This window comes from Sceloporus occidentalis, unplaced genomic scaffold, assembly GCF_023333645.1.
Source record: "Sceloporus occidentalis isolate IW3139 unplaced genomic scaffold, rSceOcc1.0.p SCAF_2, whole genome shotgun sequence".
NCBI lineage: Eukaryota > Metazoa > Chordata > Lepidosauria > Squamata > Phrynosomatidae > Sceloporus > Sceloporus occidentalis.
The window spans coordinates 131505675-131566622 of record NW_028316982.1 but is presented as its reverse complement, the minus strand read 5'-3'; the positions used below and the strand labels follow the sequence as shown (position 1 = coordinate 131566622).

At 40.1% G+C, this 60948-nt stretch overlaps 1 protein-coding gene across 1 annotated transcript; it reads left to right on the top strand.

Annotated features, from left to right (window-relative positions):
* Positions 1-537: 537 nt before the first annotated feature.
* TNFSF11 (TNF superfamily member 11) lies at positions 538-26949 on the top strand. Its single transcript, XM_089507951.1, has 5 exons — positions 538-765; positions 14826-14990; positions 22425-22473; positions 22558-22656; positions 25947-26949. The coding sequence occupies exons 1-5, from the start codon at positions 538-540 to the stop codon at positions 26366-26368; spliced, it is 963 nt and encodes a 320-aa protein (XP_089364077.1). The 3' UTR covers positions 26369-26949.
* The last annotated feature ends 33999 nt before the right edge of the window (positions 26950-60948 follow it).

Sequence of the window (60948 nt, the reverse complement as noted above, 5' to 3'; positions counted from 1 at the left end):
CGCTTTAACTCAGTGGTCTCTAAACTGTGCTCTTGAAAGGACTCCAGCTCCCAGAATCCCAGGCTATTAGCCCAACATGGTTGAGGCTTCTGGGAACTGAAGTCCAAAAAAAGAAAAGTAACTCTCTTAAAGGGCATAGTATGGGGTGCAGTTTAATTGGCCTGGGCATTCTGGGAACTGCAGTTTAGTGAGGCATTCAGCCTTCTCTGTGAGAGAGCTCTGTTGCCACAATAAACTACAATTCCCAGAATTCCCTAGCACACTGAGCCAGCGCAGTTAAAGCAATGAGTGTTTGGGACCCCAGAGCTCCGCCCACTTTCAGCCACCTTTGCCTTACTTCACATTCTCTCGGTGGGCGTGGCTTCAGGAGGAGAGGCATCCGAAGTTTATAAATCTCATTCTCTCGGTGGGCGTGGCTTCGGGGGAAAGGCATCCGATTGGCTGGCCGGCCCCGAGCCGAGCTTATAAATTGAGCATCCAGGACTTCAACGAGGCTTTAGCGTCGGGGAGCCCTGCTGGGCGGAGCTCGTGGAGGAGATGCGGCGCGCCAGCAGAGACTACTCCAAGTACCTGCGGGGCGCCGAGGACCCCCACGAGAGCCTCCCCGAGGGACCCCTGCAGGGGGCGCCCTCTCCTCCTCCTCCTCCGCTCCAGGCGGGCCCCACTCAGCCCCACTCCCCCAGGTCCCTCCTGGGAGCCCTGCTCCTCCTGGGGCTGGGCCAGGTGGTCTGCAGCGTCGCCTTGTTCCTCTACTTCAGAGCCCAGGTAAGCCAAGGGCCTCTCTCTCATAGGGAGACATTGGAGCATGCTTGCCCATAGGGAATCATTGGAGCATACTTGCCCATAGGGGAACATAGGAGGATGCTTGCCCATAGGGGAACATAGGAGGATGCTTGCCCATAGGGGAACATAGGAGGATGTTTGCCCATAGGGAATCATTGGAGCATGCTTGCCTGTAAGGAGTTAGAGAATATTTGCCCATAGGGAAATTTTGGGCAAGTGCTCTCCAGTGATTCACTATGGGGAGTATGGTTGCCCTATGGGCAAGCACTGTCATTTGTTTTAGTACATCCTCCCTCCCCCAGTGGGCTTTGCCATAGCCAAGCAGAGGGATTGGGACCCAGGGGTTCCTTGGCAAGTTTCTTCAGAGAGTTTTCTTCTTGCCATGGCCACCCTCTGAGGCTGAGAGAGTGTGTCTCTCCCACTGGGGATTCAGACCCATGTCCCTCAGTCTCCTAGTCCAACATGCAAACCACTAACTCACCCAGCCACCCCCAAATAAGGGGTCATTCATTGAGTCCAACAAGGTGAATTGACCTCCCCCCCAAAAGAAAAGGGTCCCAGCTGCTGCCTCCATTCATTCATTCATTCATTCATTTATTACATTTAGTTTTCATGCTGCCTTTCTCCTGCAAAGGGAGCCTAGGCAGCTTACAAAATTAAAAAAAAACATCCTCCCTAAGTGTTAGTCATAGAATCGTAGAGTTGGAAGAGACTGCAAGAGCCATCCAGTCCAACCCCTGCCATGCAGGAACTCTCACTCAAAGCATCTCCGACAGACATCTCTACCTATCTGTATGTATGGAGGCTCCCCATGGGTTGACGGGTGGTGGACTGTCAACACTCTCTCAGCCTCAGGGAAGATGGCCATGGCAACCTTGCCCAGAGTGCCAGAGGAGGGCTGTGGTCTCGCCCCCTCAAGGCACAGCCATCTTTCCCCTCTAGCTTCTCCAATTTCCAGAAGTCCTTCTTTTTGCCCTCAGGACCTGGTCTCCATTCCAGCCTTTTCTCCAGGAGGAATTCCACAATGCCCTCCCTTTGGAGAATGACTGAGAAGCATGCATTTGCATTTGCATTTGTGCTTTTAGCTTTTGTTTGGTAATGCTCCCTGGGTGGTTGCGCTCCAAAAAACCCACCCCTTCCATTCTGCAGAAATCAGGCCAAAGGAAGGCGATGGACATCATCACTTCACCCAATGGTGCCCCACCTCCTCCTCTCCATGCATCTGCCGAGGCCAGTTCTTATGGCATCTTTTGCTGGTTCGAAACCTTTGGGCAAGTCTTGGGATAATGTACTATCTTTAGATGCAGCCAGTTTTCCAGTTGCAGCCAAGTGCTCATTGGGGCAGTCAGGGCTTGGAGTTCAGGCACGTTCTGGCCATCTGCACCACAGGTAGCCCTTGTGTATGGGCAAAACTACCACAGCGCAGGTGATGATGGACAACCGGCATTGTGGATGTGACAACATTGTTCAGCAGGTATCCAAATACCTAATAGGTATCTCCTTCTTTGGAGGTCTTTAAACTGATATCAGATGGTCATCTGTTGGGGCTGCTTTGACTGTGAGTTCCTGCATGGCAGAATGGGATCGGACTGGATAGCCCTTGGGATTATATTATAAGAGAAAACTAAAGTGTGCGCGTGAAGCCACTCTGAGCAGCATGAACTCCTGTGTCTGTAAGCTTTCAGGTGAGAGTTTTAGTTGTCCACATGTCAGTGGGATGATGGCGAGGTTGGTTTTGTGCTCTTTTACTAGGGCCTGTTACAGACTGCCAAAATAAAGCTGCTTCGGGTCTCTTTGGAGGTATGCCATTTAAATGATGCATGGGTCCTAAGAGTCCGGAAGTCGCGCCAAAGCCACACTCCATTCCTAAACACTGGAGTGCAGCTTTGGTGCAGCTTCTGGATTCTTAGGATGCATGCATCATTTAAACAGCATACCTCCAAAGAGACCCAAAGCAGCTTTATTATGGCAGTCAGTAACAGGCCTAAGACTTCTTAGCTGTGCTTCAAGTTTGAGACTTGTTTGTTCTTGACAGTATCCGGTAGACTGGCACAGTAAAGAGGGAAGGTGGGCTTGCTTTAACCATGCTAAATTTAAGAGATTAAGAATATCAACCATAGGTTTTGCATTTTAGTGCCTTCAGTTTTGTTTTTTGTAGATCTGAAAGTTGTCATGGTTGGTCCCATGAACAATACATGCAGAGGTTAGCAGCCTAGAGATACCAGCAATGAGTAAGTTGTTGGTTTAAAAATATGCAGGTAAAAATATGAAACTCAAGCAACAGTTGTCAAATTTGTTCAATATATCTTTGGTTGTTATTGCAGAATGGGGGTTATGGCCCTGATGTAGAGGGGGAAATCTTGATGCAGAGGAGAAAGGGAGTGAAGGCAATCCTTCGGGAAAGCCCTCTTTTATGTTTATTCTTTATTTACTGGTCACACCTCAGTGCCCCAAGTCCCAGTCCAGTGTCTACACCACACAGACTCTAAAGCTTTGTCTCTGAGACATGGCAAAAACATAGATGTGCCGCTTCTCTTGGTTGAGGGATGCCAACCATGTCTTGCTATCCCATCTTTGCAAAAGAAAACCCCAAGTTCAGCAGGCCACAAAAATCAAACAGGCAAATAAGTTTTCATTGGAGGCTGCACAATGCATATTATATCTGAATTACTATGGTAGAAGATTGAAGGGAGGAATCGGCCTGCAGTGTGGTTTATGCCTTGGGACTGAAAAGAATGGTTTTTTTCTTGGAAATTACCCTGTTCATTGGCTGAGTTGGCTTTTGTTGTTGTTTTGGTTAAGCGCTCTCAACTTTCTCAAAGGAAGTTGGAGACTGATGTTTGCTTTTATTTCCCTTCCCCAAGAGGTAGAGGCAAATTCTGGGTTTGGGTTTCTCTTTTTTAGATCTTTGTGTAAGAGAAAGAAGGCTACTTGGTAGTGCAGGCAGTAGAACGCCAAGAAACATCTGCTGCATGTATGTATTGCAGCAGAGACACAAAGGAATGGGAAGTCTCCGCAGGCCAGGAATGTAACAATAAGGTTAAAATAACCTTAAAATAAAAGGGCAGATTCCTTTTAAGTTATATATAAAAACCCTAATGTGCTTGTTGGTGTTGACAAAGTAGAATGTAGTGGATGAAAACCCACACTCTTAAAATAAGCTAGTTTTTAAAGGTCTGATCTTGCCAACATGAAGCAATTTAATGTCCCTTTAATGTCAGTGAGAGACCTAAGTGTGTGTTTCAATCTCCTACATTGAAATTAGTGCAGAGGGGCTGCTTAACTTTGGCTGAATTGCCTCCATTGGATCTTCTCCTTTTCATCAAATGATGGTAGGGCACAAGGGTTGTGCCCCCTTAACCTCTGTTCTCCTAACCAGTAGGATAGTACTTACCGGTAAACTACCCAAAGGAGAGGTGTATAGCAAAGTAGTTGTAACTGTCCCCACCCCAGCAACCCAAGTGGGCATCAGCTGCCACTGATACACATATAAGAATCAGCTCTAAATGAGTCTTTATTGTGCTTCTGCTTATATATATTGTGTACTATGTGACCTAATACAAATCATTTATATTTGTGATCATCACAGATATTTGTGTTCTTTAACAAATTAGGTTTTAGTCTATGGAGTTATTCACAATGATGATAATATGGACAGTCTCTTGAATCCAATTAAATATCTAGTTCTCTGACCATTGGCTAAAAAAGCAGTATCTTTGATCATTGTGGAATAGCGGTCTATAAATAACACATTATTATTATTATTATTATCTCACTTGTGTGAGATTTCCTTCTGTGAGAACACAGAAGAAAGCCTATTAAAGTTTAGGTTTAATTATATAAAAAAAATAAAGTTAAATGTAGATGAACATGAAAAAACAGACTCATTATAAAAGATGATGATCTTTTATAATGTCTTTAAATTATATTTTTTATAATTATAATTTTATAATTATAAACTGAATTTCTTAATGCAATGGGGGGGGGGGATCCCAGTAAAGTTTATGCTTAGAGGTCATATACCTCTCAATACCAGTTGCAAGGAGAAGAGAAATAGAAGACATTGCCATGTCTTTCTTTTGTGGGCTTCTTGGAAGTATTTGGCTCGGTGCTGCAGAAAATAGGATCCTGGACTTAGTAGGGCCATTGGTGTGTTCCAGCAAAGCTTCTCATGCATGTCCCTATCACTGATATGACTGGGCTACAAGAATTTCTTCATATGGTATAGCTTACTTTGTCAAACCATTTTAGCTGCTGAATGGGCTGATATACCAGTATAATTTAGAACAAAGAATAATGTCCAGGATGAAGTGTATTGTCTCTTGCTCCACATTTGTTTTGGCTGCATCATTTGGGTATACCACAGGCCAAGGGAGCCAAACCTCTGGTGGGCCTGTGGCTGAGACAGTACTATGAATGTGGAACAGTTGTTACAGAAGCTCTGTTCAGGAGTTCTAAATCTTGAATAAGGCAAATGCCTTATTGAGTGGATCATACTAGCCTCTTGGCTGTTATTTCTGCCATCCTCTACATGTGAAAGGTGACAAGTTGAAGAGGAGAGCCTCCTCTACCTATCTGTATGTATGGGGGCTCCCCTGTGGCAGTAGTGGAAATGATGTTTTGAGGGGCGAGTATTCCTCATGTATTTGCTTGCTCAGAGTGCGTTAGTAGGGCTATGGTCTCATCCAGTTGTAGGAAAGTTTTCTGTACTTAATTTTCCTTTTGAGGCTTTCTTTCCTGCAAAACAGTCCATACAAACAGTACTTGCAGTATAGTCCAAGGATCCCATCTGATTGAGTGATTAATGGCGAAACACACCCTTGATATCAGTTTGTCTATTTATAGCCCATCTTTCCCCTAAAGATTAACCTCAAGGCGATTTACAAGATGAAGAGAATTTTTTAACCATTGTCCAGCAGCAGTTGTTGCTATGTGCCTTTGATTCAGACTTACCACAATTCTAAGGATTAGAACCCAGGATTAGGGTTTTCTTGGCCAGATTTGTTTAGAATGGTGTTTACCATTGCCTTCCACTGAGAGACAGTGATTTGCCGAAAGTCACTCAGTAGGATTTCATTGGCGAGTTGAATCCTGGTCCACAGAGAAGTACAGGCAGATTTATTTAACTAGAATAATAAAGTTTAAAAGTTAAAAAAAATCATAGATTCGAAGAGATGAAAGGATCATCCAGTCCAACCCCTCGGCATGCAGGGATACACAATCACAGGGCCACCCAGCCTCTTTTTAAAATCCTCCAAAGAAGGAGACTCCAGAGGAGTGTGTTCCACTGTTGAACAATAGAATCATCAAGTCCAACACATAATAAAAAGCTTATTTCCAGATCTGTTTTACCAGTATATTTTTAAAGATTTGAGCAGATCCATTTGTAATGCAACCTTTAAGTGTGAGGTAGCAAATCAGATCAATTTTGTATAGTTTAATGCAGGCCTACACAGCCTGTAAACCATTAGCTGAAGGCAGGACATCAGTCGTATCCTCTGGCATGCCATGGACTTGGCATGCCACCTCGCAGTTCCAGGCAGATAGGAAGAGCAGATACTGTATTGAATGCTTAGTGAACTGCGTTTGATTTGGCAGGACACAAGGTGTGATGTCTTGGATGAACTGCAGTGTCTTACAAGTGCAGTACAGCTCTCATGCAACTTACAGAGTAAATTGAGAAAAGTTTTTTTCTCCAAATGATACATGCATAAATTAATACCACATCCTCTAGAATTCTGTCAGTCATCTTTGCCCACTGCCACAGACTTGCATAACAGAAACAGAAAACAAAATTTTTGCTCACTTCAGTCTTTTCTCCCCCACCCTTAAAAAACAACCTTTCTGAGCAGCAAAGGACTGCATGCATAGTTCCGTTATACACAGAACACGGTCTACTGTTTTGGCCACCCCATCAAATAAAAATAGGGAACTGAAAAAGGTGGTACAGAAGGGCAGCTAAAAATGGATTCACCTTGCTATGTAGAAACAATGGAGAGATTGAGTCCTTTTTGGTTTGAAAGAGAAAGCTATGAAAGGGAACTAAGGCCTATTACAGACTGCCAAAATAAAGCTGCTTCGGGTCTCTTTGGAGGTATGCTATTTAGATGATGCATGGGTCCTAAGAGTCTGGAGGTCGCGCCAAAGCCACACTCCATTCCTAAGCACCGGAGTGCAGCTTTTGGTGCAGCTTCCGGATTCTTAGGATGCATGCATCATTTAAACAGCACACCTCCAAAGAGACCAGAAGCAGCTTTATTTTGGCAGTCTGTAAACAGGCCTAAGTGTTCATAAAATTTTGCATAGTTAAAGAGAGCAAATAGTGTTCCCTGCCCATCAGTACTGGTACTAAGATCCCCCCATGAAGTGGGACTGGCTTGTTCACCCAACCTGTCCTGATTCCCATCCTGACATTTAGGACTATAAAGGAATAGGATGGCATTTTTCTCTATTCCCTCTTCATGAGCAGGGTTATCAAACTGCCTGTGGAGACAGAACATTAGACTTGAAAGACCATGATTTGTTTCTTGAATTTTCAGGTTGATGTTTTGCTGAGGGGAGGCCATTGATAAAACATCCTGTTAACACAACGTCTTGGAAAGTCTCATACCCCAAGGAGTAACTCAGATTCACAATCTAAACAACTCTGTGTTTCACAATTACATTAAACTGTTAGTAAATTGGAAAATTTTTGATTACTTTGGAAGGATGTACAAGCTAATTTGAAATCAGTATAATAAGGCAGATGAAGAATTTATATGGAGGTAGAGGACTGAGAAGAAGTGGAAAGGAAATGAAGGTCTTATGGCTTTAATTAGCACCAAATCTTCAAAGGAAGTATTATGTAATGAGGTCATTTGTAATTTGTTGATGTAAGCAGTTGTGTAGTTAGCTTTTATTTGTTATATGCTATTTTTAAAATAAATTTAAAAACTACTCAATGTTTTGAACTGAAATCTTTGGAATAGAACTGAATAGATGTTGTTGGACATATCACAATAGCTCATACTGTAGTTATTCCCCCTCCTCCTCTTGAGGCATTATCTGAGAGATGCAGTTTGTAAACTAAATGGGAAAATTATTAATCCCCTATGCAGTATTCTGTTCCCCTCTGCCAGCATAGTGATCCATTGTGCTTTCTAAAACATGCAAAACTCCCTATATAGGTCTTCCTAGCCATTTTTACTCCAATCTGAAGGATCAGAAGCAGGAGCTATTGAAGACCAGGTTTAAAAAAAAGCTACTTGAGCTGAAACATACTTTAATTGTGGTTAAACACATCACATAAAAACAACTAAGAGAGTTGTTCTGGTTAAACAGTGTCCCTCCATGTCTATCAGTAGCAATTGAGAGTGTTCTGTGTTCCTGCCTTGCAGAGGTCCCTCTCTTTAAAGTTTGACAGTGCAAAACATGCCTTTTTGCAGTGTCCACAACTCTCAAGTATCCGAGAGTTTATTTTTCATAGCAAGTTCTGTGTTCAGAACTCCATTTGAGTTTCAGAAGATGGTGCTGATCTACATTCTACAAGCTTTATTCAGCTTCCAAAATTCAGTTCTCTGGATATCCACTTTCTAAGGCTGTTTAAATTATTGAACAGTTGTGGCTCCTATAATTCTCTTGTTTTTCCGCTAAATCAATTGTGGGTGTAGCTGCCACTGTACCTAACTGCAAAAGTGTGCTCCTACCACCTGCTTCCATGCCTATCTACTCCAGTATTTTCTACTTCATTGTCATAACTTGCAGTAGCTTAATAGTTTAGTTGGTGCTTCTCCAGTAGTTTTTCCATTCTCCTGCTGCCTAGTACTGTGAGATCTTCCTGAGCTTCTGATCCACTTAACTTTGAACCGGTTATTACTTTTGTGTTTAGGTTAACTGGAAAAAACCCCTCACTCTAAATTTATTCACATTCATTTGCTTTCTCTCAGCAGTTATTAATTTGGTCATGGTTTTGATTGTTGGACAGATATGGGAAAATACTGTAAAATTTTCAGTAACATTTGTTAATGTCAATTAGCGACATTGCCAATGTTGAAGGAAGATTTATTTTGCTGTGTTTGGCCTGTTACAGACTGCCAAAATAAAGCTGCTTTGGGTCTCTTTGGAGGTATGCTGTTTAAATGATGCAAGCATCCTAAGAATCTGGAAGCTGCACCAAAGCTGCACTCCAGTGCTTAGGAATGGAGTCTGGCTTTGGCGCGACCTCCGGACTCTTAGGACCCATGCATCATTTAAATAGCATAGCTCCAAAGAGACCTGAAGCAGCCTTATTTTGGCAGTCTGTAACAGGCCCATGTCTCATTTCATCTTCCTGTACAGGTCTGGCCCTGTTAGGAACTCATATCCTTTTCTCATTGGTCATTGCATTGTGTCGGTTACCATATATATCTCTAAATTTTACCTGTCACTCTTTTTATCTGTTTATGTGCATGTGCTATCTGCTTGAGCTGGTAAGCTTCTGGTTCCATAACTCAGATATTTTGCCATCTATCCCTCCCCTGTTGTACTCTTAGAGTGGCTGAAGATGTTTAACAGGTAGCAAACAATCTTAGGAATTTTTGTAAATCTTTATGTTCCCTTTGCCTTGCTGAGAGAGGCCTAAACCTGGCAGCTACTGTCCAGATTGTGTTGGGTGTTGTCAGATGATGTGTTAGGCATGCCCAGGTAGGTCAGTGGTCATAAAGCACTGCCGATAATGTCTTGGATGCTGTCCAAATGTTGTTACATCCTGGTTAAATCAATATTAGGTGCATGGCACTGCAGTATTGTAAACAAAACTCTCGAAAATGCTGTTTGCTTTGCATGTAGTTATGCTGCGTGTGATGGTTCTTTGTTCTTGTTGAAAGATTTTTCTGAAAAAAGAATAAGACGCCCCTAATAAAATCTAATCACTTTGTATTTCCACTCAGTTTTAGGAATCACTTGGCAATAGAATGGATCCTTAGGAAACTGATTGTAGAATAGCTCCTTAACTCAGAAATTAATCTGGACCAAATTAGACATGACAACATGTGTTTCTGCCCAGGAATCTAATTAAAAAGTGGCGTTTTGATAAAAAGTACACCACGGGTGGGTTATGAGGGCAAACTGCTCCATCACTCGCCTTTTAACCCAAACCATCGTCTCCAGCTCTCTTACTCCTAGTGAAGCATTATTTCGAGTCTGTAGCTCCGCTGGGAGAAAAAGAAACACCTGAAATATGAGTGAATTACAGTTACAAAATAAAAAGTTACAGGAGTGAGAGGAGAACTGAGCTTCCAATCTGGCCTGCCTTTAGTATCCCCTTTTCTCATCGGACACATGCATGTCCATGCACTGAGCTTCATGTGGCAGATTCAGTTTAAACAAAGTAGATTTGCTGGCATGGCATCTAGTTTGACAATTTCCCTCCTTCACCTAGCTAATTTGAAACCCCCCACCTTAGTCATTTGTGCGCATATATATATATATATATATATGTGTGTGTGTGTGTGTGTGTGTGAGTGTGTATAGTTTTATTAACTTTGTGGAATACTATAGATATCCCCCTTCAGTATTTTTCAAACCCAGATATTGCATTGAATTCTGTGCTAGGCTAGAGCCTAGCTCACTACTGGGCCATTTTGTGTGTTGAGGTCATGGTTTATAATACTTTAACCACATGCGAAACCATACACCAGAGTGAAAAGTGCATGTAGTAATCTAGAGCAGGAAACAGAATGATCCTGTAAATTTCACCCAGGGTGTGGTGGTTGTTTGCTTGCTTTCGCATTGTGCATGTGCAAGATTTCCAATTGTGCTAAAAAGAAAAGTTGCAGTTGCAGCTCTGAGAATTGTCTCATCTGTTTGTTACAGGTGTCCAAAACTCTCCACATGATGATGCTTGTGAGCATGGGTTCCTACAGTGTCAGTGAAGGAGATGAATGTATTTTCCATGGTCATGGCAGTGTATTTCCCCCTCTTTTTATGGGTGTGGTTGTAAAAATGTCTTCAAAGAGTTTCTGGGTACTTTTAGTTCATGCAGGGTAGCATCTCCATGGAGTCACACAGGTGGGATTTCGTTGGAGGATAAAATTTGAAAAACATTGCTGTGAATATCTTCTACAGCAGTGGTTCTCAAACTTTTTACCATCTGACCTGTTTCCATCTATATTGCCCACCTTCTCGAAGTAGTATATGAATAAAAATATTTTGTTTATTTAGAGTGCTTATTTTCATTTGCACATTCATTTATAACCATATTTTAACATTTCATAAGAATTAACATCATTCAAATTAGAACAGTGTTGTTTGAATAAATTCAATACTTAACACATGTATAAATTTTACACATACTGTATCACCCAGAACCACACTCACAGATGCTCACTGATATGTACACATCTCAGTCATGGTCTTTTGTTTTTTCTTTCACTCAACTCATTTACACTCTCTCACACACAATCACACAGAAACTATTAATTTTCTTGTGTATATGTGAATGTATATAACTGCATATGTGAGCAGGTAAAAAAGGGATAAAGAGTGTGAGTGTGTGAGACAGAATTTGTGTGTGGGACTGAATAAATCTGAGGGAGACAGCATAATTATTATTTGAACCTTCCAACCAAAGATTGCCCTGCTTATCTCAACTTAGGGCCGAAACAGATGGCTGTATGGGGCGGCTTTGAGCACCAAATTGGGATTGCGACAACTGTATGCTGCGGCCTCGATCTCGTTTTTTTTTTCTGGCACAAAAAGAAGTGGCAAAACACCGCTCCTTTTTGCACCAGAAAAAGGGTGGCTTTTTTACCATGACAGTGGTGGCTTTTCGGTGGCGTATAAATGCCGGAGTGCTGCAATGCTGCCTGCTGTCTGGTTGGGAGGGTGTCATGATGCCGGCTTGGGGGCACTGTCAAGGTGTTCGCCGTCTAAACACCATTCTCCCATGCCACCCCGAAGCTGGCGTACTGTGCTGGTCTGTTTCGCCCCTTAGTTTGTGGAAAGCTTCTTTTCCTACCTTTTGAATTTTCGTGTTCATTGCTTGTCCTTTAGTCCTTTTGTTTTGGGGGCTTGCTCTGTTTCTGCCCCCTAAACATTACCCTGCCTTTTCTCTCCTTGGTTCTTATTGCAGTTTGTCCTGTGGGCTCCCTTACTGTTTGCTCCCTCATCTCCTCATCCCCCTGCTTCTTCCAGCCCCCTTTTCTCCACTCTCTTGACATTGCCAAACATCTTTTCTTTTGGTCTCAGATCTCATCTGCCTGTACTCTTTGTGGGGTGTTTGGGACCACTAACCCTGGCAGAAGCTGGACAGGCTAAACGATGTGTCCCTACCTTGATCTTAGTCCTGTTGAAACACACAGTGTTCCTCTCCTTTTGATATGAAAACACTTCTTTTTCACTGCCTGAGGACTTTAAGGCAATTAAAAAAAAGTCACTCCAATTGACTCCACTGTTTTGGGTATGAACTGCTTTTTAAAACATGTGGTTTGACTCCTGAATTGGGATTGGGGTTGAATTGGGAGTGGAGGAGGGTGAGGCCAGGTTGATGGGTGGTCAACTAAGTCAGTTGGCCACTCGTTACCTGGTTTGTTTTTTGGGTTGGTGTTTGCAGGCACACATTTGCAGGGCAGCATTTCATTTTGCCTGGCTTCACTGCACATATTTGCAGGTTAGTGAGGTGGGGGTGAGGGGCAATTTGGTAGGTGGAACATACTCACCAGAAATTTGTCCCTCAGGTGCCTTCTCAGGTACAAAAGGCTGGAAGGGTCAACACCATCCCCCCCCCCCCTTTTTAATCCATTTGCACTCCAAGCATAGTATGAAGCTTTGAAGCTTAGATCTTTGAACATTTGCTTGCCTTTGGATGTCCTTTTGAGTAAGGTGATGGAGGTCTCATGGGAAAAGTGCTATAAAACACTTTCCTGGGTGTAAGTACTATTGATTTCAGCAAGACTTATGTCTGAATAGACCTGTATAATATTGCATCACATTTTGTCAATCCTACACTCACTTTCCTGATAATTAAATTTGGAAAATGAGGTAGCAAATTAGAGGGGATGGAGGGAACATATGTGATGACTGACGTATGCACCCAATCTAGTGGGAATGCAGGTGAGCTGTCAGAATGATGGAAAACAGGGAAAGGCTATTTGATGATGCAAATACGCTCGTGCATGGTGGGAAGAAACAAAAGAAAGCCCCACAGCTGTGGTCCTGTGACTGATATGGGTAAACTAATATGGGGAACACAGCAGAAACATCCCCTTGTAATTATGGGACTACATGATGGGGGTCTTTCCAAACCGATGTGGCTTTCCAAACTGAAATCAGTTTGCATTTAAAAGGGTGTGCGTGGCTGGAAAGTGGTCAGGCTGAGGCAGGATACTTTGCAGTGGAGCAGGGGTACAGCCGTTGGGTAGATTCAGCCCCTGTCTCCTGACTTCTTCAGCCATGCAGCTTCCCAGCTCAGGACTGCTATTTTATTGCCTCACAAGAGAGCACGTGAATGCTTTCCCAGGCTCCTTAGGCAATTTATCATGTACCTAAAGCCAGCCAAGTTATTTTGGCCCTTGAAAGTAGAAAATCCCGCAATTACCTCTCCCAATGCTTGGGTGTAACACTGCAATTTGTTGCCTGCTACAAAAATTATAATTTGCTGCCCTCTCAGCCCTGGTGGTGCAGTGGTTAAATGCCAGTACTGCAGTCACAACACTGTGAGTTCGATCCCAGGGCTCTAAGGTTGACTCAGCCTTCATCTTTTTGTAGGTCAATAAAATGAGTATCCAGCTTATTGTGGGCATTTGGCTCACAAATTGTAAACCACTTAGAGAGTGCTGAGTTCAGTATTAAGCAGTATAGAAATGTAAATGCTATTGCATTCATGACACCAAAAATTGGCAGCTGAGTTAAACCATTTCTTTCTCTTTCACTGTACTTTATGATAGTGCCAGCTCGACTCAACTTTCACATTATCTTATTTCTACTTTTTTCTTTCCTCAACTGCATGAATTCTTCAGAAAGCCAAGACTTACATTGAGTTTTTCTTGTCAATTAACATTTGACTTGCCCCCTTGAAAATTTCTTGTGCTATTTACCCCAAATGTAAATAATAGTCCTGTTCTGCATACTATTTTTGAAAGAAGGGTAGGAGATAAATCCAGTAAATCAACTAATAATATTGGTGCATCTAAGTATGATTTGCATATAACACAGTAAGCATATGTGCTACACTTACTGTGTGACCATGTATGTCAGTGGTTCTCAACCTGTGGGCATGACCACGTTGGGGGGGTCAAATGAACTTTTCACAGGGGTCGTCGCCTGAGTCCATTATAAAACACATATTTCTGATGGTCTTAGGAACCAAGACACTGCAATTTTATGGTTGGGGGTCACCATAAAAATACAGAAGAACTGTATTAAAGGGTCACGGCATTAGGAAGGTTAAGAACCACTGATGTATGTGCTCTTTCCTTTATAGCAAAGGTGGGGAAAGTGTGGCGCCTCAAAGCTTGGACCCAAGAGACTACTTTTTTGATTTTCTTCTACTAAAAGTTCTACTGTGCCTTTACCTCCCCAACTGTTTTAGATTTTAGGTCCAGATGAGACATTTATTTAATCAGGAAATAAGTTGGAAATCCTTTCCAACTTCAACCCAAAATTGGTGAACTATCTCTAGGGGCATTTTTAGTAAGAAGGAAAGGAAGGAAGGATGAAAAAGTTTGAAAAATATAAAACAAAATCCAGTGGTGGCATAATGAGGTGTGGGTTGTGTCCCACAGAGGTCCTTCAGGGGCCATTGTAGTCTATCTGAACTAGGTGAGCTCATAAAAGTGTGGTTACCATTCGAGACTCCTTTTGCATGTGACCCTGATCATATGGAAAACAGATAAAGGTTCCATCTTTAGCTAGTGTGGTTGATACCTGCAGATAGACTTAGCCATATCTTGTCATTATTTGATCCTTGAATAGAGGACTAGAGTAAGAAGGGAAGAAGGGTTTGGGGGTGGGGAGCAGAATTTCTGGTTTTTCTGGGGTAGTGTCTATTGTTTGCAGTTAGCTGTTTTTTTGATATTTTGTTTCAGATGGACCCTAACAGAATGTCAGAAGAAGATACGCACTGTTTGAGAACTTTCCTGAAGCTTCAAGGGAGCATCGATCTGCAGGAAACAACCTTGGCAAATCAGGAAAGGTTGATGTCTGAATCATGCCGAAGGATGAAACAAGCTTTTCAAGGAGCAATGCAAAAGGTCAGTTGATTCCAGCAGTGTATAAAGGTTTACCTCTTCTTGAAGCTTTAGAGTTGCTCCAAAGCAAAGCAAACCATCACACAGAGGCCTAATATTGGCAGACTGCCTTGTACAAGTTCAGGCCGATGAGCTAGCCATTTAATCCCGTTTGACAAAAAAGTCTTAAGTCCATTTCTTCAGCTTCTCTGGTGGATGCAGTTTTCTCAGCTACTTTTGTTAGGAGCCTTCATTTAAGAGTACTTTGTTCCTATGTCACACAGGTGGCATACTTCATAATCACTAAGGGCCTAACTACAGGTTACATTAATATGGTTAATATAATATGCTTATTGTGACTTTCTTTGTGCTCTTACTTTGGCTACATCCACACTGCAGAAATAATCCAGTTTGACACCACTTTAACTGCCATGGCTCAGTGCTAAGGAATTCTAGGAATTGTAGTTTATTGTGGCACCAGAGCTATCTGATAGAGAAGGTTAAATGTCTTAGAAAACCATAACTCCCAGAATTCCATAGCTTTGAGCCATGCCATTTAAAGTGGTGTCAAACTGGATTATTTCTGCAGTATGGATGCAACCTTTGAAAGGAAATAGAGGCAACATTCAATGTTCATTTATAACTGTTTTTGGAAATGTTTGTACTTTAAGATGTTCTGCTAGATTCCATGGATCCCCCATATAATAATAATAATAATAATAATAATAATAATAATAATAATAATAATAATAATATTTCTATTTCCCGCCTCTCCCAATGGATCGAAGCAGGATTACAAGCATAAAATCACAATAACATCTAGATTACAATAAAATATCACTTAAAAAGGATATTCACTGGATTGGTTAATGATGAGAAAAAGAAAGTCCTCCCCCAAGGATCTTAAGTTTCTGGCGGGTTCATATATAGGGAGATAAACAGATTTTCAGATAGTCTGGACATAAGCTGTTTTGCAGGCTCTCTGATGTGAGGGATCAACAGTTGTTTTTTCCCAGTGGTTTCTTTCTTCCCTATAAACTCAACAGGGACTTGCAGATGGCTTGAGGATTGGCAGTCCAGGTACCACCACTTTGAATAGCATTGCCATGTAGGGGTTTATAGATCATAACCCTTATATGAGCTAGTGTGGTGTAGTGGTTTGAGTGTTGGACTATGACTGTGCAGACCAGGGTTGAGTCCCCTCCTTGGCCATGGAAACCCACTGGGTCACCTTGGCTGAGTCACACATTCTCAGTCTCAGAAAACCCTGCGATAGGGTCGTCATAAGTTGGAAACTACTTGAAGGCACACTAGACAATCCTGTCCACTCGAGAAACCTGGATGTCAAGGGTTAGAGTACACCTAAACTACAAACTGAGATTTTGGGGGATTTTAGTCCTATCCAGCATAGGATGAATTTGATCTCCCTGATTTACCTTTTGACTGACCAGGAACACCTCTGCTTCTTCTGGATTAATCTTCAATTTGTTCACCTCATGCAGTCCATTATTTCCAGCAGGCACTGGTTCTGTATCAAAGTAGTTTCCTTAGAATTATCTGGAACAGAGCGATACATTGGGTGTCATTGAGATATCGGTGAAACTCAACACCAGTACTCTGGATAGTTTGTCCCAACACCTCTATGTGTACATTGAACAGGATTCTCACAGCACCACTTTTGGAATTCACCACTCCGTGAAGGACTAGAACCACTATAAAAGAGTCCTCCTAAGTCACATCTCAGAAGCAATCCACGGTCAATGGTATCAAAACCCATGAAAATCCCAGCAAAACTAATGGGGGCAAACTCCCCTGTCCAGTTCCTACCATAGGTCATCCACCAAAGTGACCAGAAGTATCTCCATCCCACAGTCAGGCAATGGATCTAGATAATCAATTTAATTCAGGAGCCCCTGGACCTGGAAGCCACCACAGGCATTAGAACCTTGGAATGGGGCACATGGTGAGGAAGAAGACATCCTGATGGACCACTGGCAAGGCCATCTCCTCCCCACAGGCTTCATCTGCTGCTGCAGAGATAACAGATGGACAGAGTTAGAAAAAAAATCATGGAAAGATCTTAATGCCGAAATATCATTTACTTGGGACGCAGGCGTGAAGCCTTTGAAAACGGGTTACTTTCAAGCAGGAAATTCTCTTTATATGTTCAGAAAAGTTCCAATTCCTTTCAAGCATCATGTTTCAAGCATAGCCTTTCCATTGTTATTTTGGGATTCTGGGGTAGGGGTGGAGAAGGGAGGTTTTGAAGCGCAGCAATTACTGAAAAGCTCAACACAGTATATTTATTTTATGTGAAACGGTGTGGCAGCAAGGGTGATCCAAATGTTTCAAGGATGAGTTCACCAATTTCCAAAGGGTCTTCAGAGTACTTGATTTCTTATGCATCACTGCATATTAAGCTCTGTTTAAATGTAATTACAATCTAATCTAGGGCTGTTTAAGAGCTGACAAGAGTACTAGGCACTTGATATGTATTCTCTTTCCGATTAGCCCCTTGCGCAGGAATCTCTTGGTCCATTTCCTCTTGATTGCCTTTCAGGAATTCTAATGTCCTAACACTTCTGCTAATAAAAATTATGGCAGTAGGTTTTAATTTGAATAGTTCAAAGTTTAAAAAGAAATGTTGTCTGAATTGCACTGGAGAAGGCTGACCTTTAACACAGCCACATGTAGTTTTGTGTTTGCATTCTTGCATGAGTTGGCTTTGGCTTCTGTGCTTTGGAAAAAGTACAGTAATGCCTATATATGCATCTATTATATTGTTGCCAGGCTTACATAGAGTGACTTCTCAGTGGCATTTGCCCGTGCTGACAGTAATAGTGAACAAGTTTAGCCCCTGTTGTCCTAGTAAAATGTTTTGGCTGTGCTTCTTTCTTGTAAAGCATTGCTCTTTTTATGATCACCTGAATATATCAGAGTGCTCTTGCACCTTTCTAGAGGTAACTAGTTCCCTGTGTCAGAGAAATGGACAAATAAGCATACATTCCATCCTGTGACTTTTGCAGCACTTGGATAAATCTGCGCTGTTAGATGTGGTGTTTTCTATGCAAGAAATAAGATGGGATTAGTAGGAGTCAAAGGGTGGTGGTAAGAATTGGGGGCTGAAGTGGTTCATCTGGTTATATTGAGCCCCGATGTCAGATGATCAAGATGGACCATCTCATACTTAACAAAATATGATTAGCTAATTCATGGTTCTATGAGAAGCAAAATAGCAGAAGAAAACATTAAAACAGTGTGCAAAAAGCCCAGTAAATTTGTAGCCCTCAGCAAAAGAACAGTATCCAAGGCCAATGACAGTCACCACAGATTCAAAGGTGGGAGGATCCTTTGGGCACGTTCAGATGATGGTAAAATGCAAAATGCCATCTAGATACAACTTATTTTTCTGTGCTGAAATCAGTGGGTTGCACATCCACTTAAACATGTTGAAGATTATGGCGTCTTTTTTCTTTGTTGTAGCTTGGCATGTATTTATAAATTTCCTGGTTTATCAAATTCATTCAAACTAAATATTCAGCTAATGTTTTTCTTTCTTGTAGTTGGTTTGCTGGTTTCTTGCATGAGATTTTAGAAGGCCCTTGATACTCTAGAGTCACAAACCACATGGAGGAAAATGTACCATTTTCTCAGGAAATTGGCAAATGCAGTTAGTTCATGGCTTAGTTCATGGAGTGATTTCCATTCTCCTTTCCTTTGGCAGGATTCCCAGATCCTTTCAGCTTGCAGAAAACTCAGGCCTGGACCTGTCTTACACATGGCAACAAAATACTTAATGCCTTAGATCTCCAGGCTGGCTTTTCATGAGGAATCATTAACATATATGAGAGTGCTTAAGAGATGCTTGTTAAGAGTCTGATCTTTGCAGCTGACTGAAAGCATTGTGTGTAGAGTGAATGAAAGAATGAGAGGCAAGTGTGTAAGCCTAAAGTCCACTAGTTGACCTTATTATTGGTAGAGGTAAGGTGCAAATAGGTCCTGGTTTTTATGGATATATTATAAACAATATATAGTTTGAGAAATGTGGAAATGATTTCTTAATAATTTTTTATTAAAAAAGAAGAATGCAAAAGAAAAATACAAAAAAAATTGTTAAGGCTGCAGGTAGACTCTGACATTTCTATTGTAGGGCAATTATAAAATTACCATATTACCAGCACAAATCTTGCAACTGCCACTAATTTACTAAGTGGTCTAAGGCAAGCCATTTTCTTTTAGACACAGTCCCATTACCTGCAATATGGAGGCCAAATGCTGCTGGACTAGGCATGGAATTAATGGGAGTTGCAGTCTAGCAGTATCCTAATGGCTACATGTTGCCCAACCCTGGTTTATCCCACAATAAATGAATGTATATTATGTTCTAAAGCATTTATAAATGGGTTGTAAATACTATGTTTATAAAATTTGTCACTGTGCATGAAAGTGATTTCTGTAAAGCAGTTCATGCTTTGCATTCAAGAAAAATTACTCTCTCTTTGACTGGACAGATGACAAAAAGCTATGCATGGCTCTTAAAGTCATGGGAGTGCTAACACATCTGACAGTCCTTGTGAGAAATCTGTACTTGGGACAAGAGGCTACTATTAGAACAGAATATGGAGAAACAGATTAGTTCCCAATTGCCAAAGGTTTCAGGCAAGGGTGCATTCTATCTCCCTACTTGTTCAACTTGTATGCAGAAAATATGAAAAAGCAGGTTTAGACTTAGGAGTGAAGATAGGGGGAAGGAACATCAACCTAAGACATATGGACAATACCATAATACTAGTGGAAAACATCACTGACTTGGAACAAATAATAAAGAAGGTCAAAGAAGAAAGTGCAAGGGCAGGTTTGCTGGTGAATATAAAGAAAACAAAAATAATTGATCATGGAGGAACTATATAACTTCAACCTAGACAGTGAGGAAATTGAAATAGTTACAGAATTTCCATACCTTCAATCAAACATTGATTAGAATAGAGATTACAGTCAAGAAATCGGAGGAAGAGTAGGATTGGGAAGGATATCCATGAAAGAACTAGACAAGATCCTAAAGTGTAAAGAGATATAACTGAACAATAAAATTAGAATAGTTCAAGTCATTCTTTTTCCCATCCCCATGTATGGATGTGAGAGCTAGACAGTTAAGAAAGTTGATAGGAAGAAAACCAGCTCATGTGAGATGCAGTGCTGGAAAAGAGTGCTGAGGATACCATAGATACCAATGGGTTCTGGACCAGATCAAGTTGGAACTTTCCCTGGATGCCAAAATGACGAATCTGAGGCGGTCATATTTTGGTCATATCATGAGGAGGCATGACTCACTAGAAAAGACAATAATATTAGCAAAGGTACAGGGCAGTAGAAAGAGAGGAAGACCACATGCCAGATGGATAGACTTGACCAAAGAGGTCATGGGCATAAATTTGCAGGACCTCAGCAGAGCAGTTGAGGATAAGGGGGTCTTGGAGATGCCTTATCCACAGGGTTACCCTGACTCAGAGGGCAGCTAACATCAGCAGTTTTCAGAATGGTTCACCCTTTTGAAATAACATACAAGGGAGGGTATTGGCCTGTGTAGGCTAACCTTGCCTCCATCATAAATAGTAATTTATGTACATACAGCTCCTTCCTGAGTGTGCCAGAATCATTAGCAAGTCCTTTCCCATGCCAACCTGGGCTAGCTTGTGCTCACCAATGGGTTCTTGGAAAGCGCCCATCCATAACACAACCTGAACATGATGGGGGTCATTTTAAGGTGTTATAAGCACTCATGCCCTTCTTTCTGCTATAGTCTCTATGAGGTTAATCAAATGCCCAGGATGCTCTTGTACTTATAACAGTTACAAAAATTGAAAATGGTGGTAGATGACAAGTTGAATACACTGGCAAAAAATATGCTCAGCTGATATTCCACCTTTCCCACAGCCATGGAAGGACTGCTCTCTTTGGAGTCTACTTTCTTTCCCTTAAAAATGAAAATAAATCTTAGGTCAAAATAGAATAAAATGATAGTGCTATGAATGGGTTCACTGCTTTGACTTACCAATTGCTCTGCTGCAGGGCTGAGCATAGTGTGGTCCTCCAGATATTGTTGTACTGCAGTTGCCCTTATTCCTCCTCAGTGGCTATTCTGTTCAAGGATAATTGGGGTTACAGTCCAACAACTTCTGGAAGGCTGCAATTTGTCTGCCCATGCTGCGTGTAGTAAAGTTGTTGCTCTATTTGCAACTAGAAAATAGCAGTAGCTTATCTCTAGCAAGATCCTACTTTGTCACATCCTCCTGTGGTTTCTTCTACTTAATCACTGAAAGGAATATTCTAAGAAAAGATATAGCCATGTCAACTTTGAAACCAACTGAAAGAAAAAAAAATTGGCATCAATGAGCTTTCGTACACTTCCAAATGCATCTGAAGAAGTGGACTTAGGTCTGTGAAAGCTTATGCTGCCAACCTCTTTCTTTCAGTTAGTCTCAAAGGTGCTACAAGATTTCTATATAAGAAATATTTCAAGTTCTGTACAGTTGCAGACATGTTCAACCAGTAAGAACACTTCGTTGAGCTCCATATACATATGCCCAGTTTTTACTCTTGTAGCTATATAATTGTCTTCATAAAATTTGAAATGTATTGCCTTAATATACAGGTAATGGGAGCTTAGTCTGCTTTCAGTGATGTTTGTGATAAATTCTGCTATATAATATTAGGTGCTAAATGGGAGTGTTCTTCTACACATTTCAGATTGCAGGATTCAAAAGATTTCTCCTAAATGCCACTAAAAACTTGATTGCAAGAGCTGTTTGCAGTGAAATAGGTTGCCTTGGGGAATGACAGAGTTGTCTCCTTTGGTGATCTTTAAACAGGGGTTAGATGGCCATTTCTTGGGAATATTTCAGTTTTGTATTCCTGCATGGCAGGGGGGTTGGCTCTTGCAGTGCTTTCCAACTCTAGGTTTCTGCAAATTTTGCTCGCAATGCAACTTTTTGCATTGTTAGTAATAATGGTAATATGTGTTACAAAGATTCACTAGACCCATTCCTGCAGCTTGCTTGTAAACATTCTGAACCAGTAGTTCTGTGTTTCCTTTTCAGTTTCCTTCCTGACATGCAAAGATAGAAACCAGTGGATTTCCTGCAAGATCTTGATTCTGATCTTATTCTCAATGTCAGTCACATACAGTATAACTCTATTCACATGTTACAGGCATAAGATGTTGTGGGGGGGCCACATTAACAAATTTTCCTGTTCTCTTCCACAGAGAACTATATAAGGTACTTCCAGACTTGAGGGTGGTATTGGCAAGCTGGGATGAACCCTGACATTTCCTGAAATTAAATAGTGCAGTACTATAGATTTGCAAAAAACATACTTGCATTGTGACTCTCCCCCTCTAAATAAATAAATAAATAAATAAATAAATAAATAAATAAAGTATGCCTCTTTCATTTTCAGGAAGTCCAGCGTATTATTATTGGGAAGGACCAGTCAAGATCAGAAAAATGTAAGTAATCGGCAATGCATTATTGGGAATCTTTAAGTTAAAGTGTTTTCTCTGGTGGTTTTAATGAGATTTTTTTATATGTAGCTATAATGGGAGTATCGTGGTTGGATTTACCAAAGAAAAACAAACCTGACAAACCACCATTTGCACATCTCATCATTGATGGCAATAAAATTCCAGCTGGTAAGTTCATTTTTATGGATTCAAAGTTATATTGGGTTAATGACATTTTACTATCACTGTTGTGTCTGAATTTTGTAGCACCTTTGAGACTAACTATGTGAAAGAAGTTGCAGTGTAAGTTTTCATAGACTTGGTCTATATTCTGAGGAAGCAGACCAAGTCTACAAAAGCTTATGTTAAAACTTATATTGCACATTTAGTCTCAAAGAAGCTACAAGATCCCTTTGCACACTGATTTCCCAGACCAACACAGGTTTGTCTCTGATGTCTGAATTTGACAGTATAAATGATCATACCAGACAATAGTTAAGGAAGTGTGACTGTAGTTTGGTGTGACTGCTAAAATAACGAACCATGGTCTACATCCATATAGCAAACCAGAATCAGAAGTCAGTGTTTGAAAAAGTTTGCATTCACAATTTGCATTTCTAAATTGATAAATGATAGTTATGGCCATATTAATCCTGGAGACCCTAACCATTACAGTTTTCATACACATTTGGGAGATCAAGCTTAGAGGTTTAAACAGTTATTCTATTAGGTCCAAACTCTTGTGAGGTTGTGGATTTCTCAAGAGTGACAAACTCCATATGAGGCCTCCTGGTTTAGCCCCCTCCCTTAGTTCCCTATTAGCCATTTCAGGTAAAATATCTAAAACAATTATTATTATGTGAGTGGCTGGCTGAAAGAATCCATAAAATGTAAGGTATGCCATTATTTAAGTTTTAATAATGATATTAAAAATGTCAAGGGGGCAGCAAAGATCCTAATGTATGGGGCAGGAACACACATTTGTTGTCCTTACCAAACAATTAAATTCAATCATATTCAGATATTGGTTTGTTTCTTGTGTTTTGTTTGATAGAAACTAAAATACTTTGACAAATATTTGGTTAGTAGAAGAAAAGAAAGTAGCAGACAGGAGTTTCAAGACTAAAGTTTCGAATATGAACGCCAAACTTAAAAATACAGTCTGACTTTTTTTTAGGAACTGTTTAAAATGGGGGAAGACTACTGGCCTTGGAGCAAAATCGTGCCCTTCGGGAGATCCAGTGTAGTCTGTTGTGTTTCCCAGAAGGTCATTCTTCCTTTTGCAAAAGACCATTTTTCAGTGGTTTCTCACCTTTTGTGCAGGGTGTTCTTCCATGTTCCAAATTCTAAAAGGCTGAAATGCCTCTCCTAAGGTTTAGTTAATGGCAGTAAGAGCTTTAATGATTAAATATGTTGGTATTTTGGTCCCATTGTTACAGCTTTGGTTCTGCCTCCAAATGGCATGTGATACCCATAACATTTCTAAAACTGAATTCAGACATCAGGCTGACAAAGGTCTCTGAGCCACCAAGCAGAGCATCTGTATTCTGACAATCATGTTTCCTCAGTCATGAGATTATCACGAGATTATCTAAAGCTTGCTGTTTTCCTATTGTGATGCTAAAATCTGGAGCTAAATGTTGTCCTATTACCTAGCTTTCAAAAGTGGTGTGATGATTTTGTCTTCTTGCTTGATTTGATTATTTGTCTTTTGAGCAATTCCAGACAGTTGACATCTTATATCTGCAAAGGTTAGGATAGCATGCTCCAAGCTTTCATAGATTCAGGTGATACATTAATTGTTTACAACAAGTAGCTGATTAATCATTTCTACCAGCAGTTTTGCACTGGTAGAAATGAAAATATTGTTAAAGTATTTTCTCATCCTTAATAAGAAAGTTTGTCTTGATAATGAGAGGTTTTGCCTATTTGTCTTATCTTTTCTTGTTACATTGTGTTGCTTCTTTACAAACATTTTATTTGTTCAAAACCATCTTTGTGCAAAATAAAATTTTTAATGCTTTTTACACAAGTGAAATGTTTGTAAACAGAAGTCCCAAAATGCCAAGAGTCTTAAGAAATGCACAAAAAAGCTCCAAATCTTATCAAAAACCATTGCATTTTTTTTGTTCATGTGTACAAAAACAAAATAAGTGAAGATGTTTATTGCTAAACAGGGGGATCATTCAGAAAATACAATTTTAGTGCTGTTATAACAATTTAATCCCCACTGTGGTGAATCATCTTGCACTTCCTTCAATATTTCTGAAAAGCCACTATAGTCAGATTTCTGGTAGTTCAGATTTTCATTTAAATTGAATTCATCATTTGATTGGCTAAATGGCAGATGTTCATTTAATTTTCCTCCAAAGTAATCAGCTTACCATATATACTCGACTATGTCGACCTCATGTATAAATTGAGGACAGATTTTGGGGCTAAAATTATGGCTTTTGAAATGACCCGTGGATAAATCAAGGGTAAAACTTAGGCACATATAATAAAGACTATAAAGGATGAAGCAAGGGAAAACAATGCCAAACAACTTAGAAAATTCAAGCAGACATCACTGTTTGTGCTCAAAATAAAGGCTGGATGGATGAGAGAATGGAGAAGAATCAGTGCTTCCAAGACAGATTAAGCTCTTACCTTTCAGCAGAGGCTGGTTGCTTTTTTTGGTAAGAGGTGGCATATGGTATTTACATTGACCCGTGGATAAGTCGACTCAGTTTTTTCGGGTCAATTTTTGACTAAAATGTCTAGACGTATAGATGAGTATATATAGTATATAATCTTTTTAATGTATAGGTGAAATCAGATTGTGGCCCCATACAGACAGGCCAAAATAAAGCTGCTTCGAGTCACTTTGGAGGTATTCTGTTTAAATAATGCATGCATATTAAGAGCCCGGAAGCCACACCGAAGCCGTGATCCAGTCCTAAGGACTGGTGCACAGCTTTGGTGCAGCTTCCAGACTCTTAGGACGCATGCATCATGTAAACAGCATACCTCCAAAGTGACCCGAAGCAGCTTTAGTTTGGCCTGTCTGTATAGGGCCTGTGTTTACCACACTAGTGGCCACACCAGCACTTAACTGCATAGGTTGTCTAAAACTGTAGAGGGCCCAAAGCTGGGGCTGCTATCCATCCAGTTAACTGTTACTGTGCAACCCATTTTCTGTAGTTTATTTGCTACTATGAAGATGCAGATACATATGGGGCCACACATAACTAAGGAATGGCTGAAGTGAAATTTATCTTCATGACTTGCTTTATCCCATCTTTGGAGAAAGGAAGGATATAAAATTCAGTCAGTCAGTTATCAGCCAGCCAGCCAGCCAGCCAGCCAATCATCCTTTTGATAGATACTCTAATGGCTGCAGACCATTGCAGATGATTATCCATGTGCTGCATCATTTATGTTATGAATAAACCTAAAAAGAAAAAAATAATTCTTCTTCTAATCTGTTTTCCTCTTAGGAACCGGTAAAGTGAATCTTACATCCTGGCATCATGACAAAGGCTGGGCAAACGTACTAAACATGACATTCAGTGATGGAAAATTAATAGCCAATCATGACGGCTTTTACTACTTGTATGCCAGTGTATGCTTTAGACACCATGAAGCTGTGGGGAACTTAACTGGACAAACTCTGCAGTTGATGCTGTATGTGACAAAAACTGATGTTAAAAGGAAAAACTCCGTGGTCCTGATGAAGGGAGGGAGTACAAAGAATTGGTCAGGAGATTCAGAATTTCATTTTTATTCTGTAAATGTTGGGGGCTTTTTCAAACTGAAATCTGGTGAAGTAGTAAGTATCCAGGTATCATACCCTTCTTTATTGGATCGTTCTCCAGAAGGAACTTATTTTGGAGCCTTTAAAATAAGGGATATTGATTGAGCGTTGCTTGACAATTGTTCAGGTTTATTCAGCTGGATCAAAATAAATGTAGCTAAGAGAGATGGTTAACAGCTTGTGGGGTCCAGTTGTACATGAATAACAATTTCTACCAGGCAGCCTTACCCACAATCACTTGCAGCTCCACTCATAGAGTTAGGATGGTTCAGTCCCAAAACGTAATTTCATTGCTTAATTCATATCATAGTTGTGGTGATCTGGCTTGTGGACTTGGAATAGTATGTGAATGTAAATTGGGAGCCCATCCAGAATATCATCAAAACTATTGGTTGTAAAAACACTTTAAAATCCAAATGCATTTTAAATTTTGTGCTGTGCAGAAAATAAAGGCTTCCTTCCAGACTAAATGAGCCATACTTAGGCCTTATTGAAATCAATGTGGAAACATAACTTGCACCATTAATTTTATGGTAACTAAGTAGAGCAATCTTAGACATGTCTACTTAGAGATAAGTCCAACTCAGTTCTGTGAGGCTTATTTCCATGTATGTATGTCTTGGATTGAGTTCAAAGTTGCAGTCTTAAACTTTGGCCTGTTACAGACTGCCCAAATAAAGCTGCTTCGGGTCTCTTTGGAGCTATGCTATTTAAATGATGCATAGGTCCTAAGAGTCTGGAGGTCGCACCAAAGCCACACTCCATTCCTAAGCACTGGAGTGCAGCTTTGGTGCAGCTTCCGGATTCTTAGGATGCATGCATCATTTAAACTGCATACTTCCAAAGAGACCTGAAGCCGCTTTATTTTGGCAGTCTGTAACAGGCCTAAGTTAGCAATACTTCAAGTAAAGTTCAAAGATATAGCCGTGTTAGTCTGTAAGATTCAGTATGTAGGTTGTACCTACATGGAACTCAAAAAATGTTCTAACTGGCTGACCATGTGGAATATTCCTTATGTCGAAAAATCTTGTAGCACCTTTGAGACTAACTGCAAGAAAGAAGTTTGGCAGCATGAGCTTTCATAGACTTAAGTCTATTTCCAAATGCATTTGAGGGAGTAGACTTAAGTCTACGAAAGCTTATGCTGCCAGCTTCTTTCTTTCAGTCAGTCTCAAAGGTGCTACAAAAGTTCTGGACCTAATCCACACTATATTTCTTTATTCTTACAACACCAACAGAAATTCACAATTTTGATGAAAGATTTAGACGTACATATTTTCAAATTATGTTTTGTGTGTTACTTTGCAAAATAATCTGATAGCACTGTTTCAAAAGTATTAAGCATTGGCAACCAAAACATTGGGAAAAGAGCATTGTATTTTGCCCAGTGTACTGGTTTCTAGAAATTCAATTCAGGGTAAAATATTAGAATTTTTGATTAGCAATGAAACTGTTTTATGTCCTTTTAAAAATATTTTCCATAATGAAAATATCAGTTTCTTACCAATTTTTCTGCAGGCAGAATTGCATGTTATGTATGTTATATTTTATACCTATGTGCCTTTAATGGTTTTCATTATCTCCTCCTCACCGTTGGGCTAAGCTGTATTGTAAGGTCCAAGGTTGAATTTCTCCCTGACTGCTTATTGGACATGCTGTCCTACTGACTACATAATGTAGGTGTATTTTCTGTTGGGATGTAAGGTCAACAAAGGAGGCAAATCCTATCTAGATGATCCTTAAGTATGGGGTAATTGACTGCATGGCAATGTAATGATACTGACAATTGATTTCATTTATTATTTCATTTTATTAGATGCATTTATATACTGCCTTGCCTCCAGTGAGCTCAAGGTAGCATATGTGGCTCTCCTTCTTAGTACTTTATCTTTACAACCACCCTATGAGTAAGCAATTGTGGTCCATAAGATGCTTTTGGACTAGCATAAATCTTCAGGTTTATGCTTTGATTGCCCTATGCAGTCCTTGTCTTGAATGGGAGCATTGCATAATGAAACACATGCTCAAATGTGCCACCAATTGCATAACCAAATGTGCATCCTATGTACATCCACATCACATGCAGTGGGCATGCCCATCAGCACAACTATACCTCTGCACCCTAGAACTGGATGCAGGTATGCCACATTGGACAAAAGTGACCAACTGTTTTTGTAGGGTAACAATGCATGTGCAAGATAACAGAAAGATTCTGGCTATTATATTTTAAATGAGATATTCTGGTAGTCCCATATAATCAGTGATCTTTAAGGCATAGAATATTCTTGATTAATTAAAGCAAATTCACAACAATTTTAAAATATAATTTGATGGGTAGGGACTTTCTAAGTCTTCAGTTTAAAAATTTTCAGTGACTTTACATGCCTAGATTGGTAAACATCTTCCTTCAGTATACATACTATGGCATACATTATTATTGTTATCTGCCTTCAAGTTGATCTCAAGTCATGGAGACCTTGTGGATGAGACATCTCCAAGACTCCCTATCCTCCACAGTTCTGGTTATGTCCTGCAAAATTCATATCCAAGACCTTCTTAACAGAGTTCATACTTAATAGAATATGTTGTCTTCTTGTCTTTCTACATCCCTCCAACTTTCCCAGCATCAATGTCTTTTCCAGTGAGTCATGCCATCTCATGATGCAGCCAAAGTACGATAGACAACCTTAACTTGATCATTTTGTTTTCCAAGAAGATTTCAGGTTTGATCTGTTGCAAGACTCATTTGTTCATCTTTTTATCTGTCCACAAAATCCTCAGCACTCTTCTGCAGCACCACATTTCAGATAAATTTATTTTCCTCTTACCCATTTTCCTCACTGTCCAGCTCGTGCATCTGTACATGGCTTGTACAATTCTAACTTTCATGCTCAATTCTATATCTTTACAGTTTAGAATATTTTATAGTTTTTTCATAGCTGCCCTCCCCATTCCTAGTCTTCTTCTGATCTCTTGACTGCAGTCCCCATTCTGATCAATGTTTGATCCAAGTTACACGACCTCTTCTACTATTCCAGTTTCCTCTTTGTCTAGATTGGATTTGTGTAGATTTTCCATATACCTGTATAGAAATACTGAACTTGTAAAGCTACAGTGTATTGAGCAATGGTTCAGATGTAACCACAAACCATAGTTAACTATTATTAGCATGTTCTCCTCCCTTTCATGCTCAATGAGAGCATGAGTGAACCTTCTGTCTATTTGGAAAGCCTGTGTTTTGTCATATTCATATTTGGCAAAAGATGGTTTACTTAAATTTACTTCACCAAGCCTGGCTGTTAACCCAGTTAGTGTGGTTTGAACCTTTAATTTTCATTCCCTTATGCATGAAGAAGAGGAGTGTGTATGCACTCTCAATGCCATGTTGGATTATACCTGGCCTGAACCACTGAATCAGATCACTGGTCCATTTAACTCAGGAATGTCTATTCTGCTTGTGGTTTGTTAACATCTTTGGCTCGTTCCCACTGCCTCAGATTTAAATAGGAGATGACAGGGATTGAGTCTGGGATCTTCTATTTGCAAAATCTTTGTTCTAGCACTGAGCTTTAGCCTCCCCACCCCTATGTTCATGTCATTAAAAGGTTTCTCTGGCATTCCATATAATGGATGTACACAATATGTTCTATTCTTAGTTTAGAAAAACTTCTTGGTCACCACCTAATAAAATCATTTGAGGTTGACAAGAAATTTTAAATTGGAAATTAAGTCCATCTTTTTCTTTTTCTTTTCATTTTTTTAGTTCTGCAGCTCATTTGTCATTGCAGGTAGAGGTTGTAAGTCCCATATATTAAGCAACAAACTTACAATTTGAAAAGTGCTCTTAAGAGATTCTCAGCATTGTTTCATTGCCAGACCTTGCAAATGCATAGTTTCCATAAAGGTAAAATGGGTATTTTTGTATTCTGTAATATCAAGTTATGTTTCAGATGTAATTTTTTATTTGAAAAGTTTTGTAATTTATATTTGTCCTAAACTGTTTGATACAAATATTTAAAATCTGACTGTATGTATATTTAATGTTTGAAAATTGTTTGTACAGATATGGATTACTGGTGCACTTTCTTAATCCCAGTGGGGGAAAAACAGCAGCTAAAATGACTATTTGCCACTAGCAAATGTGATATATTTCTTTGTTTTTTATTAACTTAATAGCTTTTGATTAATATTAACTTAATAGCTTTTGATTAATCTTATCAGTGTTACTGAGAAGTCAAGGGTCATATACATTATTAAACGACAACTGTTGATAATTTTAGGTGCTTTTCACATCTGAGCTTTACTCCAGAAGCCATTTGTTCTTGGGCATTCTCTCCTATGTCAGTTTATAAATTTCAGAGAGAAAAACATTGGTTTTTGCATGAAGGGATGAGCTAGTGGTAGCAATATGCGTCTTCAAGGCTGCAGCTTTGGAAAGAAATTAACACAATGCGGCTGGTATTGCAGAAGGTATACAAAGGACCAAAGAGATTTTTAAAGACTATTTATGTAATTTTTCAACAGACATTTTATCTTATACAAATCTCGCAAATCTGTAAATGCAAAGCAACATTTGTTCAACAAATACTTAGAGGCCCATGTTACAATAATTTTATACTGTACAATAAGCATTGCTTTTGAACATTATGACTTTTTTTTATAAAAAAAATAAACATATTTCTAAGAAAACAGAGGTTGTGGTTTGCATTTTTCTCCTGCTCCCACATCCTTTCTCTGCAGATTCAGCTCTTCTGACTATTAATAGCACTATCCACATAATGCTATGGAGGTGCAAAGGTTCATAACAAAGTGGCATTCATTCAGGATGTATTGCAAAGCAGAATGGTAAATGCTCTTGCATTCACTATGAGCAAACTAAATGCAAATTATACAACAGCAGCCCTGGTTTCTTTGTAGTGTATAGCCAAACTGTAGGTGTTCACAATCACTATATTTTGATGCTTCTCTCCTTTCCATCTTGGTACAAGAGCCAGCTGTAATGCATTACAATATATGAGCAGATTGATTATGGAAATTCAGGTCTGGCTTGGCTTTGACACTTCTAATTTTAATCGCCTAGTGGGTGGAAATTGTTTTGGGAGAAGTGAATCAATGAGCAAATATGTGCTTAGCAAGAAGAAATTTAAGAAAATTGCAAGTACAGTCGGTTACCAAAATCTGCAGATGTACAAATTCCCTTGTCCTTTATGTCAGCGCGACCACATGGCTGCACCACCATTAGGAACAATGGGACTGAAGTCCTCCCTTCCTCCCCCTCCGAGGCTCATGCCGCAGACTTGGCTTCGGGGAGGTTTGGAGACGGAGGCTGGAATGTTGGGTGGAGGGAGCTGGCATTAGTGCATGGGTCTCAGAGCCTGGAGGTTCCATCCTGGGTGTTGGGCCTGGGGGGGGTCTCTGAGACTCAAGGCCTGGCTTGCTCCAGTCAATAGGCTCTGGCTTCCACCTCCAAAGCCAAGCCTCAGAGGAAGGAAGGGTGGGTGGAGAACTTCAGTCGCATTGTTCCTAATGGTGGTGCAGCTGCATGCACGCACCACCATTGGGGACAACTCAGGCTTGCCATCTGCAGATGCTGAAATCTGCGGATGGCATGTCCATGGATACCAAGGTCCCACTGTACACATTTTAGAGGCTGTGAATGTATTAGCAGTGAGAAAGATGTAGACATAAAAGAGAGAGGTTTATGGTTTTCTGTACAGAGAGACTCCTCAAGGCTACTTGCTTGATTAAACTTGCTGATTATTTGGGTTGGGATGCTGTAAATATATGTATGCCTTTGTGGAAAGTGTGTAGCAACAAACTCAAGGCCAGCAAGGTTCTCAAATGTCCACCCCAAAGCACATTCAGAACCAGGTCTGTATTAGACTGAGATCTCTTCTTTCTGCTCTGACATAAAAATCTCTGTTATTTCCTTGCTCTCCGGCCCCTTTTTAAAAAGTATGTTTATCAATTTTATGCATTTTCTCCCATTCACTATATGTGTTTTAAAAACTGCATGCATTTTACATATACAGTTTTCAAATGTGCGCATTTTTATTGTAGTTAACTGAATCAGATGTCAGCTTGGAAAAATACAGACACCCAACTGCAATTTATGTCCAGTTCTAGGCAATTCAAATTAGACCAGTTGTGATCCAAAATTCAATGAAACGAATTTCTCACTCATTTCTAGTGTTTGTTCTGCAGTAAAACCAAACTTCAGATAAATATCCTGAATAGACTACAGATTTATTATCACAGTTTTATTGTAATCACCTCTCTGAAAAAATGGTGACTGGATGCACAGAATGAAACAGAGTTGCAATAGATTATTAAATTTGTGTAGATAAGCAAAAACACTTAATCAAGAGCTCCTACCTAGGACAAATACAATTCAGAAATCAAGACTACCCAGAGATTTCTAATAAAAAGCCAAGGCAGAAATGTTTTTGCTTATGGAACGATTTATTTATAGTATTTATACCCTGTCATTCATCCAGAAAAGCTGCTAGAGCAGCGTACAATTTTATTTCTCTCAGACGTACAATATAAAGGAGACAGGACACACAAGGGAAAGGGGATGCTATGGGGAAGGGCATTAATTTCAGGAGGTGTGCTTGCTCAAAGTCCAGAGCAATGGCGGAACATGAAGAGAAGGACTCTAGCCAGTCACTGAGGCCAAGCCATGATGAGAAGCAAGGGCATATATCCAGATTGGTATGTATAAGTGCAACCTTAAAAAGGAGTGGATGTAGAAGAAGGTAGGAACTAGATGAGTAACATGAAGGATTTCACCAGCAAAATCCCTATAGTCATCAGAATATTGGGGAAACAAAGCTGACAGAGAAAATACAACTCATGTGAAAGGAAGTGGTGGCTTATTAAAATGAAGCCCACAAAAAACTATTGATGCTGGCCATGAAAGCCTTCGACTTCACATGTGAGTTGTATTGGTTTTTTTAAAAAACTATTTGTATAGTGGCTTCCCTCCCTTTAGCTTTTAAATCATCTGCAAAATGTTGGTGTGCCTAGTTATTTTTGGATGTTGGCCCATGAGCCTGTGATCCCAATATTTGTGATTTCTACAAACACATGATGCACTGTGTTTTCTTCTATCAACCATTGCCATGGTTGCTGACCAGCTTTGAACAAGGAGCTGTGGCTATTAGTGAAGTTCCTGCAGCAGAGTTTGGAAAGAGGTGTCAGAAGTAAAGAGCAGAGGAGACAGTGATAGGTAACACTTTGCTGTCTATGAAGCTGTTTGTCAGAGGTCTATGAGTCAACATGAGTGATGCTGTTGACATGAGTCAACGGTGTGGTGCAGCAGCTAAAAAGGCCAATGTGATTCAAGACTGCATCAATAGACGTATAGTGTCTAGATAAAAAGAAGTAATAGTGCCACCTATTCTGCTTTGGTCAGACTTCACCCGGAATACTGTGTCCCGTTCTGGGCATCACAATTCAATAAGGATGTTGACAAGTTGGAGCGTGTCCAAAAGAGGGTGACTAAAATGTTGAAAGGTCTGGAAACCATGCCCTATCAGGAGCGACTCAGGGAGCTAGGGATGTTAAAGTTAAGTGATATGATAGCCTTGTTTAAATATTTGAAGGGATGCCATATTGAGGATGGAACAAACTTGTTTTCTGCTGCTCCAGAGAACAGGACCCAGAACAATGGATGCAAAAGAGATTCCACTTCAACTTTAGGAGGAACTTCCTGACAGTAAGGGCTGTTTGACAGTGGAACAAACTCCCTCAGAGTGTAGTGGACTCCTTCTTTGGAGGACTTTAAACAGAGGCTGGATGGCCATCTGTCGGGGCTGTTTGAATGTGAGTTCTTCCAGGGCAGAGGGTTGGATTGCTTGGGCCTTGTGGTCTCTTCCATCTTCTATGATTCTATAATTCTATGTGGTTTTACTCTGATTCCAACTCCAAAAAAAGCATCTAGTTTGCCATGGTGTCCTAGTGTACCTTCTGTTCTCAGTCAGGTAACATCACTCCAGAATTAAACTTCCAAAAAGATTTTCATGAGAAAAATGAAGATGCTATCCCAAAGTCATCAAAGGATGGAAGGGCTGGGGTTTGATAGAGAAAATACTGACTTGGTAAGTGTGGGTAGGAAATCACATTTCTATAGAGGCATGAATGGTTCTTCCATTTGGATAGTACAAATGACCTGGAGTGTCCTGTGACTGTGATGAAGAGAAAATGACATTTCAACAAGAAATGAAATGGAGGATAAAAAATGACACTTAGCTGGATTTCCCCAGTGATACCTGTCATTCACTCTTGCCACGGCGAAAAGGTCATTTTCAAAATGTAAGTTTAATCAAGACTTCCCTTAAGAACATGACAGTCTTTCAGGGAATAGCTGTTCTTTTGTTAGAGACCAAATGACTATATCAACCAGAAGTTCAAGTGCGTGTGTGTGTATTGTTGCATGTCAAAATATGGAGGCATTTTTGAATTGAATTGGGCTGCAAAGTCGGAAATGGTCATTATTAGTGAGAAGGCTTGGTGTATAGAACTGGGAGGGGGCCCCTCCCCAAAATGTATTTTAAATACAAACCCATAACAAACTATGCCCTCACTGGTTCTGTCCAGAGGTGGCACAGAATTGCATAGTACACATTTTAGATGGAATGGAAGATGACTTGTGCAGACCTAAGTGGATTAACCTCTGTTCAGTAGTACAAGAGCACCAAGGGCTACTATGGACAGACCATACCAACAAAATTTTGATGGGAGCAGAGCAGGTAGATAAATCACCTGGTCACAACCTTCCACAATGTGTGAGTTGTATTATAGTTTTTTTGTGGTTTTTTTTGGGCTATGTGGCCATGTTCTAGAAGAGTATATTCCTGACGTTTCGCCAGAATCTATGGCTAGCATCTTCAGAGAATGCTGGCCTAGAATTCTCTGAAGGCCAGCATTCTCTGAAGATGCCAGCCACAGATGCTGGCAAAATGTCAGGAATATACTCTTCTAGAACATGGCCCAAAAAACCCACAAAAAACTATGGAGGCTGGCCATGAAAGCCTTCACCTTCACATGTGAGTTGTATAGTTTTTATTTTCTGCTTAAATTTTTAGCAATTATGTCTATATGATAATTTTACTTAGCATATAACATTTTGTGCAACATTTTAGTTCTTTGAGGATGCATAAGAGGCCACTCTGTGCATGAGTCCAACATAGTTTCCACTTTTGCAACTGTTTGAAGAACTAGCTGCACACCCAGTGCAACAAGTGGAAGCATGTTGAAGGACCACAAGGATAAATGTGGTACCTCTTGTGCAGCTGGAACCAAAGAAACCAGAGAAACTCTGCTAGCACAGCACTGTTTTCCTCCATTAACATTGGCTTGGATTTCATCCATAACGCTGTTTTTAAAATGTGTTTCCTGGCTGAAATAGGCAAATGAAGTGTCCAGTTTTAAAATGTCCAGGAAACAAAGAAAGAAAGAAAGAAGCTAAAACTAAATTTCTTACATAGGTACATTCTAGCCATAAAACTGTTAAGGTTATTATTTGTTTGTTTTCTACAGCTCCAGGGAATAGGACCTGGAGCAATGGATTCAAACTACAGGAAAAGAGATTCATCTCGACATTAAGAAGAACTTCCTGACATTAAAAGCCATTCATCAATGGAATACGATGACTTGGAGAGTGTTGGAGTCATTTTCTTTGAAGATTTTTGAACAGAGGCTGGAAGAGCATCTGCATAGCAGGTGGTTGGACTGGATAACCCTTGAGGTCTCTGTGAACTCTCTGATTCTTTGGTTGACAATTTGAAATTTGTATGATGTATTAAGTTGCAGTGCTTCACAAATAAGCCATATCCATCAGTTGTAGAAGCATGTTGTGCATGAAAGTTCATCTGTTTGATGATTCCAACAATGAACTGATGGATGTAGTTTATTTGTGAAAAGTTAATTGGGCAAAGTTAATAGATGATACAAATTTCAAATTATCAACTACCTACATGAGAATTAAAATTGTGAGTTAAACACATTTTTTAGGAACACGGTTTAAGCCAGATGATCCCAAACCTTTTAAGGAGAAGAAATTTCATAGTAGAATTATAGACACATAATAGAATTGTTTTGACACTAAATGTAAGATTGGCACATCCTCTCTTTCCTAGTCTATCTTTCTTACACACAAACACAGTCTCTCTCTCTCTCTCTCTCTTTCTCTTTCTATATATATATATATATATATATATATATATATATATAAAATGAGAGTGAAAGAGAGAGAAAGAATGGTACCAATCTTAATTTTTGTGTGTAAAAAAAAAAAACATGTTAAATGTGGATGGACCTGTCTCATAAAACTTATTAGGAAATGTTCAAGCTGGACTAACTAGCATGACAATCTCCATAAACAGAAAAATTCAATCATGTCTGTTAATGGCTTTGGTACTAATAAGGTGGTAAAACAAGGGACTTGTTTACCAGAAATCCACTAGAGCAAATTCTCCCTCCTCCACTTGAAGAATATCATGTAATTATTTTTTTAGAAGGAGAAAGTTTGGGATTAATTCTACTTGAAATGCATTTTCTCCCCAATTTGCAACAGCTTTAGCGACAGTGTGTGTGTGCACACTTGAAATTGGATCCCCAAGCAATCCTGTTTTGTGAACGGTTCAAAGAAGGAAAAGAAGGAAAATGCGATAAGTTAACACTTGTGAAGGAGGCATAAACTGAAACGCTACTTTCTGAAGGCAATAACATTGGGACCTGCCTTGAATCCCATTGTGGGAGAAAGGTGGGATATAAATCCTTGAAATAAATAGAAAAAAACCAAGTAACTAACATCAGCATCTAATAAAAAAATTATAGGAAAAATCCAGCTGAAGTTAGAGTAGACTTATTGGAATTAATTGGACATAGTTTAGCTAGCTTAAGTCCTATTGATTTCAATAAGCCTCTTTTAGGTATAACTAACATTGGATTCAGTTCTGTTTGTGTCTGTGGATTTCATCTAATTGTGCTATAAAATAAGATGCCCAAATATGAAAATTAATTGGATTTACATAAATCTTATTTCGTTTGACAGAGGGTCGGGCCATCTGACAAACAAGGCAGTGGAGAACCCAACTCAGCATTATCTGGCTGCCTCTGTATAAAAGTGCAGAGAGAACAAATGGACTTTTGGTCATTTTAGGTTAGGAAGGAACGAAATTTGGTCAAGTGTGGGTTTGTTACCAGCATGAGACAGTCTGTATCAACAATGGTAATGGGACAGTTACCAAAGGAACTGCAGGACCTTGAGCTCCATTTTCCGCTCCTGGAGAGGGGACAAAATAACAAATGTTTGTAAGCCACTTAAATAAGCATTACCAAGAATGTGCAATGACAGTTCTTCCATTTGAATGCTATTATAATTATAGCTGCCTGACTGTTGGCAGTATTCATTCTGGCACTTAAGGACAGATTCCTTTTATAGAATGGTGTGCACAAGAAGGCTGAAGCTAAGACTGTATTTCATGACCATGTCCACATTTCGCACACAGAGGAAATGATATTACTTTGTATAAACAGCATCCTTGAGTGCAACAGACCCATTTGAAATCCCATTGATTTTAATGGAGGATTAATTATGCAGTTTTTCACCATTGAAATAAGTGCTTTTTTAAATGCTTACATTTGCTGGATCTTGTTGATTGAGTTGTGCAATTTGATATTTACTAATTTTTCTTCGGAAACATGTAGAGAAGGATTGGTTAGAATAGGAAACAGCGAGGTGTGAAGAGCAGAAGCTCATTATTATGCACATCTTTCTAAGCCAGTGGTTCCCAACCTGTGAGTCGGGACCCCTTTGGGGGTCGAATGACCCTTTCATGGGGTTGCCTAAGACCATTGGAAAACACCTATTTAATTATAGTTATGAAGTTGCAACGAAAATAATTTCATGGGTTTGGGTCACCACAACATGAGGAACTGTATTAAAGGGTCGCAGCATTAGGAAGGTTGGGAACCACTGTTCTAAGTCAAATGTAGACAATCTGCTCAAGGCTGACCTGTCAAGGGCTTGAAAAATCATCTGGTTTTTTTCCCTGCTTACCTGATACTGCAAAGATCGAAGGCGAAAACATTTCAATCTCAGGACCAACCACAGTGCAAGGTTGTGATGGTGTTGGGGCAGAGATGTCAAATTATGCAAGGCTGGCATGGAGTTGCAAAGAAAAGCCTAAGATCAATGCACTAGGACCAACTCATATCTTGAACATCAATGCTTTTTTAGACAGCAGCTACTAGAATCCTGCAGGCAGTGTCAGGACAGTAGTTCAAAAAGTAATTTTCTGAAGCTTCAAGGAGCAGCATCTCCCATTGTTGTAAATCTTTTAAACTTCTGCACCCTCTCCAAATGCTATAGTTAGTAGTGTTGTTCGCACAACTGAATTTTTAAAAATGGTCTTCAGTAAAAATCTAGCTCTTTTCTCCTGCACAGTCCCTTACTTGAAAGTACGACATAATGCTCTTTTAAAGGTACAAACAGGGAGGCTTTACTGAAGGAAATGGGTTATTTTCTTCCATTAGTCATTTTATAGTCACTATTGCTTAAGCAGAACCTGTCTTTGAATTTAGTGACCTAGATTTAAAACAGGCCTGAAACCTTTGTTCACAATTCAGTCAACCTCTTCCTTAGTACTTGGAAATGAAGTACTTTGTGGGTGGTAACTATGTCACTTGGTTGCTACCTTTATGGCTTTCCTCGTAACCAAGTGCTTTTGCAAATGAGAAGTCTTCCTAGCTGCATTCTTACAATTGCTGAGTTAGATTTTCTTTTCCTTATATCATAATCTGAATGGTAAAACTAAATGCTGCTATGAACGAGAACAATATGTGTTTTTATTGAAAGGAACACTTCACTGCAAAAAACAATGTAGAGTTCTCACATAACCAGACTAATCTGTTGTCCAAAATAAATTCCCGGGCATTTCAGCTTTCTTTGTAAGAATATAACATACAGATTCTCAAGATTGTGATTCAAGACTGTAGGCCTGTGTTTGAAAGTTTACATGGAGCTTTATTCCATATAAACTCTACACACTATGCCTTTGCTCTTTGTAGGACACAGTTACGTGTCTGAGTTTCCTTGTGAGTACAGTTTCCTTGTGAATTTTGTTGCAGTACAGAATTTTATTGTGACCTCATAATTTAAATTTCATGCGGAATCTATATTTGCTTGATACAAAGGTCAAAGAGGTACTGCAAAATGATTCTGTGACTATGTTACTCATACAAATCTGCTTGGGAAGTGGCTGTCTTTTAGGCTGATGGACAGAATCCGATATTATCTTAAGGAAACAGGATCTTGTTACTCTAAATGCCATTCTTTCTTATTAATCATCCTTTATAGAGGGCAAAAATAAACACTGGTAACTGAGGAGTGTGCTTTTCATTCCAATTTTGCAACTGGGTTAGCTCCAAACAACTGTGATCAGAAAAATGTAGCTGGTAGGTTTGTTCTATATATGCAAAGAAGTGTTAATTGTCCTAAGTTCTATATCTGCTCTCACATTTTCTCTTGTGTGAGTGGAAGAATATTCTTTGGATTCAGTTTCTTTTTCTTCATAGCACTGTAGCACAAAATGTAAAGCACCACTTTTATGAGCAGAAGGCATCTTATAAATGCTGAAACTGACCTTTGGATCTAAACCAGTGGTTCAAATGTTTAGATAGATTTTGCAATGATCTTTGATGCTGTTGGCTATGACATGATCTTACCTTATTTAAGGTTTTGGCAGGCTGCTATGTGACACCCAGAGTTTGAGGTAATTTGACTGTTGGGATGCTTTGGACAAAGTGTTAGAATTAAATTGGAAACCTGTTGTTGTTGTTGTGTGCCTTCAAGTTGATTCTGACTTATGGTGACCCTGAGGTGAACCTATCACAGCATTTTCTTGGCAAGTTTCTTCAGAGGGGTTTGCCTTTGCCATGCTCTGAGGCTGAGAGAGTGTGACTTGCCCAAGATTGTCCTTTGGGTTTTCATGGCTCAGCAAGGATTTGAACCCTGGTCATTAGAGCTATGGTCCAACACTTAAACCACTACACATACTGACTCTGATACCTTATGTGAAATCCATGCTTAGCTATGAAACTCACTGGGGTAGCCTTGAACAAATTACTAATGTCTCAGGTATACATCAAAATGGTTGAAAGGTGACAATGATACCACCACATTAATGTAACTGAATTCTTTGTTGTAAGAAGAATATAACTCTGATAGATATGTGATCTCAAAATCTATTAATGTTTTGTTCTGAGGGAAAATTCTAGCAATTATCTTTTTTTATTTAAGTTGCTAGCTGCATCAGTAAAATTGCCAAATCAATTAATGCTCTTATTTTCCCCCCACTTACAGAGTTGCAATTGTGTGTTCCTTCCAAAAGAATAATGAGTGATGTAAAACCTGCTGTGTGAAATTGGAAACAGGGAAATTAATGAAGTCTCACTTGTAGCTGGTTTACGACTGTGTTTTTGTGGTAGGAGCAGGAATTCTGAGATTAGAATTCTATGAACAACCTTTCAGATTAGAGTCATGTTTACAGCACTGTCTAATAAAGAATATGATGACAGTTCTAGAGCATGACTAGACTAGCATTCTCAAGAGAGATTCTGCAGACTTAATCATGCAAAGTGCAATGTCTGCCCCAGCGGCAGACATTGAAACCAATGTCAACTGACCAAAAGTGTTTTGTCATGTTGACATCTCTGTGTTGAAGAACACAAAGCCCCAACTAATTATTTAGGTTTTATTCAGCTTAACCAGAGCCTCTTAAGTTCAGATAGTAAATAAAATTCTGCAAATGCAGATCCCATGGATGGTTACAGAGGGTTATGTGGGCACATTCTGGTTAAACATCAACGTGTCTATGTGCATGTGTTTGTACACATATGCATTTGCCTACTGCAATGCACTAAGAGATTTTATGACAGTGAAAACTCTGAAATTAGTAGTAATTGGGTTTGTTGCCCTGTTTTCACAAAAGGAGGGTTAGTGTGGTGTAGTGGGTTGAAAGCTGGGCTCAGGGTAACTAGGATGTGAGTCTCTGCCCAGCTGTAGAAACCTCAGACTTAGACAAAGGCAAACAAACCTTTTCTGAAAAATCCTAGGACAGAGTTGCCATAAATCAAAGTTGACTTGAGGACACATAACAAATCACAGAAAAAAGGAGTGTCATAAGGACCCAAGAAAAGCAGAGCAGAGAAAGCAGGGATATAGGGATGGCAGAAGGTCTGAGAAGGTGGTAGATGAAGTTGAAATCAAAATGGCACCAGCGAAACAAGGGTTCTAGGAACCCAAAGGTTAGAAAAACAGTTCAGAAGAGGGATTTTAGGAATGGATAAGAAAATGTAGGGACTATTATACAACAGCTAGCAAAGCATGCAAGGTTTGTGTTGGCTTTCAGGTGCAGAGTTTTTATGGGTCTGACTATAGAGATCTCTCCTCTTTAACACTGCTAATTTTACAGTGGTTTTGCTGGTTTTGGGTTGGTGGGAGTTGTATGTGAGTGTGTGTCGGGACAGTGTTATTCAGCTTTGCTCTTTCTTCTCTGTTTTAATTTTATGCCTTAACAGTGCCTTTCCATTTCCATAAAATCATATGTGATCAGAGATGCCACAGGTTTGATGGTTTGGGGTGGGGCCATATGGATGTCAGATATAGAAATACTAATTTCTTTTTAAGAAACAAATACTTTAAGCTATATTTTGAAATCTTAGAATCATAGAATCCTAAAGTTGGAAGAGACTACAAGGGCCATCCAATCCAACCCCCTGCCATGCAGGAACTCTCAATCCAAGCATCCCTGACAGAAGGCTATCCAGCTTCTGCTTAAAGACCTCCAAAGAGGGAGACTCCATCACTCTGAGAAAGTGCGTTCCATTGTCAAACAGACCTTACTGCCAGGAAGTTCCTCCTAATGTTGAGGTGGAATCTCTTTTCCTGGAGCTTGCATCCATTGTTCTGGATCCTATTCTCTGGAGCAGCAGAAAACAAGCTTGTTCCATCCTCAAAATGACATTCTTTCAAATTGTTAAACAGGGCTATCATATCACCTCTTAACCACCTCTTTTCCAGGCTAAACATACCTAGCTCCCTTAGTTGCTTGTAATAGGGCATGGTTTCCAGATCCTTCACCATTTTAGTTGCTCTCCTTTGGACACGCTCCAGCTTGTCAACATCCTTTTTGAATTGTGGTGCCCAGAACTTGACACAATATTCCAAGTGAGGCCTGACCAAAACAGAATAGATTGGCACTATCTTAGTTTAAACTGATACAGTGTGTGTGTGTATGTCAGAGACTTCTTTAACCTTTAAAACTATCACATTCCAGGTCAAATAAACTGATTTCAAGTAAATGAAGTCACATTGTAGATACCATGGGACACACCAAGTGGATCATGTCTAAATTTTTAAAAAACGCAGCTACAAGTCATGTGTCTTCTGCATTTTGGTAACCTACTGGGTGTAGGTTAAATCCACAGAAACACAAAAGGAGAAGAAATAACAAATCACAGCTGACACAAAACTCAAAAAAGCATAGTCAGAGAACCTCAAAATACAAAAACTCTGCAGTGGTGTATTTCATTGTTTCCAGCCCGTGCAATTCGGTGCCGTGATTCACACAGCGAATCACTTTGAAACCACACATTTAGCAATTTGGACTCCCATTCTAGTCACTGCTGGTTAATGAGAATTAGCAAGGGCACAGTTATCTTCCAGCATCATATCCAGTTTTCTCCCTTTTCTGCTGGTGTGATCTTGCCACCCATCTCTCTTGGGTAGGGGTCCCTATACATCTACTTTATCTGCAGTGATATTGTGCACCTGATTTCTTGATCAACTGGATCTTTAAATTTGATCTTTAATGCCAATATAATTGCTACAGCCCTGTTCAAACACAGACACATCATTTCCCAATACCTCCAAAGGTGTAATTAGGTAGATTCTCTCTCTCTGACATTTCCAGTCCAATAAGCTGACTTATTAATAGATCTGGATACATATCAGAAAGCCAGAAATCATAGGCTTAACAGAAACCAGAAAGCCTCTTATTTTTCTTGGCATGTATGAATATGAAACTACCATATTCTGTAACTAGTGATGTTGCAGTATATTCAATAGCCCACCCAGTTAGGCTTCCCCTCAAAAAAATACTCCATTCTAACCTCAGTCTCGTTCAGTTTTTTTGTCCTCTGTCCTTTCCAATTGTTACCATTTCACACTGAGTAAGTACACTCAGCCCTTACAAGCTGTTTTGAAATGCAAGGTTTTTTTTGTCTCCCCCCCCCCCCATTTTATTTCACTTCTGTCAATCAGAAAGCTTGCTGATACAATTCTCCTTTAGGAACCATCACTTGGAGAATGTGCTCCCTGTTTCTATATCTCAAAGGTGGCAATTATGTGTTCCTCCAGATGTTGTGGGACTAGAAGTCCCAGTAGCTATAGCCAGCCTTGTCAATGATGAGAAATGCAAGAAATTGCAGTCCTGCAACATCTGGAGGGATGCATGATTCCTATCATCTCTCTCTCTCTCTTTCTCTGAGATACAATTACAGGCACAGATTTGGTCCAGCACTTAAATGAAATTGCTGGTATACAGAAGAATAACATTTAGGACCAAATGAGGCCCCACAGCCTCCTGTTAAGGTGAAGTGACTTTACACTTTTGGCTTGAGTACAATGAAACAATATGTATATACAAATTCTAATCAAAACTGAGTTCCAAAGATTGAAGAGACGGAGTGATGATAGCTGGGTGACAGAAAGATGAGGACAAAATGGCTTGGTCATGGAAGGGAATTTAAAATTTACTGACATTATTTTTGCTAGAAATATTTTAATAGAAGATTCCCTCCTCTGCAAATATTTGATTGCCCAAGTGGCTTGAGCTTTAGGGAAATTATATCCAGAATCCTGCTGATAAATTATGATGGAAAAACAGACTTATGCCAACTTGCAATTCACTTTTTTGGTCATTGCAGAGATTGGAATTCTGTTTCAATCATGACCCAAATCCTCCCCAAACCCACCTTGTAAGCGGCACAGACCCTTTCCCTATAGCTGGATGCAGTGCAAGGACACCAACACTAGGGACTTCTCAAGGACCCCTTGGTCTCTGTTAATGCCTGTTGCAGTGTGTACAACTATAAGGAAACATCTGGATGTAGTCATATTCACACCCTCTGCTCTCCAACAATGTGGAAACTAGGAGCTGAGCTGCTTATGAGATGGTTTGTGGGAATAGCATGGAGAGACATTAGTTGCGAATACTTAGTTATGTGATACATGGACATCTCCCAGTGCAAGATTCCAGTCAGTATTTGCATAGCTGTCTTTTTGATATGCAAACATAGGCCAGAATCCTGGTCATTCAATATACTGGGATAACTGTGCCAGAGTACACAATGGTGGAAGGAAGAAAAGTCAAAGAAAGGCCATGAAACACATAAGATGCTGGAGAAACAGGGTACACGGGGCCAGCAGATTTTCTTTTCTTTCCCATAACTGTGCAACACTGCAACAAATTGCGACTGCTAGTGGAGAACACCAGTAGGACCCAGCCACCACTTGTGTGCTGTTTTTAATCACACAATTGTATGTGACTTAAAATTAAAATTGAATTGGTCCTGTCCATATTACTTATTTGTTTTTTAGTAACTTCCACATACAGTTGCCCCTGTGTATCCATGGATTTTTTAGCCATGGTTTGAAAATATATTTTTTAAAAATTCCTAAAGGCAAACCTTGATTTTGCTATTTTACATAAGGGGTGCCATTTTACTATGCTATTGTACTGAATGGGACTTGAGCATCCACGGCTTTTGGTATCCATGGGGATCTTGGGCTCACGGACGGTAGTAATTTGTCTTTTTCATCAATAGTAGTTTTTGTACTCTTTGCTTTACCTTTTGGGCACTGAAGCACTCTCTCTCTCCTCTTTTTCCACATGTAGCTCATTCTACAAACATTCTCTATCCTATCTTTAAAATTGATGGTGACCTTTGCTGGAGAGCAGCACTTGTCCTTGCAGAAAATATGGACCAAAGAGCTCTTGGTGACCTCCAGACCCATGCCTATTCTAGTGCTGATGGTGTGCAAACAGTGACACATACTGCTTCAGATCAATCCAGTCAAAAATCCACCAAACAGTGATACCTTTATTGGCCAACCAAAATGCACAATATACATATTGCAAGCTTTCGAAGCTTCACTGGCTTCTTCATCAGGCAAGGTGTTACAAACCAAACAGAAGGAAAAAAATGAAGATACTAGTCATAGGCCTGCATTTTACTGTCTTTGTTCTCAGTTCAGATGGCATGGAGGGATATTTCTTGCAGGCTTCAAATAAAGTATTGCAAGGAAGCCTCTTGCATTTGCTCACAGCTACAAGGACCCCCCCGCCCTAAGTTTAGCTGGCTTCCAAAACAGCTCTCTGAAGAATTTGGCCATAAGACAGGCAGTATGAGGCTGTTTTCCCACAGCTCATGGGCAAATCTTTCCCTGCTTCCAGGCACCCCTGTGGCTTTTGAAGGGTGCCTTTGAGAGTACCCCACTCTCAATCCAACTCAGGCTGAAGAAGAACCCATCATTAGCAATTGTATATAAATGGCCACTGAAGGAGACAATGTAATTACACAGTGGGCAGAGTCGGGGAGGGGTGATTCAGACATCTGTGACCTTTATAGAGGAATTTTTCGAAAGCAGATTGCTTCTTCTGACCTGCTTTTAGTTTACACTGTGGTAAATGTCATTCTAAAATGAAGTAATAGCTGCCAACATTATCCTACAGTTTAATTTTATTTCAGTTGTGTGTTTTTCAGTGTGCACACTGAATAGTCTGCCTGCTTTCAGACTTGCACTGAGATAACAACAAGAGAAATGTATCTGCAATATGTGGCACAAGAAGATTACACAGCAATGTTGACTATCGGTTTATTGCTGGAACCATAGAGCATATATTCCTCTTTGAGAGGAAAGTCTTGATACCAGGCCTGGGATTCACAAACTTATAAATGGTATGGAGGGAGTAAACAGAGATCAATTTTTTCTCATAATGCTTGGCTTTTATGGTGTGGTAAATTTTATATGTGGTTGGTTCATGACAGACAAAATGAAATACTGCATTAGATTAATCCATGGATGACAGATCTATCAGTGATGTGCCATGCAATTAACTGGACTGACCATATTTGTCTTACTGCAGAGTAGGGAGGCTTTCAGTCCTCCAGATGTTTTGGTCAGTGGCAAGGCTTTTAGTATCCAGTACAGCCTGTGGCAAGCAATTCCGGCAGTTATAGTTCAAGACATCAGAGAGACCCAAAGTCCTGCCTTCCCATCTTCTAAAACACATACAGTTATAAGAACACAGCCCAGGGAAAGACCCTCCTCATCTTTTTCCAGTTAAAAGGGGGAGGAAATAAAGACGGGGCAGTCATGAAAAAAAGGACCTATTAAAATGGTAAGCCTGTGCATTTTTGATTGTTCAGCACTGATTGCATATAAATCTGTGCTATTGATCGCATTTTACTCAAACTCTTGTAAAGTTCTGCAAGCCAATGTTGTACCAAAGCTCTCCACCTTGGCAGACCAACCCTGTCAAATGCAGAAATCTTCCAGTAAATATTGATGCTTTCGCAACTTATAATTTTGAGAAGTTTTGGAAACATCCAGTCAGTCAATCACTTTATTTGTACCCCTCTTTTTTCCAACACTGGGATTCAAGGAGCAAATTTTATTCTGCTCTAAAAGTGACATTGCAGTCTACCCTAGAACAGTGCAAAGGAGATAAATTTCAGGCCCCTGAAAGAACAAACATAAATGTTTCCCAGTTACATCAAGTAATGATCCATTTAAGCTTAGCATTCTGCTTCACCCATTGGCTATCCACATGACTCAGGAAACATTTAGAAGAAGTGTTTTGTCCCAAGAGCGATGCTATGGACTTTGGGTGTAGTAAGGCCTCTGGCTCTCAGGATCACAGCCAGAACAAAAGACTTGTCCACAAATTTCTTACGTTTCCAAAAGCTTTACTGGTTATAAACACAAATAACACAAAACTGATTTCTTCTTTTTCCTACTATAGTCCTTTGTAAATACCTTGCTCTCTTCTTGATGTATTCTATCTTTCTTTGAGGACTATCTTTCTTCCTTTGTGGACTTATCTTTTTGTCAAAGGAAAATACTTTCTCCAGGTCTGACTTGGCTGAAATCTTACTACACACTGAAACTTAGCTAGAGAGAGACAGTAAGAGACCCTGGGATTTCCCACAATCCTGGTCTTTCTTAAAGCTGTAGATCTCTATTTTCCCTTCCAAACTAATACATACAAAACCTAATATAATCTTAACTAAATATATGTCTCAAGAGCATCAAAGATGCTCTGGAGGCATGACACTCCCCACCAAAACTCTTAATGAGTTTTCCATATAACTTTATATTAACATTAAGTATTAACACTGGTATACTTTACATTCGAATATATACATATTAAAGTCCAGGTCTCTAAATAACATTGTCATTGCAAAGAAAAACAAAGTCTGACATTGGTCTATAAAATGTCTTTTAGTCTGGATCTAGCAAAAATGAAGGACCATGTAGCCAGCTTGAATCTTGAAGGTTGTCTGCTGGAATAACTCTGGATCCCTGGTCAGCAGGATTGAGGTCTGTGGGTATGCGAAAAGGTAATGGGGCAGTCCAGTTACCTTTGTCGTCTTGCTGGCAGTGCTGTTCCATGATGCTCAGGAACTGCTTGTCTTTAATGGATGGGGCGAGTTGTTCATCACGGAAGGTGGTCCAGAAGACTGTAGGCTCAAAGTTAGTGGTGTCCAGTTGGTGTATACGGATATGAGCAGAACATTCCTCCGGCTGAGAGGGACGACCTCTGTCCACTAGTGTTGTCGCAAAGGTCTTTATTCTTGTTGGTATTCTTTTGCGATTCAAACAAACTGGACCTATGATGGTCCAACCTAAAGACATCTCTTGAGCGAAAGGTGCTCCCGCTGGGCCTGTCACTTGCCGCTTGATATGCAATAAATCTGGACAGTCTGTACCTATTAGTAATAGGATTTCTGCTTCAGGATCTAACTCTGGAATCTTGTGGACTATTTGTTTTAAATGAGGATGGTGAAGAGCAGTTGCTTTGGTTGGAATCTGGTCCTTGTTTCTGGGGATGGACTTACACTCCATTATCATAGGCAGCTCAAATCTTTCGCCATTGTGCAATGTCTCTATTATGAAACCTGAGGTGCTCCTCCCCACCATAACTTGGTTTCCTGTGCAAGTTGTCATGACATATTCTATCTCTTGAGTCTGGACATCAAAGAGGTCAAAGAATTCTGGAGCTGCTAATGAAGTATCACTTTGTGGGTCTAAGACAATGTACATCTTCCTGGAGGCTTCAGGGTGCCCATTTGGGAACACCTTGGCCAGGCATATTGGATGGCATGATCGCACTTTACCTGGTTCTTGACACAGGGCTGTACAACTGGTTCCTGCTGTCTTGACTTCTGAAGAAGTTACTGTCTCTGGTTGAGGTGTTGTTGGCTTAGCAGTTGTTTGTTCCTGCTTTTGTGGTGGTGTGGCTCGATGCAACGCCGTGCAGTGTCTAGTACTGTTGCATTCTAGACATTTTACCTTTTCATTACAGTCTTTGGCTCTATGCTCTTTAGATGTGCAGCACTTGAAGCATATCTCATGTTCCTTTAACAAGGCAATGCGGTCATCATAAGATTTTCTGCAAAATTCTTTACAGTCACTGATAAGGTGCGATGCCTTGTGTATTGGACACAAGGATTCAGTTGCTGATTTGGAATCCACTGTAGACTTGGAGAATGAAGTCTCAGTTTTCTTGACTGAGATGATTTGCTTGGCTCTAGGTGTTTCAGAAGGAAAAGGTCAAAGCTTTCCCTAGTTGACTCAAGACATTTTGCTGCCTGAGGCAAATAGCAAGTTGTAGCATCTCATCTCCATCCACATAAACCTGAAGATGGGACTGTTCCTTTATCACACCTGGGGGACTGTAAAGGGAGATGTGCAAGCTGTGTGACACACATTGCTGTTTCCCTCCTGGCCCTCACCTTCACTTCGCTGCCTAGCACTGGATCTTAGTCTGCTCAAACCAACAACATAGGGCAACAATGGCATCACTAGGTAGGGTTGACAGAATGAAAACTGGAGAGGCCTCTTGTATTTTCAATGGTTGAGTAGACGAGGGAATTTCAGCAACTGTTTGTTGTCATGCAATCACGTAATATTGAAATTCCCTCTTCTATACAATCACTAAAGGTACAAGATCCCTTTCTAGTTTTGACTCTGGCAGCCCTACCACCATGTCACACAAAGCAGACCGCAATATGTGCAATGGAGAGCAACAAAGCAGCATGTGCTAAAGTGCATGGCCTGGGCTGGCTGCATGTTTTTGTGCCAAGGGCCTTTCCCACCAGTTCCATCCATAATGCACTGGGAGGAGCAACATGGTGAGCCACTGACTAGTGAGAAACACACTGGTGCCAAGTCACTGGTTTAGGCATATGAAAGTCCTGGGGCAGGGAGAGAGTCAAGAGAAATGCTGGTAGGTTAGCCTGGTGTGTGTGTGTGTGTGTGTGCGCGCATGTGCATGCATGCATTTTTTTTACTTTTGGCAACTTCATGAATTGCATATGGTTTTAAAAGACAAGGGATACCTAGAGGTGGTTTTGCAACTTCTTTCCTCTAGAATATAACCTACAGTACCTAATATTCACTGATAGTCTTCCAGCCAAGTACCAACCCAGCCAAGTCCAAGATCAGACAGGATCTGGTGCCTTCAGGGTATTTAGGTGCCAGTTAGACTGGCTTTTTTTTGTTTAGCTAAGAGGAATTCCACTTATCTAAGATGGCCAGTACACTTCCATTTGATCACTACCAATCTCACCTTGGAACTGAAGCAAGATATGTCTAGCTTTACAGCAGTATTATGCTAGCAGGGAAGTATAGATATTGAGCATCCCTAGCAGCATCTACAGTACATTTTCTTCTTGCTTGCCTTGAAATAACTTGTATTTTATCTGTCTGTTGGAATTCAAGCATTCACCAGAAGATGGCACTGTTTGTTTGTACTCCAGTTACCTTAACAAAAATCCAGGTGAAGTCAAAATATTATTTATTGAAAGTGACCACAGTTTCTATTGTAGTTTCAACATTTCTCTGCCAGGATCTTGCAGGTATATATGTTTCGTACACCAACAAGAACAAAAAAATGTGTCCAGAGTTCTTAGCAAAGTTGGAAAAATACATGAGCTGCTCTTATACTTGGATCACCGAGAAGGGAGCTGACAGTGACAGCAGTTCTTCACTATCTCAGGTGGGAAGTCTTCTTCAGCCTTTACAAGCAATTCAGGTAAACAGTTTTTTGCTATAGACACAAAACCACAGGCTCAATTAAAAAAAAAACACACCTAACTATGATTTGGATAATTGGCTTCTCTTAAGCTTTCACAAGTACTCTTTCATGAGTACAGATAATTTGAACAGCACACTTATTTGACACCAATCTTTCTTAATGTCTAGACACTTGAATAAATGAACTTACATTGTCGAAAGCGTGCGCTATTTTTCTGACTCCAGCCAGAATTCACTGTACTGTGGGATACAACAATGGGCCATGTTTAATGGATTACTTATCTGTACTTATCTGATGAAATAAAACTGAACTAAAATAAAATTAAAGTAAATAAAGTAAACCAGACACTCGGTACATGGGGGGGGGGGGGGGTATTTCTTGAACTTTAGTGAATTTCAATATAACCCCCCTCCTTCCATTGAAAAAAATATGATTTACTCCCAGATGGGGCCAGCCTACTGACAAGCAGGATGGGCATAGCATGAGGCGACGTGACTCACTGGAAAAGATGATCATGTTTATACAATAGACGCCAGTTAGGGGGAAAGGAGAATGGTGGATTGAGTCAACCAAGAAAGCCACAGCCCTTAATTTGCAAGACCTGAGCAGGGCGGTTGATGACTGAAGTTCTTGGAGCTCTCTCATGTGTTGGGTCACCATAAGTTGAAATCACCCCGATGGCAAATAACAACAACAAACTGACAACCAGAGCACATTGCTTTTGTTTTGTTGCATTATTGTTGTTCTTAATTGCCATGAAGGTGATTTTGACTTATGATGAAACAATGAATGAGAAACCTCCAAATCACCTTCTCCTCAACAGACCTACTCAGATCCTGCAGACTCAGGGCCATGGCTTCCTTGATTGAGTCTTCCCATTTGGATCGTGGTCTTCCTCATTTCCTGTTGCTTTCTGTCTTACCAAGCATTATGGTCTTTTTAGTGAGTCATGTCTTCTCATGATATATCCAAAGTATGACAGCTTCAGCTTAGTTATCTTGGCTTCTAGAGACAGTTCAGGATTGATTTGCTCTAGGTCCCACTTATTTGTCTTTTCAGCAGTCCATTTGACTTATAATTTATAACACCACATTTCAGATGAGTTGGTTTTCCTCCTATCAGCGTTCTTCACTGTCCAACTTTCACAACCATACATAGAAACTAAGGAAGTAGACTGAAGTCTACGAAAGCTCATGCTGCCAACTTCTTCCTTTCACTTAGTCCCAAAGGTGCTACAAGATCTCTCTACATACTGATTCTACAGACTCACACAGCTATATCTTTGAATTCAACTATACATAGAAATAGGAAATATGATAGTGCAGGCAATCTTAACTTTAGTATTCAATGACATATCTTTACACGACAGGATCAAGTCTAGTTCCTTCCATTTCAATGTCTTCACTGTCTACTTTAAAATTATGTAATAATCTGTGGCCGTTATTTTTGTTTTCTTAAAGTTCAACTGTAACCTGTCTTCACATTGTGATTTGCCAAAAAATGGGATGGGAAATTAATTCTGCCATTATGTTACACTGGCTGGGACAAAACGGATCCCAGTGAAAAGACAGACAGACTTAACTGATACATTTTCTGTCCAAGCCCTCCCCTTATTCTTTTTTTCCCCAGCACAAAACTGTATATGTCAAGTGAATAAATTTTGGGAGTGCTGTTTATTACTGCACAGGTGATAATCTTATGCAGGCACTTACACTGTAGGTCTAATTCTGTGTACATTCTTCTAGAGAAAAGTGCATCCATGGGACTAAAATGTCCCATTATAGTTCATGAGTGTTAAGTTCCAGGAAAAAGAATATCCAAGGCTTATGGTTATTAGTATCCCATGATTACTATTACATTGTTGAAGATGTTCTGTTTCATGACTAATTTAATCAAAAGAGTTTACTTCCTTAATCAACTGGCCTTGACTTCCCAATACTGATTATTTGTACCACTGTTATTTACCTGAAATGCTATCCAGGAAAGAGACACAGTTTTCAGAATATGACTTGATATTTTGTAGTATAGTGGGTAGGTATCATCAATATTATATAGAGTTGGAAGAGACTGCAAGGATCATCTAGATCAATCCTCTGCGATGTCTAACTAAAGCACTCTTCAGAGATGGTCACACTGCTACTGTTTAAAGTGAAAGTCCATCACCTCCAAGGCAGTCCACACCTCTCTTGACCAACTCTAGCAATCAAGAAGTTCATCCTAATCTTTAAATGGAAGCTCTTTTTTGTAATTTCAATCCATTGGTTCATGTCCGATTATCTGGAGCAGCTGAAAGCAAACTACATCTGTTACATAACATCCTTTCAGGTATTTGAAGATGGCTGTCCCATCATTTCTCAGTCTTCTCTTTTCTATGCTAAACATATGTTGGCGCGTTACAGACCACCGAATTGCGGCGGTCTGCTGCCGGCGCCGCTTGCAGCGTCCAGGAGCCGCAGCTTCTAAACCGTGGGACTCCCGGACGCTGCAAGGAAGGAGCACAGAAATCGCACTCCTTCCTGGGCCCTGGAAGTGGCGCCGCAAAGCACAAGGCACGCTTGCGTGGCGTCACTTCTGCCGTGACACGTCTGGACACTAGGCGTCCAAGACGTCAAAATGGCAGCGGCCATGTGGAACGGCCGTCGCCATTTGTTACGGACAGAGTCCGTAACAGGAGTAGGGGCGTCTAGAAGAGATGCCCCTTTTTTAAACTGGGATGTCCTAAGGACGTCCCAAATGGCGGTCTGTAACCCGCCACAGTTTCCTAAGATTACCTTTATAGGCTTGGTTTCCAGACATTTTACCATTTTACTTACTTTCTCTGGATATGTTCCTGCTTATCAGTATTCTTCAAGAATTGTGGATATCTTTCTTGGACTGTGGATACATGATAAAATCCTAGCTTGCTGTACTCTTCTGGATCAGCTTTCAAATGTTTCTCCAGAAGCTTTTGAGCTGTGTTCTCATAAATATGTTGGTGCAATCTCAGAATACTAAATGGCTGAATACATTTAAAAATAATAAAAAAATAATAAAATCAGTCTATCCCTATAATTTTTTGTGGGTATTTTGGACTATGTGTCTGTGTTCTGGAAGAGTTTATTCCTGCTGTTTTGCCAGCATCTGTGGCTGGCATTTCTCTGAAGAAAAAACTATGAATGCTGGCTGTGAAAGCCTTCGAATTCACAGTCTATCCCTATATAGATTACATGTGTTTGCAAGTCCAACCTAGATTAATATCCACAGTTTATCTTAAATCATATATTAGCCTGATTAATCAGCGCACACTTATTCTAGAGGTTAGAATGTACAGCTATAAAAGCAATGTAACAACCAGAACTCTTTGCTTCTCTTTTGAGCACTGTAACCTTATCTGTTATCCAGTAAATCCATTTACAAGACAACCCTGAATCCAAAGCAACTTTGCATTTACTGAGTGACATTTGAAAACTTTCTTGTGTACACAGTATGTGGGAAAGTTACAGTGAAATGCATTATGCATTTGAAATATTCCCAGATTCTTCTTATAGGCAGGATAATAATAGATTGCTGTAAAATCTTGTTTATGGGATTGTTCCCTGGAAAACTGGTTTGCCTACACTAGTCCACAATGACTTATTCATGTGTATATGCTTGCAGATTCACTCCATGGATTAAATCAAGTACAACAGTCCATAACTGGTAATACATTCAAGTAGTTTAAATGAGTTGTAGATTGAGCTATAGCCTGATAAATTTTAATAAATAGCTCATATTTTTAATGACAAAATCATCTCCAAGAGTATAACTGATGTACGAAATATAAAATTTAAATTAGCATAATAAAGGCAGGGCCTGTAACTTGGAATCTTGAATAAAGCCATAAATAGTAGCAGCTTCAAATAAATGAGGAATTCACGTGTTTTGCAGGCCTTTTCTGTTTCCTATGGAGAAATGGATAGAGAATTGTTTGCCTAGGAAGCAGGTCCCAATTCTCAGGTCAAATCAATTACCAGTTGACCCTTCTGCTGAAATAAATGCATGTAATACCAATAGCTGCAAGATTTAAAAAGTTGCTAGTGCAAGGCTTTTGGCTATTATTATGTTAGTATCTGTTTCAGGTTTAGAAAATCTATACATTTGATCTCACTTTCTGAAAGAAGAGAGGAGCATTCCTGCTGAGCTGTTAATAAAATAAGAACTTTTTTAAATGATTCATCTGAAGCAAGGCGTATGTTACCTTTCTTCTAGGGCCAAGGCAAATTGCAAACTAACGGAAGTGAAATTTAGAAAGGAAACAAGGGAGTTTATCACACCGGAGGAATTTCTCTTAATTTCGAATGAAAAGAAAGTGGTGCCAGAACGCATTCACGCCATGTGTTCATTATTTAACGCTATATGACGAGTTTGGTTTGGTTACACTTGAGACCACTGCCTGGTTGATGGCATATAAATATTGGCTTAAAATTCATTATAGACCAAATAGATCTAGGCGGGATACATACCGCCATATAGTACGTATAGGATACGTACTAGGGTTAGGAAGGGGCGGTGCTTCCGCACCCCCCTAACCCTAGTACGTATCCTATACGTACAAGATGGTGGCGCCCCTTCTACATGGGCGCCGCCATCTTTACGTATCGGACGCTGAGCGTCCGTACGTGTCGCGGGCGTTGTGACGTAGCGAGTACGCCCCTGGCGCCTCGCTACGTCGCAAACGCAACTCAAGAAGAAGCTCCATTTTGGAGCTTCTTTTTCGGTCCGCGCGGGAGCCGCGTCGTCTGAAGGCTCCGGCTCCCCCACGGATCTACCGGCGGCGGCGGCAGACCGCCGCAAAGCAGTGGTTTGTACCCCGCCCTAGTTTAATTGGGTTTCTTTTATCTGATAATTATTATACTAGTTGGTCAAAAGCCTTTGAAGACAATCTAAAATTAAAGGGTTTAAATCTGGACTCTTTACTCCTTTTGACGGAGCACGAGTGCTTCAAGACAATTAAGGATTGTTTGCTGAGTTGGGAACATAAGGAAATTTATTCTACCTCCCCCAGAGTATGCTCCCCTTTTGTATTTGGCATTCCCCCCTGTTGTGGTGAGATACCAAAATATTTTCAATCGTTGTCCCTTCAGGCTGCGAGGAAAGCCTTCTTTTTTGCAAGGCTGAACATCCATCCGTCATGTGTTACTAAGGGGAGATATATGAAAATTCCATTTGTCAATTGTCTTTGTTTATGTGAGGCAGTTCCAGTCACCCTCCAACATATTGTTTTTCTTTGCCCATTATATCAAAAACCGAGAAACAATTTGATAAAGAAACTAATGGAAATGAACTTCTGTGTAATGGATATAACTTTAGTGCATTTATTGGAGGATTGTAATGAGCAGATTACATGAGTGATGGCAAATTTTCTAATGGAGGCAACAAAAATTTGGTATAAATTGAACAACTGTAATCCATAGAATTACATGTTATACGGACGGAATTTTATAGTATTTATGTTAATAATTTTAGTTTAAAATTTTAACTTTGTATGATTTTTTTTTTATTGAGATGCCTAATAAAGGTTATGGTATGGTATGGTATGGCATTCATGTAAAGTCGCTAGTTTAGCAAAATTACGTGAATTCGAATTGCATTCAAACTGGCTCCCCATTGCCCCAAAATAGCATGCCATTGCCTGAATTTGCGTGTGGCAGTCTATCACGTAATAACGTGAAACCCCATGATTGCGCTCGGACTGACTTCTCATTGGCCGAATTTGTGTGTGGCAGTCTATCACGCAATAAACACCAAGGTAAAATGGAGAATTGGGCTTTTACAGATAAAATTCAGTATACATTCTGTACAAATGTTAGATACTTTAGCTTCAATTGTAGTAGGAGATGCTAGAACTGTATCTGATTGGACCTCACATCTCTAAGGTTATAACAGATGGAGGTTTGAGTGTTAACAAAGGTCTTTGTACTGCTTTTGGCAGTTAGCGATATTGAAAATGAATGTCACTAGTATTTCTACTGATCAGTGAAACGGAATCATGGCAACAAACTTCATACTATCGAATATATAATAAAACTTTGTGTTAAGGCTAGGACTATACACTAACCTCAGGATTTGATTTAAACCCAGACATGGCTATTTAAACCCAGAAAGTAGGCTGATTCACCTGAGACCAATTCAGAGGCTACCGATTTGATATGGGTTTGAATTAAAATATCATCCCAGAAACTCAACTCTCTATAACACCTTCTAATTGTCATAAAACATTGGATTAAATTTACAGGTGTAACCACTTAAGAAGGGATCACACATGCCATGTTTTAGACAAATATGTGCAGCAGGGATTGCACTTTGCTGTTGTGTGCTTTCAAAGTTGCTTCTGACTTATGGTGACTTTCTTTCTTTGCCTTTGCTACACACCTTTACATTTTGGAACTACCAATATATGCTTTTTCTTTTTAAAATATTCTTGGCACAATTTGAAGAGGTTTCCAGGGACAGTTCCCTGCCAAGCTGGAGATAAAATAGATTCAAGGAGCTTTGTGCAAAAACAGGCTTTTAGTTTGAAGGTTTCCATAAAAGAAGGGATACATTTATTCCCTGGCATTTATCAGAAGGGAGAGGCGAGCAGTTGTTATAAAAATGACAGGTAGCATAGAGCTCTAATTTAAAAACCTGCAAAATTTTAAAAGAATAGATTTAGTGCAAGATGGGTCTCCCGTATGAGGTGGGATGGTGAAGTGTTTTGCTTCACTTTGCCATACGCTAAGTGTTGTTGTTTTTTAAGGGGGACAATTTGTACAAAAGTGAGACTGTACATATCGGTGTCCCCAGGCAAGAAATCTACACAATTCCAGAAAGATGTGTGCAGAAGCTGGGGAGTTAAGATGATGAATGAAACACAGTTTAAGGCTTTTGTTTGTTTTCTATTCTATTCAAGTACAATACGGTATCAAGGGAGTGGTGGATGGGGAGCATACAGTGGCAAAGGTGGAACATCCAGCATTTTCCAATTAAATACTCAGTGTTACAATTTCCCAGGTCCCATAAAAGCTCTTAATGATGCAACTCCTCACTTGTAAATTGTGTCCTGCATTGTATCGCTTCAACATTCCTGCCCCAAAGCACTGAGACTGGGGAGCCCCAATAAAACCATAGGCGATGATTGGACGTTATTGCTCTCAGAGCTGCTTTTTTGAGGCTTCATGACTGCAGGGAAAGAGCGTATGCATTTGCAGCAAATGAAAGAACTCTAAGACACCCTGGCTGGCATCCTGTTCAGTAGTTACAATGATGTAAATCAGCCTAATGACATCATAAACTTTGGAATTCATGGTTCCAAATTCATGGAAAGTTCTCCACCCTGCCTCAAAAATAATCTTAGAAGCCAGGCAGCTCCATAGGTATGGTTTTTAAAATAATAATAATAATAATTATTATTATTATTATATTTTCCCGCCTCTCCCACTAGATCAAGGCGGGATTACAACCATAAAACAACATACAATACAATGGTATCTAAAATACATATTATAAACTATAAACAGTTAAAACTTGAATTAATGATACTAATAAAAACATCAGTTACAATTTGATGTTACGATCAGAAGTGGGATTTCTTCCATAACTTTACAGAAGGTCGGGTGGGTATGCCCGCCTGAAGAGATCCATCTTTAGTGCCGTCTTTAAGGCATCTAAAGTAGTGGTAAGACGGATTTCCTCCAGTAAGTTGTTCCATAATGTGGGGGCCTTGGCAGTGAATGTTCTATGGGAAGTTGATTTTAATCTAGTCTTTGAGTACTCTAAAAGATTCTTCCCGGATTTTCTGAGAGTGCAGGGCGGATTATGTAGGGAGAGGTGTTCCCTCAAGTAACTTGGGCCCAAGCCATGTAGGGCTTTAAAGGTGATGACCAAAACTTTGTATTGCGCCTGGAAGCTGATTGGCAACCAGTGGAGAGATTTTAAAACTGTTGTTACATGATCTGAGCTGGATGTCCCAGTGATCAGTCTGGCTGCTGCATTTTGAACTAGCTGAAGCTTCTGAACTCGATACAAAGGTAGCCCCATTGCAGAAATCTAGTCAAGAGATTACCAGTGCGTATACCACTGCTTCAAGGTCCTTTCGGCCCAGGTAGGGGCACAGTTGGTGTATCAGCCGAAGCTGGTACCAAGCACTCCTGGCCATCACATCCACTTGAGATGATAACTGTAGAGATGAGTACAGGAATACTCCCAAACTGCGAACTTTGTCCTTTAGGGGAAGTGTGACCCCGTCCAGGACAGGTTGGCAAATCTCCATCCCTGGCCTTGGGGAACCTATCATGAGTACCTCTGTTTTCTCTGGATTCAGCTTGAGCAGTGGTTCCCAACCTTCCTAATGCCGTAACCCTTTAATACAGTTCCCCATGTTGTGGTGACCCAAACCCATGAAATTATTTTCGTTGCTACTTCATAATTGTAATTAAATAGGTGTTTTCCAATGGTCTTAGGAGACCCCCATGAAAGGGTCATTCAACCCCCAAAGGGGTCCTGACCCACAGGTTGGGAACCACTGAGCTTGAGTCTGTTTTCCCTCATCCAGCCCATTACCAACCCAAGGCAGGCATCCAGAGGAGAGATGCCATCCTTAGTCACTGTGTCAGTCGGAGACATAGAGAGATAGATCTGGGTGTCATCAGTGTACTGATAACACCGTGCTCCATGTCTCCGGACGATCTCTCTCAGCGGCTTCATGTAAATGTTAAATACTATGGAGGACAGGATGGCGCCCTGAGGGATGCCAGATGTCAGCTCTCTCTTAGAGGAGCAGCTATCCCCCAGTCTCACCATCTGGAATCTGCCTGAGAGGTAGGAAGAGCAGCAGGGCAGTGAGTAAAGAAGCACCCAGCTCTCTCCTGACAGCAAGGTTTCCAAGGCAGGTTTTTGGAGAGTGCATTGTGGATCATAGCTATGTCTTCCAATGCAGGATCTCGGCCCCTGTTATTATAAGCCCAGTTTAAGTCTTGTCTACTCAGGGCTGTGGTTTTGTTAACTGAGTGAATTAAGTTTTAATGTGTGTTTCCTTTTTCCCTATTGCTTTCTACTTTATCAAGCATTGTCTTACCTAATGAATCATGTTGTCTTCTGATACGTCCAAAGTACAATAGCCTGCGGTTAATTATATTGGCTTCTAGGAAAAAATTTGGCCCATTCATTTGTCTTTTTGGCAGTCCATGTTATCTGTAGAGCTTTCCCCTAGCACCACATTTCAAATGAGTTGATTCTCCTCCTACCAGCTTTTTTCACTGTCCAGTTTTCACAACCATACATAGAAATCAGAAATACTACAGGATGCATGCGCCTTACTTTGTTATTCTTTATATATGTTTACTTACACTTGAGCAATCTTATCTAGTTTCTCCATAGCTGCCCTTTCAACTCCTAGTCTTCTGGTTCCTTGACTGTAGTCCTCATTTTTATTAATGACTGAGCTAAGGTATAGAAAATCTTTTAACTATTTCAGTTCTTTATCACCCACTTTAAAGTTATGTAAATCATCTGTGGTCATTATTTTTTTCCTGAATGTTCACATATAACTGTGTTTTCCATTTACTTTGTTCATTTTCTTCTATAGTTATTCAAAGTCTTTGCTATTTTCTGCTAGTTATATTGTGCTTTCTGCATATTTTAAATTAGTGATGTTTTCCCCTAATTTTCATGCCTCTTTCCTTCAAGTCTAGTCCTGCTTTCCATATCATATGCTATCCATACAAATTAAACAAATAAGGTGATAAATGCAGCCTTTTGTCGACCCCTTGCCAACTGATGAAATTCACTAGGAGAATGTGATCACAGCCCCCTGGAGCTAGATTCATTACAGATGTGTCACTTATCAGATGGCTTTCTCTCCCCCTCCTTCCCCAATAACCTATCATTTCCATCAGTTCTCCACATATTCCCTCTCTTTTTGTTACATTCTTGCACACCAGAATTATGATATACTCTTATCATCTTCTCTTGGATTTTTAACTGGGGTGCCCATCAGAGTCTGCACAAAGTGGATTTCATACACACCATTTACCCCATATATTAAGACAAATCATTCCAAATCCTTTATAATTTTTTTTAACTTTCTACTTCTTTCTGAATGTTAAATTTAATAATTAACAAGGACAACTGGTCATGGTTTACCATACTGAACCCATTGATCAACACAGCCACTGGTCCAGTATAGGTGTTACCTTGAGGCTCAGATACCAGATCCAGGAAGGGATCCTGAGGATAAAAAGGGAAATGTGATAGACGGGAGTCCTTGGATTGGAACTGCAGGGCCAATCTGGA

What these genes read in the sequence shown, in the direction of transcription:
- TNFSF11 (XM_089507951.1), top strand. Translation starts at nt 538, where the DNA reads ATGCGGCGCGCCAGCAGAGACTACTCCAAGTACCTGCGGGGCGCCGAG. An exon ending in TTCAAGGAGCAATGCAAAAG is followed by an intron (nt 14,991 to 22,424) that starts GTCAGTTGATTC and finishes TTTCATTTTCAG; the next exon opens with GAAGTCCAGCGTATTATTAT. An exon ending in CCAGTCAAGATCAGAAAAAT is followed by an intron (nt 22,474 to 22,557) that starts GTAAGTAATCGG and finishes TTTTATATGTAG; the next exon opens with CTATAATGGGAGTATCGTGG.